Source organism: Diaphorina citri, unplaced genomic scaffold (genome assembly GCF_000475195.1).
Source record: "Diaphorina citri unplaced genomic scaffold, Diaci psyllid genome assembly version 1.1 scaffold1139, whole genome shotgun sequence".
Taxonomy (NCBI): domain Eukaryota; kingdom Metazoa; phylum Arthropoda; class Insecta; order Hemiptera; family Psyllidae; genus Diaphorina; species Diaphorina citri.
Window position 1 is genome coordinate 9 of NW_007378568.1, and position 72,089 is coordinate 72,097.

Sequence of the window (72,089 nt, forward strand, 5' to 3'; positions counted from 1 at the left end):
TATCATATTCTACGAATCCCACCTCCATTTTCCCTTCAATCTCCATTAAAAAAGAAAACAGATTGCTGATTAGAAAAGCTTTGAGAAATCTGTTTCTTCTTTAAATCGAAAGCAATATTTATACAACAAAAACGAAATAAAGAACCAGACGAGGTACGAGAGGGAGGGAGGGAGGGGGGAGAGAGAGGGAGAGAGAGAGAGGAAGGGGAAAAGAGAAATTTTTTTTTTAGATTCAGGCATAATTGAAATCGAACATTGTACACAGAAATAATAAATAAATACAAAAATGGGGAAAAGGGAGAGAGGGAAAATAATACACAAAACAGAAAAGAAACATAATTCAGAAACAATAATGTAGATGGGATAGAGAGAAGGGAGAGAGGGAGGGAGTGAGAGAGAGAGAGAGAGAGAGAGGGAGAGGGAGAGGGAGAGAGGGAGAGGGAGAGAGGGGGGGCTTGTCCTGATGGCTTATATTCATTATTTACCTAAATAACATTTCAATCAATGTCAGCATCGTCCGACAGAGCTTAGGGCCATAAATTAATTCTCAAATGACACCGGTTATAATTCAAGCAATTATTTCTGCTAAAGGTCGACATGAACACAATACCTACACTACTCATCACACCCGAGCAAAACAACATGAAATTTGAAATGTGGAAAGAAAAAAAAAAACCCCATAACATAAACATGTATGAGCGTATTTTTATTACGATTTCATTATGGAGAAACAAGAGCGCCGTGCTAAGTGTCAAAAACACATTCAAGAGTTTCAACAACAGGAGTGGTGTATTAAAATCAAAACATTAAACATTTTGAAATTAATAGCTCACAGAAAAAAAAACCCATAACATAAACATGTATGAGTGTATTTTTATTACGATTTCATTATGGAGAAACAAGAGCGCCGTGCAAAGTGTCAAAAACACATTCAAGAGTTTCAACAACAGGAGTGGTGTATTAAAATCAAAACATTAAACATTTTGAAATTAATAGCTCACATGAGTGGGTGTGAGGGTATTAGAGTATGAGGAAGGTGAGAATGGTCGGTCTACCTCACTCGAATATTAACCTAATTTGTTCTGACAGGGAAGACGTTTTAAACAAAGTTGAAAGTCGAATTAAAGAAAATGGTCGGTCTACCTCACTCGAATATTAACCTAATTTGTTCTGACAGGGAAGACGTTTTAAACAAAGTTGAAAGTCGAATTAAATTGAACGTGTTGTTTCATTGCCTGATATTTTCCGAGGAGAGTATACATACATCAACATCAGACAGTAACGTAACATATCCTTTGACAGCTTTTGTGTAAAATTTTGTTTATGAAGGAAAATCAAACAACTGTGCTACCTGTTGAATGCAGAACACTTCCAAGAATACGAATGCGAACGATTTTGACAGCTTAGTATCAACATCAGACAGTAACGTAACATATCCTTTGACAGCTTTTGTGTAAAATTTTGTTTATGAAGGAATATCAAACAACTGTGCTACCTGTTGAATGCACAACACTTCCAAGAATACGAATGCGAACGATTTCGACAGCTTATTTAATATTTCCCAAAGAGAGCCTGAAAGACTTCAGTTGCCCGGATGTATGTATATTCACAAATGAATGATTCCACAATTGCCAAGCAAGATCGGTGTATAAAGTCGATCAATATTGAAGTTTTAGATCGGAATGACTTCATTAGACATGGACATAAAATAAATAAACCTGAGAATGTCGAAGTCAGGACAGTGAACAGATACATGAAGGAGAATATTGGACCAAAATCAGATTACCAATTCTAATCAGCACAAAACTTGCAGAACCCCCTCACACCTAGTGGACATTTACGCTAAGTCTAATGAAGAAGTTTCTAAAAAAAACATAGAAGGCCTCGAACAAATTTGGACCGATTGCAATACTTTCTCATTACCTTGTATAGGTTCCCTATACGTAAGGGTAATAGAAAGTAAAAAACATAGAAGGCCTCGAACAATCAATTCTGATTTTCTAGGAATAGTGGAATAGATGATGACTTTATGACTAACAGCAATAAGTAACAACCAAATTATGATCTCCAACCTAACCGTGCATGTGGTTTTGTTACCATAACCACACTTTGATGGATTGGTCTTGAAACAGTGACCTTGATAAGTAAGTAGCTCTCTTCCATACTGTTACCATATTGCTCTTCACTTTCTCATATACCTATGCTATCCATTCTTATTCTATAGTCCTAATATTTAAAAAATTATGATCTCCAACCTAACCGTGCATGTGGTTTTGTTACCATAACTACACTTTGATGGATTGGTCTTGAAACAGTGACCTTGATAAGTAAGTAGCTCTCTTCCATACTGTTACCATATTACTCTTCACTTTCTCATATATGCTATCCATTCTTATCCTATAATTCTAATATGTATTTAAGTTTATCCGATAGCTGGTTACATCCCAGACTCTACCAATACTTGTATGAAAAGTACTTCCATTCTGCGGATTTGTGGTTCAAAACGTTTGCTATTTTAGGCCTCGAACAATCAATTCTAGATTTTCTAGGAATAGTGGAATAGATGATGACTTTATGACTAACAGCAATAAGTAACAACCAAATTATGCGATCTCCAACCTAACCGTGCATGTGGTTTTGTTACCATAACCACACTTTGATGGATTGGTCTTGAAACAGTGACCTTGATAAGTAAGTAGCTCTAGCTCTCTTCCATACTGTTACCATATTGCTCTTCACTTTCTCATATACCTATGCTATCCATTCTTATTCTATAGTCCTAATATTTAAGTTTATCCGGTAGCTGGTTACATCCCAGACTCTACCAATACTTGTATGAAAAGTACTTCCATTCTGCGGATTTGTGGTTCAAAACGTTTGCTATTTTACGAGCAGATAACCTACAAATGAGGAGGTTAGTAGTAACTTTCATTTTGGCATCATCACGGACGTGCAATCATGGTCCAAACGAATCTCACAATCTGATGATTTAATGGGACCACATGTCCTACATTCCCAGTCGAAAGAAAGCATTGGATAATTATTCTACTTGGTTATCGTATTCCTGCTTACAGTCTGATTACCCATACGATCTTGGATGACAAGAAATGAAAGGTGCTGCAAGTTCTGACTAAAGCTCCCATGTTAGTGGCCTGACATTCCGTTTCATAAACATGGTGTCAAGTTACCAAGTTCATATTTATCTCATTCCCATAGCTTGCACCATTTTTTCTACACTATCTTCTCACGAAGGTTATTTCTTAATTTGTTATCATTACCTCCTTATTTATCTTGGGCCTCTCTCTCTCTCCTTTCTACATATTTCTTTTGATAGTTCTGACCCGTCATGTTCTAATGTCACTGGATATGTATTGACTTTCTGATATCTTCTGCAGTCAATGTTGTTGAAGATACATATGAGTAACGTACCGAGTATAAGTTACTCCCGGGTCCCGTGGTATGATAACTATGACGCTGTAGAAAACGGTAACAACGGTATAACGAGAGACTTGGCGACGAGGCAAGTGGAGGAAAAAGAAAAGCAGGAAGTAGAATGGGGATTGAAGGAGAAAAGAGAGAAAAATTGTGCCCCAGGGATTTTTCACGTTTCCTCCCTCCCCTGTTCGCTTTTCTCCCACTCATTTCTTCCCATTGTGTAACACGTTTTTGCGAGCTGGCATCCTCCCCGTTCTCTCCCTGGTATGTAAGTACATTAGAGAATGAGAAGTGACGCGTTGCGTTGGTGCCGGGGAAAAAATCCCAAAGAAACGCTATGTGGATCGTTCGCTTTTCTCCCACTCATTTCTTCCCATTGTGTAACACGTTTTTGCGAGCTGGCATCCTCCCCGTTCCCTCCCTGGTATGTAAGTACATTAGAGAATGAGAAGTGACGCGTTGCGTTGGTGCCGGGGAAAAAATCCCAAAGAAACGCTATGTGGATACAAGAAAAGTTTGTCGAGCTCACACATTCCAGCCAAGTACAAGAAATGTAAACGTGTATGCTCTCTCTCTCTCTCTCTCTCTCTCTCTCTCTCTCACACACACAGTTCATATACTAACCGTTCCCTGTGAAAAGACAAAAGACGCGCAAGCTTTTTCAAATTAAAATTCTTAAAACTTGATTAAAAATGCTTGAATAGAAAACCTCTTATTACTTTCTATTTTTCTCAAATGAAGAGAGAGAGAGAAAAAAGGCTGGGGGATGATAAAGTGCAGAGAATAAGAGTGGGAGTGAGAGGGGAGAGGGAGAGAGAGAGAAAGAGAAAGAGAGAGAGAGAAGAAAAGGAGTGGGAGGGAAAGAGATAGAGGAGTTTCCTCAAAGTAATTAAGTGTGAAAATGTAAATTGGATTCTCAGTGTACTGTACGAGTATATCTGTAGAATATCATCTATTTTATACACTAGATATGTATGTAGATACTGAATATCTTCCAAACGTATATCAGCATTTACTCGTATGTATTCCGTACCTACAACAGTATAAGTTAGTACACTAAATTCTCTAGTCTTGACAATCTTAGGTTCCCTTATTATAAAAGTACAACTGGATTGTTTTTCATTTTATCTGAATCGTTTTTCCGACGCGATATACTTACCATTGGTAAAATAGTAATAAAATTCTTACCTGAGTTGAAGGTCCCAAAACACTTTCTCTCCGTAGTCTGCATTCAGGATATTATCTGAAACATAGAAAAATTCAAATCTCGAGCTCACACATTCCAGCCAAGTACAAGAAATGTGAACGTGTAAGCTCTCTCTCTCTCTCTCTCACAGTTCATATACTAACCGTTCCCTGTGAAAAGACAAAAGACGCGCAAGCTTTTTCAAATTAAAATTCTTAAAACTTGATTAAAAATGCTTGAATAGAAAACCTCTTATTACTTTCTATTTTTCTCAAATGAAGAGAGAGAGAGAAAAAAGGCATTCAAATTTTATTATGAAAGAAAGGTAAATAAAAAAATGTCTTGATAGAAATATATTTTTATTTTTACCTATCTGTTTTAATTTTTAAATAAAAAATGTTCAATTTCCAAACAGCATAATATGATAGTTGGAAGTTGGAAAATTCTAATTATGAAATAATTACATACCTCATGTTGAATTTTTTACCAAGAATTTCGGCAAACAAAAACACTTTAAACAGCCTTCTTAGGAAGGAGTTCTATCAAAGTGGACGCAGTCCATTTTATGGCTATACTGGATTTCCGGTTCAAATTCATCTCGCGAATCTATGAATCAGTTTAATTGAATTTTTTACCAAGAATTTCGGCAAACAAAAACACTTTAAACAGCCTTCTTAGGAAGGAGTTCCATCAAAGTGGACGCAGTCCATTTTATGGCTATACTGGATTTCCGGTTCAAATTCATCTCGCGAATCTATGAATCCACGGAGTACGAAGTAAACTTGCCGCTTGTAGGAGTTGTAGGGGCCTTTAGAAACTTTCACAATAGCAGCTCTATCTACGTTCAATTAAATAGGTAACTACCTCTCATTCTATTCTTACTCAACATTGAAATATTTACTTATATTGAAAACAATATCGCGTATTTATCTTTCGCCAAACTCCATTTCACTTAAAGTTCCCCATAAGTTTTCCCCGTCTTTCAGTCGCTTCCAACGAAGAAAACCTCAAGGAGAAGAAAACTTTCAGCGAGCTTGCCAAGAAAAAACTAGCTCTATCTACGTTCAATTAAATAGGTAACTAACTACCTATCATTCTATTTTTACTCAACATTGAAATATTTACTTATATTGAAAACAATATCGCGTAGGTATTTATCTTTCGCCAAACTCCATTTCACTTAAAGTTCCCCATAAGTTTTCCTCGTCTTTCAGTCGCTTCCAACGAAGAAAACCTCAAGGAGAAGAAAACTTTCAGCGAGCTTGCCAAGAAAAAACTTTCCATACATTGTGGCCGCCTGGCGGTTTAGCGAGAAAATATCTCAAGGAAAATTTCACAAGGCTCTTTCCAGGTATTCCAGAATCTTCCTCACCAACTATTTGCTTGTTAACTTATCTCTAAGTCTATTTTATCTTCTTATCCATCTCCGATCCCTCTGTATTCCACTTAAATTACTTGGAAATTTACATCTCATGTTGCGGGTTGCATTAGCCGTGCGATACGATAGGCGTTACAACACTAAAGAAGTTGAATAGTTTGTAGAGGTAGGATGGGAGTTTGTACAGGAAGAAGTTCTCCGCTCTCCTAACTTTCCTTATTCCTTTTATTCTCAAAAGCTTTTAAAGCTTGAAGTTCAAGGGTAAAAGGAAAGCTATGAACAATGTACTAACACCAGCAGTTTTAAAGTTTCAAACTATTTTCCCCCCTCAAATCTGGGTGCTTATAACAGAGACTAAGTGACTTGTAAGTCTATTTTATCTTCTTATCCATCACCGATCCCTCTGTATTCCACTTAAATTACTTGGAAATTTACGTCTCATGTTGCGGGTTGCATTAGCCGTGCGAAAGGATAGGCGATAAGTCTTACAACACTAAAGAAGTTGAATAGTTTGTAGAGGTAGGATGGGAGTTTGTACAGGAAAAAGTTCTCTGCTCTCCTAACTTTCCTTATTCCTTTTATTCTCAAAAGCTTTTAAAGCTCGAAGTTCAAGGGTAAAAGGAAAGCTATGAACAATGTACTAACACTAGCAGTTTTAAAGTTTCAAACTCTTTGTCCCCCCTCAAATCTAGGTGCTTATAACAGAGACTAAGTGACTTGTCAAAAAGGCTGGGGGATGATAAAGTGCAGAGAATAAGAGTGGGAGTGAGAGGGGAGAGGGAGAGGGAGGGAGAGAAAGAGAGAGAGAGAGAGAGAAGAAAAGGAGTGGGAGGGAAAGAGATAGAGGAGTTTCCTCAAAGTAATTAAGTGTGAAAATGTAAATTGGATTCTCCATGAAATAATTATATGGAAAATGTTAATGCAAAAGACGAGACACAATGGAAAACTATTAAACATTCAACCATCTGGGCGCAGAGAGAGAGAGAGAGAAAGAGAGCATCCAGACAACAATGGTTCTTTCTAATCATACCCCTAGTGCCCCTAATCAATTTTGCAATTTCCTACTTCCAGTGTTTATCGTCCAAAACTATTGATACATTCAAAACAATCGCAAATACTCGTACCGAAAGGGCAATGTTGTACTGGTTGGGTGCAATATTACTGAAAATCCTAAAAAAAAAAAAAAAAAAAATCGCCCAGCCAATTTACTTTAAACTATAATAGCTCACCGCTAGAATAACTCGAAGAAGTAGGTATAGGTACAAGGTACATATGTAGATTATAGATGCTTAAGAATGTTGGTAAATTAATATGCTAAAATAATGATTTTCTTGGCCAATATAATTTGGCATGTGAGGAGTAATCCTGGAGAATTTAAAAGTTACTTCTGAATTTGGACCCGCTTTTTTCTCTCGTATTCCAACAAGCTCCTTAATCATTTTTATGAAGGTACATACATTTAAATAATTTACACAATTATTTTTTCATCTCATGCAAGTAAGGCAAAAATAGGCAGCGAAAATCCTACACATGTTTTGAACAAAGCAAAAACTCTTCTTCCAAATGAGGAAAATCGACTGACCAAAGAGGCTCGCGGAATCAAATTAATATTTCTTAACAGAAGCCAAAAGGAATCTCGTCGCATAACTATAATAACTAATTAAAAAAATATCGTATTCACCAAAACATTTCTTGATTTCAATTCTCTACATTGTTTTGCTTAAACAATGGGTGGCATGAACTCGTCGTAGGTATTTCATATGATGTTATGATATTTCATGCGTTTTTATTAATTATTATCATTTATCATTAATAATTATCATTATAAAATTCATATATGGCGAAGTCGGTTTCAAAAGATACCGCCACTACATGGCGAATCTGCCTCATTAAAAAACAATTAGACTGGTTGATATCTAGCTATAGGTATACAATATTTCGGTATTTAGTACGTAGTATGTAGGATAATAGGGACATTTCTGAAGCCAGCCGATATGTATCTACGTCCGATAAGTCTTGCTGGATTGTATCAATTTGTGTGACACTAATGCACTTGGATTTTACATGTATGGCCACAAGGTGCTTATCAAGTAAGTAATATTTAGTACGTAGTACGTAGGATAATAGGGACATTTCTGAAGCCAGCCGATATGTATCTACGTCCCATAAGTCTTGCTGGATTGTATCAATTTGTGTGACACTAATGCACTTGGATTTTACATGTATGGTCACAAGGTGCTTATCAAGTAAGTATACGAGATGTACTCACAAACACACCCACAGATCTGACAAAACGAGCGCGCTGAAGTATCAATAAGGAAAACATTTAAAAAAGAAGGAGGAGAAGATGAAGGAGGAGAAGATAATGATGATGAAGAAGAAGAAGAGGAGGAGATAAAAAAAAAATCTGGTGTGAACATCACACGACTTTCTATTACATTTACGAAATACGTATTTAAAATAATAAGTCGGACAGTTCTAAAAGTAGCACCATTCGATTCGGCGTGAAAAATCACATGGGTTTAACTATTCACATGCTTACTTGGTAACGATTCACGAATAAAAGGGAAATTTGTTGACACAGGGGAGTATCGAACCCGCAACTTCTCAACCGTAAATCGGACAGTTCTAGAAGTAGCACCATTCGATTCGGCGTGAAAAATCACATAGATTAGAATATTCCTATCCAAATGACCAAATGTTTTCGATGTCTCTTACCGTTTACGAAATAAGGGTTAAGCAACAATGACTTTGGTTAATATCTGGATGGGAATATTAGAGTACTAGGTACCCTCCAAGCTCCAAGCTCGATGTTTCAGTTGAAATGAAAGTCACAGAAATTTACGTCAAAACCGTGAGCGCCAAACTAGACACAGCACTTTCATTTCTGTGCTTATCCCTTCTCTCCTTCCTCTTCTCCTTGTTCTTAACAGAGATGATAAAACGGGAGTAGCTGTAGCTCAGTAGTTAGTGGTTGAAGCATAGACTCGAAATAGAGTCAGTTATGCACTTGCTATTACAGAGGTGGTGCACCTTTGCAAAGGAAGATTGGCTTTAAACTTGGTTTACCTCGGATTAAGCAAAATTGGTTGATTTTAAACTTTAAATCTCAGATTGTGGTTAGTGGTCCTGTCCATTACTGCACTAATCGGATGATAAAATGACATGAATTTCAAACGGTTATCCACTTTTTTTCTACACGTAGAACGATTCTACTGGCATTGTTGATTACATGAACGCGGTTCAAAATGTCCTAACAATTCCGTTTCTCAGATCACTCCTTTTAAGGCATTCTTCACTCAGATTTACCAGGTGGATTTATATCCGAAATATCAAGCTCAATATTCCGTTACCTCGGGAAGCCCCAAGATGAATTTTCCGAAGAAGGTTTTATTTCCCAACATATACTTCGTCTTGAGCTGCTCTTTAGTATAATGAAGGAACAGGAGCAAATATCAAGCCCAATATTCCGTTACCTCCGGAAGCCCCCAAGATGAATTTTCGGAAGAAGGTTTTATTTCCCAACATATACCTACTTCGTCTTGAGCTGCTCTTTAGTATAATGAAGGAAGGAACAAGAGCTACCTATGAATAATTCACATGAGTTCTTTGCAAACTGGACAGGAGCTACCTATGAATAATTCACATGAGTTCTTTGCAAACTGGAACAATGACAGGGTCCCCTTTCAGCGTACTGTACGAGTATATCTGTAGCATATCATCTATTTTATAGACTAGATGCGTATGTAGATACTGAATATCTTCCAAACGTATATCAGCATTTACTCGTATGTATTCCGTACCTACAACAGTATAAGTTAGTACACTAACAGACTTATAAGTTATTTCTACATGACTTGTACGAAGATACATATGAGTAACGTACCGAGTATAAGTTACTCCCGGGTCCCGTGGTATGATAACTATGACGTTTGCTGTAGAAAACGGTAACAACGGTATAACGAGAGACTTGGCGACGAGGCAAGTGGAGGAAAAAGAAAAGCAGGAAGTAGAATGGGGATTTTCATTACTTGGATCTATCTACAATATTTCATCACGAGGCAAGTACACTACGATGATAAAGTATACGTATACACTGTACAGTGTTAGACCCTGATGGTTTATTAAGGTTTGACAGAGGTAACTGTAACTGCTAAGGTCTTATCGTCCCAAAATCGAAGGGAGAAGGAAGACAGGATAGGAGAAAGCCAGCCGTTCGCGTTCGTAAGTTAAGATAGGTAGGTGCCTATTTGCCTATCATTTTTTGAAGATTTCTTATACCAGTTGGAATCTTATTGCCACATTAATGGAACAGGTGAATTGCCAACTCAAAATATGTAGGGACACATCTGAAATTTGGACATCTGTGTTTTCGAATCCTAATCCGATTATAATATATCCACAATACAATAGAAGTATGGGTATTTGATATAGCAGATTATAGCAGGTAGGAGAGATATGCTATCGTTGAAACTTTTATGAATTAGATTGCGCTTATTTTAACCCATGGTGAACGAGCCATGCAGGTTTGCAAAGCAGGCACATCTGAAATTTGGACATCTGTATTTTCGAATCCTAATCCGATTATAATATCCCGCAGTATATCCACAATACAATAGAAGTATGGGTATTTGATATAACAGATTATAGCAGGTAGGATAGATATGCTATCGTTGAAACTTTTATGAATTAGATTGCGCTTATTTTAACCCATGGTGAACGAGCCATGCAGGTTTGCAAAGCAGGCAGATAAATCTGAACTTTAGAAAGAACGCAATGTGTGTTTAGTCTTATAGAACTTTATAATGAAATTCTATAAATAGAACCTGTTGTGAGGCAATGACTTCATCTAGAACTCGTATGATCAAGAACAACAATAAATAATAATAGTGGCTAGGAAATAAAAATTACATTGTGAATCGATAATATATTTGATTAGCGCATACCAAGACAACGATCTGATATATAGGGTGAGCCGAAATTTGGTTCATGTTTCGTTTTCCAAAAGGATATGAGGAATTAGGTAGATATCAGCGAAGGCAAACTTTAACCCTTCGAGCACCCCTTCATAACCTTTAAAGTGGAAACAATTCTTCAATTTGAAAAAATATTTTATTGTTAAGTTAGGGCCAAGGGGATTTTTTTTTTTTTTAATCTTCAATGGGATATGCCATTATTATAGAGTTATGGGGGAATCCAGGAAGGCAGATACCTCTTGTGAATATACGAGTAGGTATACTGGTACACCTTATTTGTTTCTTGTGATGACTAGGATGTGATTCATTAGATAGCCACCCTGTATATAAAGCAAAAGGCAAAAGAACACATGTCATTCATATGTCACTGTGGCATGTTATCCATCATGTACAATTGTAATTGATTATCAATGTGTTGTACACTTCAGCCTGTAGTACGAATGGTGAGTAGTGAGTACTGACCCAAATGTAACTGATGGTGATGGGGGAGTTACACAAATTTGAATCCAGTACATGGAGAGGTCTCTGTGTATGTTCATCTTGAATCATGAGAATCACACGAGCGGAATCAAATAGTACAACCGACCCATCCCGTACCAACATAAGCCCTACTGAGACCCGAAGCCCGAACTACCAGAACATTAGTACTATTATTAGTACGTACATTGAAGACGTGACCACGTGATTATTACGAATGGTAATTATGCATGTGTCAATATAGTCAATATCACGTTCGTCTATTAGAACTTGGATCAAATAGAGAGGTTCATTTGTCTGCTGTCCTGAGTTGCACTTTTGGATATACGATCACACTACCAACACCCAACACCCTTATTCCTCTCACAATTTTTTCACCAACAAAATATTTGTATTATATATTTTTTTTTTCTTTTTAACCAAGGTTATTTTTGCATACTTGTAAACTTTACCCATGAAATATAAAGACCTTGTTTAGACTGCGGGAGTAAAGGGACTTTTCAGTCCTACGATCACACTAACAACACCCAATACCCTTATTCCTCTCACAATTTTTTCACCAACAAAATATTTGTATTATATATACCAAGGTTATTTTTGCATACTTGTAAACTTTACCCATGAAATATAAAGACCTTGTTTAGACTGCGGGAGTAAAGGGACTTTTCAGTCTCATTCCTGCAGGATAAACAAGGTATATTCTAGGTATTCTATTCTGTGTGCTCGTTGATGACCTGGTGCTTAAATTAGAAGTGGAGCTGGAACACGTGGAACTCAGATTTGATTTTAAAAGCTACTGTAAAACAAAACTAATGCACTCAAACAGTTAGGGGCAGATTCGCAGAGCTTTCATGAAAATGATATTCAACGTCAAGACGTATTTATGACACCTTCAGAAATGTTTGTTGTTCTGTGTCCCAGTCTGACCCAGAATATTAGAGTACTAGGTACCCTCCAAGCTCCAAGCTCGATGTTTCAGTTGAAATGAAAGTCACAGAAATTTACGTCAAAACCCACAGAGATGATAAAACGGGAGTAGCTGTAGCTCAGTAGTTAGTGGTTGAAGCATAGACTCGAAATAGAGTCAGTTATCAGTTATGCACTTGCTATTACAGAGAGGTGGTGGACTGGTGGTCCTTTGCAAAGGAAGATTGGCTTTAAACTTAATTTACCTCGGATTAAGCAAAATTGGTTGATTTTAAACTTTAAATCTCAGATTGTGGTCCTGTCCATTACTGCACTAATCGGATGATAAAATGACATGAATTTCAAACGGTTATCCACTTTTTTTTCTAGACGTAGAACGATTCTAATGGCATTGTTGATTACATGAACGCGGTTCAAAATGTCCTAACAATTCCGTTTTTCAGATCACTCCTTTTAAGGCATTCTTCACTCAGATTTACCAGGTGGATTTGTATCCGAAATATCAAGCCCAATATTCCGTTACCTCGGGAAGCCCCCAAGATGAATTTTCCGAAGAAGGTTTTATTTCCCAACATATACTTCGTCTTGAGCTGCTCTTTAGTATAATGAAGGAAGGAACAAGAGCTACCTATGAATAATTCACATGAGTTCTTTGCAAACTGGAACAATGACAGGGTCCCCATTTAGCGTACTGTATGAGTATATCTGTAGAATATCATCTATTTTATACACTAGATGTGTATGTAGATACTGAATATCTTCCAAACGTATATCAGCATTTGCTCGTATGTATTCCGTACCTACAACAGTATAAGTTAGTACACTAACAGACTTATAAGTTATTTCTACATGACTTGTACGAAGATACATCCTTGTTCTTTTTCTTTTTCTTCTTTTTCTCCTCCTCCTTCTTGTTCCTTTCTTCTTTTTCTTTGTTTTCTTTTCTCTCTCCTGACACAATGCTTCTGTGATGCTTTCCTTCTCAACCCCGACGAGGATTATTAAAATAAACAGTTCATCTCCTTCTTCTTCTTTTTCTCCTCCTCCTTCTTGTTCCTTTCTTCTTTTCCTTTGTTTTCTTTTCTCTCTCCTGACACAATGCTTCTGTGATGCTTTCCTTCTCAACCCCGACGAGGATTATTAAAATAAACAGTTCACGTGTAAAGATAATAGCGCTTGGAGTGTTTACCAGCATTTAACTATCAAACACAAGGAACTGTTGTTACTCATATTATCATTTTGCCCTCCTCGGAAAATAAATTTTCTTTAAATTGCTTTCTTCTCCTCCTCACATCCTCTTTCTCACGAACAATAATGCGAAAGAACACACGAGTAGTTTAGTGTTGTAAAATTTGTGAATATAATGTGGTACCACTTGTACGAACATTATCTTGGTGAGGAAAGAACGGATTTTATCAGCAGGAATAGTCGAGTTTCAAGAGTCACATTTTCGCCTAAAATGGAGGAGTTACATTATACGGATATAGAAACCTTTTCTGGCTCAAGGTATGGTTGAAGGACAAATGGACGCAGTTTTTAATGCTACAAAATACATTACATTAGTAAAATGAAATATCTTATACTAATATGTCCCCAGCCTGTCCAATAAGGAACTAATGTCTCCACAACCCATCCAGACCTTTTCTGGCTCAAGGTATGGTTGAAGGACAAATGGACGCAGTTTTTAATGCTACACAATACATTACATTAGTAAAATGAAATATCTTATACTAATATGTCCCCAGCCTGTCCAATAAGGAACTAATGTCTCCACAACCCATCCAGTAAGATACCAACAATAACATTAAACTGCAATGGAAGTGGAACACACTTCACACCTCCTCCGCTTTCTCTCCTCACCTATCCTGACCTTAACGATGAAAACAGCTATCATGTGGTTTTCCTATACAGTGTTGCCAGTGCGATGTTGTTTATTTACTATTTTCAAATTCGCTGATTTCATAGCAACGCCAGGAGCAAAGAGGATTAATGTGACCGTTAATTACTCTTTGCATAAAATACAAATTAAATTTCCTCTCTTTTTTTATCATGATGACGGTTGGTTTTTCTTTATCAGATAGTTGTGCACGAAGCTTGCTCCAGATATTTGAATTCATAGAATAAAAAAAGATTTTCTAAAAGGCAATACACTTGAAAGTTTGTTTGTTCTTCGCCGGTCAGAAGAATGATTGAAGTGAGTCGCTTTGTTCAATCACCAATCAAATTAAAAGACTGCGAAATTCAGAGTATTTAGTAGATAGATAGGTACCTACATACCGATGCAAGTTGAAATTTGAAACTCTTAGACTTAGAACACTTTACAAAAGAACAAAAGCAGAATTTTCTAACAATCTTTCTTCAATCATATCGGCTACCTGTCTAGTTTCTAGATCCTATATGTTGCTCGTTGCTCCTGAGGAGACTGCTACAGGCAAGTATGTAAGTATTTGGAATTTAAGGGAACACTTGGAAAAATTTTGTTCCCAAAATGGGCCAAGGCCAACAATGAGGGGAACCAGGTCTACTCTTAACATTTTCTCAAGAGGAAGCAACAAAAGTTGGACGAACATTTTTTTTTATTCAATGACTAATCACACTTGTTTTGGTTTTGAACTTTTTCCTGTTATCTGTGGGGGATTAGGGAATTTTTTTTATATATAAAAAAAGTTTAAACTTTTTTTCTCTCTTAGGATAAAAATAGGGAATTCCGTGTGGGTATTTCAGAGGTATATTCACCTCGGAGTGGAAAATGGGTTCGGTTCATTTTTCCCCCTCTCTCGTATTCTTCTTCTTTTTCAAATACCCGTAGGTACAGAAAGTGTATCAGGTCATAAGACTCACAGGTGATTAGAATGAGCGTTGATATTTTGCTTTCTCTTTGGTAGTTTTCTTGTAGAACACCTATACATTTAGATGGGCAGATTTTGTAATTGACAAAGATTATTATAGGTACATTGGATATACAAGTAGTAAGTATTCCTTTCATCTTGTTTTTTTTTTTCCACAAAAGAGATCAGAGCCCAAAATCATGAAGTTCAGACATCGCTCTTGTTCTCTGCCATATCCGGAAACTTGAAGCCTCGAATTTCTCAACACAAAGAGAACTTGGGCTTGGGCATTCAGGGCAATTAATCTGTCTGTCTTGAAGTCGCTCAAACAATCACTTAACCGTAGTTAAATTTAATTGTGCTCAACAACTGTTAGTGTTTGAAGGGAACCGGGTGTTTATAAAGCCAAAATGGTTCTTCGAAGTTTTTATATGTTTCTAATTCTTTGCCCAAAGTAGTAGGTAGGCTTCAGAGGTCGGATGAGATCAAGTTGAAGGGCAACTGTTGGGACTTCTCTTGTTTAAAATGTAGGATAGATCTCCTAACGTCTCGTCGCCTTCGCCCGTCGACTTGTAGAGCAAGTCGCTGCTATTATTGTAAGTCAAATTACTCAGTAGCAGTTTACTTACTTACTTACTTACTTACCAAATGAATTCAGCATGTGAACCTCCAGAATTCTACGGCTGCAGGGCTGCACGAATAGAGATTAACAACAGTCACTCAGTATTAGCAGTTTACTTACTTACTTATCCGTGTCCAAATGAATTCAGCATGTGAACCTCCAGAATTCTACGGCTCATAAAGCTACAAGAGTACTACTAACAACAGTACGAGCTAGCGCGGTTTGAACTGTTTACACCCTGTAAACTTTGGACATTTGAACATTTGAAGTTGTTCATTTGGTCAAAGCTTCAATATGAAGTACTCGGAAGATGGACTGAAAGAGTTCAAGAGCTAAAGAATGGCATACATAATTTCTGTAAATTATACGGGAGACTGGAGATGATCTCACAAATGAATTCAGCATGTGAACCTCCAGAATTCTACGGCTGCAGGGCTGCACGAATAGAGATCACCGGAAGAGAAGTCTCATAAAGCTACAAGAGTACTTATTATACTAACAACAGTACCAGCTAGCGCGGTTTGAACTGTTTACACCCTGTAAACTTTGGACATTTGAAGTTGTTCATTTGTTCAAAGCTTCAATATGAAGCACTCGGAAGATGGACTGAAAGAGTTCAAGAGCTAAAGAATGGCATACATAATTTCTGTAAATTATACGGGAGACTGGAGATGATCTCAACTAACAACAGTACCAGCTAGTGCGGTTTGAACTGTTTACACCCTGTAAACTTTGGACATTTGAAGTTGTTCATTTGTTCAAAGCTTCAATATGAAGCACTCGGAAGATGTTTCAGAGGTCGGATGAGATCAAGTTGAAGGGCAACTGTTGGGACTTCTCTTGTTTAAAATGTAGGATAGATCTCGTAACGTCTCGTCGCCTTCGCCCGTCGACTTGTAGAGCAAGTCGCTGCTATTATTGTAAGTCAAATTACTCAGTAGCAGTTTACTTACTCGGAAAATCGCGTGAATGACATCGATTACACAAAAAATACAATACCATGTTATACCTACTGGGGAAACGGGACATGCAGGTAAGCCAGCACGGAAGATAGGATGAGTGCAGTGTTTCTGGAATTTTATTAAATGGATGACACCCTTTTTTTTTTCAAGGTCACAACTTGCATAAGGCGTGGATGCTTTACACGAGACCTTTCGGCGCGGCGTGTATAAGAAAAGACGTAAATCACAAAACATCCAAAGTTCGACTTTTTACAAAATGTGAAATCCTGTTAGAGGTTCTTGATACCTTGAGTATCCTACACGGAAACCTATTTAGAATAAAATTAGATTATAGTCGACTGTATGTTGGAGACGTTAGGAAACATGAACAGAATGTATGTACTCTTAGAATAAAATTAGATTATAGTCGACTGTATGTTGGAGACGTTAGGAAACATGAACAGAATGTATGTACTCTTATGAAGAACTGATCTAACGACTGGTAGGTAATAGGCCCCGCCGTACCGTGCCGATTGGTCTATTAAATTTGACCTTTGAGACGAAATAATGATTTTCATCTTGCTTTTGTATAAGAAATGCGCTCTGAAATGGGAAAATTCTTGCCATCTCCAAGAGTGGGTACTGGGTACGCACCTTCTTGTATTGTTTCTTGGGATTAAAATACCCAATAACCTCATGAGTCTATACCTTATCCATTTGAATATGGCAGCAAGGAGTCATCTAAAAAGTAGGCTACGTTGCCAAACGTGTCAAAGGTTCAACGGTAGATGTTTCTTGGGATTAAAATACCCAATAACAATAACCTCATGAGTCTAGTGACTTATGGGTTCTTTATTTCTAATTTAAACATAATCAAAGCACAGCCAAACTGATTCATGACGAAAACAATTTCCATTTGTGCAGTATTGTGGAGATCTTTTGATTGAGGATATCCCATCTCACTGGCGCTGGAGAGCTAATTACTAAACATAACACTCTGCCTCGTCTCACGCATCCTGTATCATGTGCTTGCTCCCTGTGATAATGCATTTACAGTCAGTATGACATATAGTATATATAGTTCAAACGATCTAGGTATTCTCTTGACTTGAAGTCCCAGTTATTGTAGGTAATTGTCTTGGGAATTGGTATTCGAATCCCAGTTTTTTTAAAACCAGAGCCTATCTCACGGACACGGAAAGCAAGCATAACCAAAGCGATTCGTAATAGTGTTCTACAGTTCAAAAGATGTATAATTTTGAACTTCAAGTTTGTATTATTTTGTTCCAGTTGCTGCAGATCCCTTGGACCTTGGGTAATTGGATTCGTAACTTAAAGGACTGCTGTTCGAATCCCAGTTGGTATAGCCAAAGCCATTGATAAGATTTTATCCAACCAAATCTGAAGAAGACGCATTGAACCTGTTCCTTTCCTGATCTAAGTTCGTTATTAGGAAAGGTCAGCGCTCAGGTCATTGGAGTAAAAAGGATTTATCATCTATGATATTCAGAGCACCATTAAGTACTGAGTAGTGAGTACTGACCCAAATGTAACTGATGGTGATGGGGGAGTTACACAAATTTGAATCCAGTACGTGGAGAGGTCTCTGTGTATGTTCATCTTGAATCATGAGAATCACACGAGCGGGATCAAATAGTACAACCGACCCATCCCGTACCAATATAAGCCCTACTGAGACCCGAAGCCCGAACTACCAGAACATTAGTACTATTATTAGTACGTACATTGAAGACGTGACCACGTGATTATGTATGAATACTGCATAGTTACCAGTAGATAACTTATTGGAATGGATGCAATGCATATTGAATACACTTATAATTGGATAAGAAACCAATTTCACGCATCCGCATCGTATGATTTCAATATGGAATAGCTGTGCTGTTATATCCTTAAAATCCAATATAATTACGTAGAGGAAAGTGTGAAAGAACCTAAAGCTCTAACATGTCATAGTGGATAAGTGGAATAATTGATAGATCGTACGGAGAGTAGATATGAAAATGAAGAAATTAGTAGCTCACCGGTCAAACAATTTATAATAGTGTGCTTGTCAAACAATTATTCCACAAAGGAAATTTATACAAGTTTAACAATGACTTCTAGGAAAAGAAGAAAGAAAATTAGTGTAAGTAGTATGTACAACTGATTACTCCAGAATATGTTGAGTCATATTTTTTGTGATAATGGGAAAGTAAACACTACAATACCCTAATACTACGTACTAACTAGCTATTTTTTTTATTGTTTGCTTAATCACCTAATCACAGCTTTCCACCAGGTCGGTAGCTATTGTCTGGGTTACAGACCGTCAGTGTATCGTCAGTTTAACAATTACTTCTAGGAAAAAAAGAAAGAAAATTAGTGTAAGTAGTATGTAACTGATTACTCCAGAATATGTTGAGTCATATTTTTTGTGATAATGGGTAAGTAAACACTACAATACCCTAATACTACGTACTAACTGGCTATTTTTTATTGTTTGCTTAATCACCTAATCACAGCTTTCCACCAGGTCGGTAGCTATTGTCTTGGTTACAGACCGTCAGTGTATCGTCATGTCTCGCCATGTCACGTAACACCTCGAGGTGGGGACGCCATATTGAATAATGACAAGTCAGCATAAAGGTATTTTATCACACGATACTATCGTACCGACATGAAGCATTAGACTGCAGGCTGCTAAGCGCCTATGCCAGGGATTTCCAACTTCCATGTGTATGCGGGCCACATGCTACATTGGCAGATACTTCGTGGGCCACATATACTGGGGAGCAGGTCTGTATCCAGGATTTTCTTGAGGAGGATGGGGGGGAGGTGGATCCTCCATTTTCAGAGTTCACCCCATATAGTAAGAGAGCAAAAATCAAGCCCGCGGGTACCCACCCTAAAAGCTTCGCGGGCCACAAAAACGGTCTGGTGGCCACATGTGGCCCGCGGGCCGCTAGTTGGGAATCCCTGTCCTATGCAATCTTCTATGGAAAATCGCGTGAATGACATCCATTACACAAAAAATACAATACCATGTTATACCTACTGGGGAAACGGGACATGCACGTAAGCCAGCACGGAAGATAGGATCAGTGCAGTGTTTCTGGAATTTTATTAAATGGATGACACCCTTTTTTTTTCAAGGTCACAACTTGCATAAGGCGTGGATGCTTTACACGGAATACAATACCATGTTATACCTACTGGGGAAACGGGACATGCACGTAAGCCAGCACGGAAGATAGGATGAGTGCAGTGTTTCTGGAATTTTATTAAATGGATGACACCCTTTTTTTTTCAAGGTCACAACTTGCATAAGGCGTGGATGCTTTACACGAGACCTTTCGGCGCGGCGTGTATAACAAAAGACGTAAATCACAAAACATCAAAAGTTCGACTTTTTACAAAATGTGAAATCCTGTTAGAGGTTCTTGATACCTTGAGTATCAGGAATCTAGCAGGATAATATCTCACTCCTGCTGGATTCCAGCTTTTCTATGAAGTCCTTTTATATTTCAATTTTCATTATGTTTATCTTACCTTCTCATATCTGAATATATGTTGCATTTACGCCCAATATGGTACACTCACCTGAAACACAAATAACAAAGAAGTCATTAGAAACAATAATACATACAATAGCACACAGGTATTGTGTAAAGTGGAGTAAGCAATGTGATAAGCGTAATAGTTAGATTCAGATTGTCAAATATACACAGAGCTATAAACACTAAACAGTGAGCTTTTGGAGTCTTTCGTCGCGATATAACGGGAATTCGGGACTTACATTGCAATTCGGGAATTCTCGGTATAGGTATGTATTTATAGAAAACTTTCATGTCTTGAGACGAAATTTCGGAATGAGTCGAAGAGGTATCGTATAAAGGAGCGCGGTAGCGCTCCGCCCCGCCAAGTCAAGAAAGTTTGACCGTCCATCACTATCACGACAATTTCATTTGTAAAATATCTCAGTAAAATTAGTTATGGAAACAGTAATAGTAAGAGGAAGACACGGAGAAAATGGTTGAACTTTGGCTCTGTGTATTGTTTTCTGGATCACAATAAATACCCAAACCACCATTATGGTAGGATTCGGGCTGATTCCTTCGAAAATAATTCGATAGCGCAGAAAGCACGCCATTGTAACCCAACTCAGTTTAAGAGAGACAAGGAACATTGAAGATTGAAAAGGGTTGTGTATCTTTATGAAGATTGTCAGCTTTAGACCAAAAGACCTAACCTCTTTAGTTTAATATCTCACATTAGACAGCCTGCGTGAGACCCTCTCACCTCCAACAAAGGTTTCCCTCCCCGAATTCACACAATACACCTTTCCACGGAGGAACACCCAAATCATCCGATTTGCGTCCCATATGATTTGGGATTCTCGGACTCATCTGGTGTTCCTCCGTGGAAAGGTGTATTGTGTGAATTCGGGGAGGGAAACCTTTGTTGGAGGTGAGAGGTTACGTCGGGACTCAAGTCAGATCCCTCCCCCTTTCCACTTATTATCACTTTCCTCTTCCTCCCTCAACTCATCTTTTCCCCTCTTCATTGAGGGGGACTTTTTTACCTTTTCATTCTCAATAGCATCCCAATTTCCCAATATTATACAAAACATTTATACGCTCTTTTCATTTTCATTTTGTTCGTTCTTTATTTTCAATGAGAAAACTCCCTCAGGTCTCATTCATTTTGTCCCCTTCATTAGTTGGGGGAACTTGCCATATCAATCTTGTGATTTTGTAACTCACATCTCTGAACATATTCATAGGGGGGAAATGAAGAAAAAAGTATATAACAAATACATACCATCATATTTCTAGAAGGTAAAAAGATGGTGAGCCACTTGGAGGAGGAGATTCTGACTGAAAATGATATTCAAATTGGCTCTTTATTTTCAATGAGAAAACTCCCTCAGGTCTCATTCATTTTGTCCCCTTCATTAGTAGGGGGAACTTGCCATATCAATCTTGTGATTTTGTAACTCACATCTCTAAACATATTCATAGGGGGGAAATGAAGAAAAAGTATATAAAAAATACATACCATCATATTTCTAGAAGGTAAAAAGATGGTGAGCCACTTGGAGGAGGAGATTCTGACTGAAAATGATATTCAAATTGGACCATGCCTAATAGGCGTCTAGTAACTATGCTGCCGAAAACAAGACTAATGTGTAGGTAGTAGATCAGCTATTTTAACCTTATTTTGATGTGCTGAGAATTCAATAATAGCTGTAGGTAACACCACTCTAGGGTAGTTATAGCTATGGGTTCCTTCTGAGAGTTCACCTCATATTTTATGAAGATCATGCAAATCACTTTTCAGAACTGAGAAGCATGCAATGGAGCTTGGAATAACTTATAACAACTCTGAGGGCATCATAAACAAATGATGGTAATACAATAAACACAAGACTGCATTTTTCTAGGAATAGTTAAGTTAATGTAACCCCCTTTTCCCTTCTCTCCTTCCCTATCTGTGCTCTCTGCTTCCCTTCATCCCATCTATGGATGACATGGATGTCTATATTTTTTTCACATTTTCCCTGATGCATATGAGACTTAACAACTTCTCCAGAATTTTTTTTAGTCCCTCCCTTTCTATCTCTCTCTCTCTCTTTCCTTCCTCCTGTCTTCCTATAATATAAACCCCTCTTCCTTTTCCCATCTCCTCTCTCCCCCTTTCTCTCACTACCTCGATTGCCCCTCCGATCATGCAAATCACTTTTCAGAACTGAGAAGCATGCAATGGAGCAGCTTGGAATAACTTATAACAACTCTGAGAGCATCATAAACCAATGATGGTAATAGTACAATAAACACAAGACTGCATTTTTCTAGGAATAGTTAAGTTAATGTAACCTCCTTTTCCCTTCTCTCCTTCCCTATCTGTGCTCTCTGCTTCCCTTCATCCCATCTATGAATGTCTATATTTTTTTCACATTTTCCCTGATGCATATGAGACTTAACAACTCCTCCAGAATTTTTTTAGTCCCTCCCTTTCTATCTCTCTCTCTCTTTCCTTCCTATAATATAAATCCCTCTTCCTTTTCCCATCTCCTCACTCCCCGTTTCTCTCACTACCTCGATTGCCCCTCCTATCTCTGTAGGTATTTCTCTCATTTTCCCCTACTCTTCCTCCTCCTCTCTCTTCCCCTCTTACTTCCTCCTGTCTTCCTATAATATAAACCCCTCTTCCTTTTCCCATCTCCTCTCTCCCCCTTTCTCTCACTACCTCGATTGCCCCTCCAGAATAAAATTAGATTATAGTCGACTGTATGTTGGACACGAAGAAACATGAACAGAATGTATGTACTCTTATGAAGAACTGATCTAACGACTGGTAGGTAATAGGCCCCGCCGTACCGTGCCGATTGGTCTTGCCCCTCCTATCTCTGTAGGTATTTCTCTCATTTTCCCCTACTCTTCCTCCTCCTCTCTCTTCCTCTCCCCTTTTTTCTTCATATCTGCCTTTTGGCATTTGTTTTCTATAATAGCTCATACATCACGTTTATCTCACATCTAGCAGCCTGTTATGCTCTCTCATCTTTCACCCTTGTTCTACACTGACTTTTTACATAAAAAAAAACCTCCATACCTTGCATTTTCTATCGAATATTACCTACCTTTGTAGGTGCCTATACCTTTTGTTCCCTATATATTTTGTAGGAACAAAGGCACATTTACTGACTGAACCAAGTCAGATCTATGTTGTAATCTTGTAATTCGATCATTTGAATGCATCAGTTGTTTATCTGCCTATTGTTACGCGATTCCTATCGAATATTCATCGGAATGAAATTTGATCAACATTTTCTGTTCTAGGGATTTACCAGGACCGTTTTTGACGAGAATCTTGTTCCCGAGTATTATGAAAACCAGAAATGGAAACCTTGAGCTGAACCAAGTCAGATCTATGTTGTAATCTTGTAATTCGATCATTTGAATGCATCAGTTGTTTATCTGCCTGTTGTTACGCGATTGCTATCGAATATTCATCGGAATGAAATTTGATCACCATTTTCTGTTCTAGGGATTTACCAGGACCGTTTTTGACGAGAATCTTGTTCCCGAGTATTATGAAAACCAGAAATGGAAACCTTGAGAGACACAAGGGAAAAATCCCCTTAAGTTTTCCTCGAAAATCTTCCCTCCTCCTTCAAATTTAATAACAAACTTTCCGTCTAAAGTTTCAGGGCAGGGACCAGAAAGTTTTTATCCCGCATGTCGTACACCTTTATCCCTGCATCTCCCTTTATCCCTCTAGATCTAGAATTTCATCCCTCGTACAAACAATGTGTCTGAGTTTGTACCTTGGGGGGATTTTCGTTTGTATACAAACTTGCCAAGCTGAGGAGGAAAGAGGGCTTTGTCTTCATTTTGTGCTGACAGAAATTTGTATCAAAATGTCTCCACTCTCTTTTCTGCTCATATATTGAAGGTACCTAGTATCTATTCATATTTGTCCAGAGTCTACAGTAGTGGTTCCTAATCGAGGGGGACTACGAGGTCAATGTTAATGGGGGGCAAATCTATTTTGAAGGTATTTCCCTTCCTTTTCTTAAGTTCCAAGTATTCAGGTTTGAAGTAATTAAATTTCAAGTGATGTGGGATCAAAAAGTTGTGCACCTAGGTACCCACTGAGCTTTGTCAAAAAGTTCTGAGTCCACCCTGTATACTGAGGAAACCACCTCTAGTTAAATAGGTATGTAGATACATTTATTGCTTCAAGAAAAACAATTGATCGAGAAATTGAAGAATATTCAAACGATGTTTTTTCCCCAATAGAAAATTCCAGTATCAATTTTCCTTTATGCCCCACCTTTTCCTTCGAGAGTAGATCAATTCAGATGGAATGGGGGGATTTTTGCCTGAATGAAAATTGGAGCTTGGTTGTTTACTTTTCCCTATCCAATATTTTTAAACAATTTCGATATCAAAGGATATACAAACTTGCCAAGCTGAGGAGGAAAGAGGGCTTTGTCTTAATTTTGTGCTGACAGAAATTTGTATCAAAATGTCTCCACTCTCTTTTCCTCTTTTATTTTGAAGGTACCTAGTATCTACTCATATTTGTCAAGAGTCTACAGTAGTGGTTCCTAATCGAGGGGGAGGACTATGGGGTCAATGTTAATGGGGGGCAAATCAATTTTGAAGGTATTCCCCTTCCTTTCCTTAAGTTCCAAGAATTGAGGTTTGAAGTAATTAAATTTCAAGTGATGTGGGATCAAAAAGTTGTGCACCTAGGTACCCACTGAGCTTTGTCAAAAAGTTCTGAGTATATGAATACTGCATAGTTACCAGTAACTTATTGGAATGGATGCAATGCATATTGAATACACTTATAATTGGATAAGAAACCAATTTCACGCATCCGCATCGTATGATTTCAGAAGTCCAGCATCTGACGATTTATCACTACTATACGTACATCAGGAGATCTTCCCTAGATTGTATTAGAACAGTTATTACTCATTAACTCATTGCATACCATAACTCAGCCGTACAAGCACGTGGATCATCATTTTCTATTTTCATCAATTATGCCAATCTGGCATTGGGGGAAAAACCTGCTTCACCACAACTGGTACCTGGTAGTACCACTACACCGAACATGATTTTCCCAGGCGGGTTTCCTCGTGTGACCAATGTTCTTCATTTTGATAATGATGAAGCATTACTTACCGTTGAACAATTCTTTTGCGCAAACAATGCGCGCTTAACCGACAGCACCCGGATCAACTCCGCCCACACACGAACGCTGTTTGCAAGCCAATGTTTGTGGAAAAATGATCGCGCTTGGTATAACATTACCTTTAGAAGTTTTCTTCAAGATTTCCCAAGTACCTCTCATGAATTTGATTAAAACTCAAAGTAAACTTTTCGTTAGCAGATCTGATTCGTTTATTTTAACACTAGGGCTCATTTAATTTACACCTACTCAACAAAGTTCGAGATAAAAGGGACTCTTTCTATCATGGTTCATTTGGTTCCTGCAATTTTTTCTCCCTCTTTCCTCCATATTCTAGCTCCCTCTTTCCTATTTCGATTGTGATTATAACTCTTTGCAAGCACACATGCGAAAAAGAATTTCGATTTGACATTGAAGCCAAATTTCCAGGTAAACTAAATGAACATTTCCAAGAATTTCGCTCCCAAAATGAAATCATGTTTCCCCGCATTCAAAAAGATGAACAGATTGTAATGAGTTTTCAATGTTTTCTAAGGAAGATTGCTTTTGTACTAATGCGGTTAACGGAAGAGGGAGGGGACGGGTGAGGTGAAGAAGGAATGATAGGAAAGAAAGGAAATGTGGACGAGAAGAGAAAAGAGGGGAAGAATAAGACAAGGGAAGTACTTAGATTACCCGCGGGCTTGATTTTTGCTCTCTTACTATATAGGGTGAACTCTGAAAATGGAGGATCCACCTCCCCCCCATCCTCCTCAAGAAAATCCTGGATACAGACCTGCTCCCCAGTATATGTGGCCCGCGAAGTATCTGCCAATGTAGCATGTGGCCCGCATACACATGGAAGTTGGAAATCCCTGGCATAGGCGCTTAGCAGTAGCAGCCTGCAGTCTAATGCTTCATGTCGGTACGATAGTATCGTGCTATCGTGTGATAAAATACCTTTATGCTGACTTGTCATTATTCAATATGGCGTCCTCACCTCGAGGTGTTACGTGACATGGCGAGACGATACACTGACGGTCTGTAACCCAGACAATAGCTACCGACCTGGTGGAAAGCTGTGATTAGGTGATTAAGCAAACAATAAAAAAATAGCCAGTTATTACGTAGTATTAGTGTATTGTTTACTTACCCATTATCACAAAAAATATGACTCAAGATATTCTGGAGTAATCAGTTGTACCTACATACTACTTACACTAATTTTCTTTCTTCTTTTCCTAGAAGTCATTGTTAAACTTGATGTAAATTTCCTTGTGGAATAATTGTTTGACAAGCACACTATTATAAATTGTTTGACCGGTGAGCTACTAATTTCTTCATTTTCATATTTTCAGACAATGGACAATCTTCCCAGATATAAAAGCTTAAAATAAAAAGTTTGCTGATGTATGAAATATATGAAAAACAACGCTAAAACGTTTCTGTGGGTGTGATAGAGAGGGGGATGGGGGTCTGGTGTCTTTCTTTATCCAGAGAAAAAGATAAAAATTGTCACCAGGGTAAAATAAAAGGTATTTTTTATATGCGTCTTCTTTTCCTTTCTTTTTCTTCTTCTTTTTTTATTTAACAAGTCAAAATGGAACAAATTTTCCTTCTGGGTGACATTTCTTACACTCAGATAAGTTTAACGGCGGGAGAGAAAGAGTGCTCTCGGAGAAAAAAGAAAGAAATAAAAATAAGATAAATTTGTGGAGCTTTTCATATACTATACACATAGCGAAAAGGTTGGAAATGTTGAAAAATAAAATATTTTTTCCCATATTTTCCACAAGAAGAGGAAAAGTCACCAGCGTCGGAGAAGAAAAATTGCTGCCAGAAAAAAATGACAATAGAAAAATTAGAGATTTTTTTCTTTGAGACGAGCACACCAGAACACTAGGGCCGAATGTGATTTGGTTTCTGAAATGATGTCTATCTCCATCGTGAATGTAGGTTAGGTATAATCATCCCCTCTACGATAAATTGCAAGTTCAATTTACAGGACGAGACGTGGAGAACGGACACATGATTCAGAATATTGCAAAAATAAACATGATAAAGTGCAAACATTCCCAAGGAAAAAAGTCCAGCATCTGACGATTAACGATTTATCACTACTACATCAGGAGATCTTCCCTAGATTGTATTAGAACAGTTATTACTCATTAACTCATTGCATACCATAACTCAGCCGTACGAGCACGTGAAAGTCCAGCATCTGACGATTTATCACTACTACACCAGGAGATCTTCCCTACATCAGGAGATCTTCCCTAGAACAGTTATTACTCATTAACTCATTGCATACCATAACTCAGCCGTACAAGCACGTGGATCATCATTTTTCTATTTTCATCAATTATGCCAATCTGGCATAGGGGGAAAAACCTGCTTCACCACAACTGGTACCTGGTAGTACCACTCCACCGAACACGATTTTCCCAGGCGGGTTTCCTCGTGTGACCAATGTTCTTCATTTTGATAATGATGAAGCATTACTTACCGTTGAACAATTCTTTTGCCGTGGTACTTACGAGCATTTTACTCAAGGAAAACGACGCTCAAAAGATATTGTGTGAAGAAAAAATATCTTTTAATGCTCATCGTAAAAAGTGCTATACCCTGATTGCACTCCAAAGAAATTCCTCGTAGAAGAATTGAAGAAAATTTCGAGCTATTGTGTTCCATGGTTGAGCTATGGAAGATTACTTTCAGGAGGTTTGAGTCGGCTTCCGAATTAAACAGGACTATTGTTACCAAAGTACTTTGACACAATTTTGTTCTGAACTGCTGGGGATTAGATAGCTTTAGAGAATCTTTCCTATAACCTATATTTCTATAAGGACAAAATTTCCTTCCCCATACCATACGTTTGAAGCTATAACGAAAGACGTTAGTGATACTTTCGAAACTTCCCTTCCTGATGGGAAGAGTTTACTATTAACAGAACCTCTGAAACTTAACCATTGGGGCAGATAGGTGATAAAGATAGCTCATCAGAAGTGAGGCACAGTATACTGTAGAAAGGCACAGTAAACATTCTTGCACAAGGAGAAGCTGACAGGTGCTACGAAAAAGTCTGCGCTCTCCTTCTCCATATTGGGAATTTATGACTCACACAACTAATTACAGTTTATTTATGGCCAGTCTGAACGCATGGAAAACATTTTACAAGAAAATAAAAATAACCATAAAAAAGAAAACACATTTGTGTTATTTTGTTTATGGCCGGACGTTTATCATAAAAGTTTTTACTTCACTCTCAATGTTCTTGTGGAATCTGTTTTTTTAACCTTCGGAAATAAAATAGAAGGCCTTGAGGTAGGGAGAGATCCGAGGATAAATGAGGTGTGAAAAGAAAACGAAAGCAAGGACAACAAAAAATTAGTAGGAATTAGGTAAGTAGGTACTCCGACTCAATGTTCTTGTGGAATCTGTTTTTTTAATCTTCGGAAATAAAATAGAAGGCCTTGAGGTAGGAAGAGATCCGAGGATAAATGAGGTGTGAAAAGAAAACGAAAGCAAGGACAACAAAAAATTAGTAGGAATTAGGTAAGTAGGTACTCCGAAAATATTAATATTGGTAGCTGAGAGAAATAAGTAAGTACTTCAAGTTATGTATAGGTATGTATAAGTATTTTGGTAGGGTACAATCCCTACATCAATTGGTGGAAGAACAGGAACAATCATCATCATCATTGTTCCGTAGATATATTGTTCCTCTGGTCATTTGAATACACTTCCTTTAAGTTCAGGATTTTTCATTGTTTTCTTACTGAAATTTTGTAGGTATTGACATTATAATATGGTTTGAAGGCAATCAATTAATAGCGCATGTACCAGTAATTTAAGTAGGTACATAAAAAGCTCTCGAATTTCAAGTTTATTTCCAAACCTAATGCCGATGAACCCAGTAGGTATAAATATAAATATTTTGTTAAGTCTGATTTGCTGAAATTTTCAATTCGATGAAGACGATGTCGACGTCGGATTTATTTTATTTATTCATCAATGAATATCATTTGTTACCTGCCTGTTGATGTGAACACATCGCTATACGGGGCTTGTGTGCGTTATCAGAAAATTAGTTCACATGATAGAATTCCAACTGGGATTTATTTTTTAAATTTCATAATAATAAAAATAAGCTCTCAAATTCAATGCGCCAACTGAACTGCTTGCGCGCTTAAATCACGGACAAATAAATACGAACATGTAGGATGTGTAAAATCTATGCCTGTACAACACAATAACACATTAATGAAATTGAAAAACACAGTTTTTGTATGCAGACTTACTGTATTGTGAAAAAATATAAACTCGAAATAACACGAATCAGTAAGGTAATTGGCAAATTGAATGTTTTTCTCCCGGTTCTTTCGCGGTGGAATTTCCAACCAAGCAAGAAAATACACTGGTTCAACGGATTGTTAAAATAATTTAAACTAACAGCAAACTATTTCATGAATGAGATGTGTATAAGCATTACAAAACGTAGTTTACAAACAAGTTTTCTCATTTCTAATTCAGGTGTAGTCATGACTAGTTTGTGAAAAATAAAAATGTCAACCTAGCCATGTCATTACATTACATTGTTATCTAATCAAGTAAATTTAAACTAACAGCAAACGAATTCATGAATGAGATGTGTATAAGCATTACAAAACGTAGTTTATAAACAAGTTTTCTCATTGCTAATTCAGGTGTAGTCATGACTAGTTTGTGAAAAATAAAAATGTCAACCTAGCCATGTCATTACATTACATTGTTATCTAATCAAGTGATTTTTTTGTCACACAGATAAGTGCAAAAAGTGTTTGTTTATCATGATTCAATTCTAAAATCCTTTCTAATTTACCACTTTGATAGTACGAGAAACTTCTTATAATGTATCTATTGTATCGTTTCAATGTTTCCAACCAAGGTTGCAAGTTGCAACACCTTTGCATGATTAGACATTAGACTTGATGCTTTTAATCCTTTACTTGGTTTTATTAATGAACCTAGTTGTTTTCTTTATAAACCCAGACGTGTTCCCACTGGTTAGATGTTCGGAATAATTACCATATGCAACACCTTTGCATGATTAGACATTAGACTTGATGCTTTTAATCTTTTACTTGGTTTTATTAATGAACCTAGTTGTTTTCTTTATAAACCCAGACGTGTTCCCACTGGTTAGATGTTCGGAATAATTACCATAATGTGATTCATTTATTTTTTCTTCAGAATTCTTAATTAGCAGAATAGTCAGCTAATGGACTTTGGAACAAGACCTGGGGAAAATTTGCAGTCGACAAGTTTGACAGTAAGAAATGTTGCTCCACAATTGATTAAATTAATTATAGCCGCAGCCCACTCGAATCTTTGAGTTCCAGATACCCAGTCAACCGAGTGTCAGGTCCATTTGATTGGTACTTGGGAACGGTAGGTTCTGAATTATCATTTAAAGGCAGCACCCTATCCAGTCGGCCATTCAATCCTTTTCTTTGTATTCCTGTATATTGGAAATATAAATTTTATGTATGTAATTTGTAGGAGAAGTAATTTTCATTTACGCAAATGTGGCCTGAATTCTGAATTTTGCTATTATACCTATCTGCCTGCATCTACCAAAAACAAAGTGAAATTTCTGCGGTCAATTAGGCGTGTACGTATCTATGGTAGAAAAAATGCTATTCGTGGATAAGCAAACATAATTATAAGATTATCTGTTTTTACCCAGGCCTGCGTTTTTTCCTACACGAAAAAATACTGGAAATACGAATTTTATGTATGTGATTTGTAGGAGAAGTAATTTTCATTTACGCAAATGTGGCCTGAATTTTGCTATTATACCTATCTGTAATCTACATCTACCAAAAACAAAGTGAAAATTCTGCGGTCAATTAGGCGTGTACATATCTATGGTAGAAAAAATGCTATTCGTGGATAAGCAAACATAATTATAAGATTATCTGGTTTTAAAAACTGGAGGAAAAAACCCAGGCCTGCGTTTTTTCCTACACGAAAAAATAATCTAAAAACAATTTTCCAGCATTTTTCACCGTTCATTTTTGGCGGCTAACAAGATAAATAATCACCCATTTTTTGTGCGCATAAAAAAATTACGTTAACCAGAGTTAAAAAAAAACGAAAAAATAATCTAAAAACAATTTTCCAGCATTTTTTACCGTTCATTTTTGGCGGCTAACAAGATAAATAATCACCCATTTTTTGTGCGCATAAAAAAATTACGTTAACCAGAGTTTAAAAAAATTCAGAACCTTCTCTTCCCGTCCCTCCCAAATCTTCGTAACAACCTCGTTTGTTCCCTTCTCTCCTTCCCTTGTGTTCTTTCCCATTTTTTTTACATTCTTTTTTCTTCTTTTTGACAATTATCTAAGTTTATACTCTCACAAGTTTCATTCCGTCCCCTCCCTCTTCCGTTAACCGCATTAGTACAAAAGCAATCTTCCTTAGAAAACATTAAAAACTCATTACAATTTGTTCATCTTTTTGAATGTGGGGAAACATGATTTCATTTTGGGAGCGAAATTCTTGGAAATGTTCATTTAGTTGTCAAATCGAAATTCTTTTTTGCATGTGTGCTTGTTGTTCTTCTTTTTGAATGCGGGGAAACATGATTTCATTTTGGGAGCGAAATTCTTGGAAATGTTCATTTAGTTGTCAAATCGAAATTCTTTTTTGCATGTGTGCTTGCAAAGAGTTATAATCACAATCGAAATAGGAGAGAGGGAGCTAGAATATGGAGGAAAGAGGGAGAAAAAATTGCAGGAACCAATTAAACCATGATAGAAAGAGTCCCTTTTATCTCGAACTTTGTTGAGTAGGTGTAAATTAAATACACGAATCTCTAATGAGCCCTAGTGTTAAAATAAACGAATCAGATCTGCTAACGAAAAGTTTACTTTGAGTTTTAATCAAATTCATGAGAGGTACTTGGGAAATCTTGAAGAAAACTTCTAAAGGTAATGTTATACCAAGCGCGATCATTTTTCCACAAACATTGGCTTGCAAACAGCGTTCATGTGTGGGCGGAGTTGATCCGGGCGCTGTCGGTTAAGCGCGCATTGTTTGAAAACGTTCACAAACAATGCGCGCTTGGTGTAACATTACCTTAACATGGTCAAGAAAAATAACAAGACGTCTGCAAATAGAAAACTGGAAAAGGTACACCTTACCATTTTTTACAGGAAACTTCTAAATCGCTATCGAAAGAGATTAACAAGAAGAAAAGGAGAGAAAAAAGAGCTTAAAGAAGTAAAAAACACCCCCATTAAATTTATCATATTTGATAAACGTTCAGGTTGGCTATGCAAAGGATATGCAACTTTACGAGAGAAAATGGGAAAAGTAAATTGCTGAAGTCAGCATTAATGGAGAGAGAAAATTGTACCCGAAATCTACGTTTCAGGTTTCGAATTCCAAGCGTTTTAACTTTCTCTTTTTGCAAGCTACTGGGGTTTTACACGAAATAATGAAATTATATTCTCAAATAAATAACAAAAACCTTGTAAATTTTTTGCCGACTTTCAGGATCAAGTGATCTAATGGTCAATTTAGGATTACCTGCACATATTTCTACTTCTGAGGAATGGTTCCATTTTGGGCTTTCAAACGTAGGGTTTATAATGTTATAAAACACTTTAAAAACTCAAATTCACGTCAAGTCTCGATTGTTCTGGTGGTACTTGAGGAAGTTCCATCCATGGGGGGTCGAGGAGTTAACGTTTTGGCCTAAAGTTTACAGACATGAACAACATAATATAAATATGTATGAATGCAAGACCGAGTTTGAACAACTGTTAGTACGAAGCAGAGTGTACCTAATGGATTATTATTACTGAGCCTTCTCCTGTTACTAGTACCTCTCCTTGAGGATGCATTGGGCAATAACTTTGGCTGCATGAGTTTCAGGATATACAGTAGGCCAACAATTTAGAAGAAGAAGAGTGTTGCAGATAGAAAAGAAATGACAAGAAAATTAATGCAGAAATGAAATGTAAGAATGAAAAACATTAGAACAATGATAAAACTGGGGCCACGAGAGCTATCTATTTACCTACCTATTATCATGTAAAAAATCATGAGGCCCAACAGCAAGTGTTCATTTTAAACGCTGTTAATTAATTATACAATTTTTGGCTGCATGAGTTTCAGGATTTGGCTGCATGAGAAGAGTGTTGCAGATAGAAAAGAAATGACAAGAAAATTAATGCAGAAATGAAATGTAAAGAATGAAAAACATTAGAACAATGATAAAACTGGGGCCACGAGAGCTATAATTATGAATCTATTTACCTACCTATTATCATGTAAAAAATCATGAGGGCCAACAGCAAGTGTTCATTTTAAACGCTGTTAATTAATTATACAATTGCCTAATGCCTACTTATGTACAGACTTATTCTGTATTTAATTAAGTTAATCCTACTTCTTGCAGTGGAAAAGTCCACTTTAAAATACCATGTAGGAATTAAATAGTCTAAATATCTACCTATTACCTACCTATTTAGGTATAAATTAAATAATATCCTACATATTTCAGGTTCTGCCATAGGTGGGATTTTTGATCCTCCATTCTTTTAGAACTCCTTGCAGTGGAAAAGTCCACTTTAAAATACCATGTAGGAATTAAATAGTCTAAATACCTACCTATTACCTATTTAGGTATAAATTAAATAATATCCTACATATTTCAGGTTCTGCCATAGGTGGGATTTTTGATCCTCCTTTCTTTTAGAACTTAACGTGATTTGCTCCCGGGATAAACCTAATATCGAGCCTGACTACAAGCACCCACATTACGAGCTGGAATGAAAATTAAAATAAAATAGACATAATCGTTAAATAAATCTCTCCAGTACTTTTAATAATAGACTAAATTTATATTTAATTTAATAAAAACTGATTATTATTTCATTTTTAAATCTTGCTTTGTTTGATAAATACCTCTGGAAGTATTTCTTAGGTTCTTTACACTTTAGTGCTATTACGTAGGTATGATAATGTACAAGTATGTAATGTTTTCTAAGATAGATAAATCTCATGAGGAAGAAAAAGCAATGAGAAGATAACTAGCAATTGCCAAGTTTACTGAAGGAAAGCATTACAAGAAAGCAAGAGACAATCTGGCATGTAATACGTCACAAGCCCGAGGCTGACAGTTCAAATTAGATAATTTCAGACAAGTGTACAAGTATGTAATGTTCTCTAAGATAGATAAATCTCATGAGGAAGAAAAAGCAATGAGAAGATAACTAGCAATTGCCAAGTTTACTGAAGAAAAGCATTACAAGAAAGCAAGAGACAATCTGGCATGTAATACGTCACAAGCCCGAGGCTGACAGTTCAAATTAGATAATTTCAGACAAGAGGAGGGAATGTTTCGTGAAGATAGGGAGATGGGACGTGAAAAATTGCGAGAGATTAGCAGGATGTAATACAAGACGAGTATTTATACCCTCTGGTAAACAATATCGCTAAGTAGTTCTTGTGTCTGTGGGGGGAGGTTTAAAAGGTTGAGGGTATTTTTGACCTTTACATCTGTACACATAAACCCCTATGTGACTTTGTGAGAAACCATTTAATGGCATAGAAAATTTGGAGTAGGTACCTTTAAAGCCAAAGTAACGCCGGGAAAGAAGGAAGAAAGAAAGAGAGGAGGGAATGTTTCGTAAAGATAGGGAGATGGGACGTGAAAAATTGCGAGAGATTAGCAGGATGTAATACAAGAGGTATGAGGGATGAGGAGAGAGGAAGAAAAGAATGGCAGGGGAAAGAGAGGAAAGGCTGAAATGTGAGCTTACAAGTGTAAAGGCAAATGGGAAGAGAAACGGAGAAAAATCAAATATGAAGAGAAGTCGAGGGAGAAACAGGTAATACAAGAGGTGTGAGGGATGAGGAGAGAGGAAGAAAAGAATGGCAGGGGAAAGAGAGGAAAAGCTGAAATGTGAGCTTACAAGTGTAAAGGCAAATGGGAAGAGAAACGGAGAAAAATCAAATATGAAGAGAAGTCGAGGGAGAAACAGGGAGAGATCATATACACACGGTAGTTTATTCAGATTATCCTCGAGAGAATTGGGAATGAGGTTAAAAACTGCTCACCCCAGATGGGGGGCAATTAAACCCAGATGATACGTCAGGGAACTAGGGAAGACACTAAAGGTATATTTCATACGCTAACAAGGGTGGTTGTCAAAACTGAGCCACTCACCCAATAAACATGTCATAAGATGGGCCTGTTCAACCAAAAAATAAAATAAAAAACGAGAAGCCTTTCCTTTTCTAAAACAAGGACTACCTCGTATCTAATTCCCCCGTGTTTACGGTTGTTTAAAGGGGAAACATAAATTCTGGATAAAAAAAATGTGTCAAAACATGTCACTTTTGATGAGATAAAATAATGGGATTGTAAGATGTTTCACACGTTGATTGGGTCCTCATGATTATTCGTTACTCTTTAGGTACTTTTTGAACTCAAAGGGTCCACAAACTATTCCTAAGGAGTTAGGTGTGATCTTCTTCCACAAACCATTCCTCCGAAGTTACTATTACCTTTTGGCCTTTTAGGCAGGGACTGAGAGTCTGGCAGTCCACATTAATTCAGCGCTACCTTGTACATACCTACCTACCTACCATAAAATGAAAATAAAATAAAGTCCAATTGTACACTAAAAACATAGGGTAACCAGCTTTTCTTTTAATTTCCATCCACAGTATCATTACCTAATACCTACTTGTCCTGCATTCTGCATTGTAATTGTATTAACTCCTTTTTACCAGGAAAGGATGCCGCATCAGTTGACCAAGATGTCACGTGACCTCACCGCACCGTTTACACAAAGGAAAAAAGTTCCACCGCAACATGGTAAAAATGTTTATCTAATTTCCTTTGCAGAAACCTGACAAGGTTGACTATACTCTTGGCAACATTTTCCTGTGTCTCGGAAAACGTTGCAATGTGTGTTGTTCAGTTGGTAACTAGTTTCAGCACTATAGGATATAGCATGAGCTGTGGTGTTGTGGTTTTTCCTTGAGTCTGGACTCCTTGGTTCCGTTTTTCCTCAAAGTTTTTTTTCCGGTACTTTTTCGAAAGTCCTGAATTCGGGATATGAGCTTAGAAGAAACTTTTTGTGTGTGTTTCCTATGTTTAGAGTTAGTTGGAGCCTTTCTTTCCGCTCATGTTTGCTTAAATAGGGAAAACAAAAAATAAATGCAGCGGTAAGCGTTTCCCAGAGAGTTTCCCATTATTTTGAAAATCCAAAGAGTTTCTATCTAGGTACATATGAAAATTTGGATTGGTGTGATGACTAATTGACTAACAAAGGGGAAAGTTTCGTACTCCATATTCCAATTCAACTTCTAAAAGAAGAACTTAACAAGATCTGCCAAATTACTGAATACAATGTAATTGAATTTCTAATTCATTATCATATGTAGGTATTAATTAGACATTTGTCCTGATATAACTCTGAAATTAATATAAAATTTCTTCATATCTCATACTGTTTGAACACTCATATCCACACGTTTCATGTAGAAATGAATGTTTTGGGTGAAATATAGATACATACAAGATATCCTATAGCTACAAACACTACACATGTATAGAGAGAGAGTTAATTCTTAATTGAATTTGCAATCCATTCTGTATCTTTTGCGATACACTAATACAAAGCGAGATATAACTTTATTAATGCTGAAATATAATAAGCTGTGAGAATAAATTAACACGTTTGCATGCACGATAGTACATTTATCATGAAACATGTACCTTACAGGGTCAGACTTATATTGAAACCAGTAGAATTAGGAGCTTTTGTTGTTATATTGCTAATATACCCATAATCGTCAGTACAGTTTGATTGGAAAACAACCAAACAGTGTACTTTTTGCTTTCTGGATCGTTATTTTTGCATAATCTAAGACATTTTCTGTCTCTGCACATTATGGACCTGAAGGTTTCACTCTTTTACTGTTACTGAGGTTTAAGATAACATTTTTTTTTCTCTGAAAAAAGAAATTAGAACTGAAATCTGGGGGAGGTTGTCAGAAAGGCACCAACATCTGCCCACCGTAAAAGTAAAAGACAAATTTGGGAGGGGAACAGTACAATTCTTTTCCTCTAATTAATTTTATTTTCAAAGCAGAATATTAAATACCCTGAATATGCATATGAGTTGATATGAAATAACTAAATAAATTAAAACGAATACACTTATTTTCAAAGCAGAATATTAAATACCCTGAATATGCATATGAGTTGATATGAAATAACTAAATAAATTAAAACGAATACACAATATCACGAATAGAATACACGGTGTTGTATAATTGCGCCAAGAACATTATTATGATATTAGCGAGTATGGTGACATGCTGTATGCCATCGCTATAGAACATCTTAATGTCATCTATGAACTTCATACTACTGCTAAAGAACATAATAAAATAATAATAATGTTAGAAAAAACTGAAGCTATCGTTCTTATTGCTATAGACAACAAAAAAGACTTGACAGATCAAATACTTTTCAAAAGTACCTTTGGTTAATCCAACTGAACACTGAACATTCTTTATCCATCTGAACATACTAGTGAGTATATCCCTCTCACATAAGATACTTCTCAAATATCTAGGTACATATTGCAGACAAAATTCACAACAAATGAAACATGCAAAATTCAAGTAGGTACTCAGATTACTGAAATTTCAACACTGTCTAGACGCCCGCTAAAGAACATAATAAAATAATAATAATGTTAGAAAAAACTGAAGCTATCGTTCTTATTACTATAGACAACAAAAAAGACTTGACAGATCAAATACTTTTCAAAAGTACCTTTGCTTAATCCAACTGAACATTCTTTATCCATCTGAACATACTACTGAGTATATCCCTCTCACATAAGATACTTCTCAAATATCTAGGTACATATATTGCAGACAAAATTCACAACAAATGAAACATGCAAAATTCAAGTAGGTACTCAGATTACTGAAATTTCAACACTGTCTAGACGCCAGAGTCATTTTGAAGTGATTTCATGCTATACCTTTCGTACTACAGGTACCTACATATCTAGGCATATAGCATGTATGTAATTAAGTATAGCAGTATCCTGATAGCAAATTTTCGAGTTGTAAATAAAGATGCTACTATAGGTACCTACATATCTAGGCATATAGCATGTATGTAATTAAGTATAGCAGTATCCTGATAGCAAATTTTCGAGTTGTAAATAAAGATGTCAAATTAGTCAAAAGACTTACAATTACGCCAGATAGGAGTATTACCTTCAGTTCTCAGACCGACCATACCGTTATGATGTTCATGTAGGTAAACTTTTTTTTGCAACTTTATTGTTCAACGCCGGTATGTTGGGCATTCCATTGCTAGTTTTCTTTATTTCTGTTCCGCACAAAAAAAAACTGTACTATAGGTACCTACAAGACCTACATATCTAGGCATATAACATGTATGTAATTAAGTATAGCAGTATCCTGATAGCAAATTTTCGAGTTGTAAATAAAGATGTCAAATTAGTCAAAAGACTTACAATTATCGTTTATGATTTTATGACTAAGCAATAATAACAACGATCCTCTTGTCCACACACCCATTGCATTATAAATTTTAACTCACCCAAATCCAAAACTAATATGTACCAGCATGACCGTTCGTACCTGCTCTGTTTCACTTTTTTTTATATATATACTATACATAGGTCAAATTTCTCTATCATTGTTTAAGAGAACACACCACAATTACTAGATTTTACCTTTAAGCCACTTGCCTGAATATGAATTGCCATTCTTCCACATCTTCCAACCGTACCTGCTCTGTTTCACTTTTTTTATATAGGTCAAATTTCTCTATCATTGTTTAAGAGAACACACCACAATTACTAGATTTTACCTTTGAGCCACTTGCCTGAATATGAATTGCCATTCTTCCACATCTTCCAAGTTCTCGTTTACTCTTTCTTATTTACTGATAACGAATTCTACTTCAAAATAAATATTTATCTCTTCATGAGCAATTAACATTCCACCGCAGCCGTTTCATTGTTCTGCCGTTCTCGAAACCTTCTCTTCAATATCTTTCTATATCAGGTTTAAAAAACAGACTCATTCCTTTTCTCTGCGTCAACTGAGTTAGTCGATTTGTTTTTGCTCTTTGAAATTCAATTATTACCCAAAGTTAAACAGTGTTTTTCTTCCTATAACCTATATTTCTATAAGCACAAAATTTCCTTCCCCATACCATACGTTTGAAGCTATAACGAAAGACGTTAGTGATACTTTCGAAACTTCCCTTCCTGATGGGAAGAGTTTACTATTAACAGAACCTCTGAAACTTAACCATTGGGGCAGATAGGTGATAAAGATAGCTCATCAGAAGTGAGGCACAGTATACTGTAGAAAGGCACAGTAAACATTCTTGCACAAGGAGAAGCTGACAGGTGCTACGAAAAAGTCTGCGCTCTCCTTCTCCATATTGGGAATTGGTAAAAATGTTTATCTAATTTCCTTTGCAGAAACCTGACAAGGTTGACTATACTCTTGGCAACATTTTCCTGTGTCTCGGAAAACGTTGCAATGTGTGTTGTTCAGTTGGTAACTAGTTTCAGCACTATAGGATATAGCATGAGCTGTGGTGTTGTGGTTTTTCCTTGAGTCTGGACTCCTTGGTTCCGTTTTTCCTCAAAGTTTTTTTTCCGGTACTTTTTCGAAAGTCCTGAATTCGGGATATGAGCTTAGAAGAAACTTTTTGTGTGTGTTTCCTATGTTTAGAGTTAGTTGGAGCCTTTCTTTCCGCTCATGTTTGCTTAAATAGGGAAAACAAAAAATAAATGCAGCGGTAAGCGTTTCCCAGAGAGTTTCCCATTATTTTGAAAATCCAAAGAGTTTCTATCTAGGTACATATGAAAATTTGGTATCTAGCCATTCATTTTGTACGAAAGAATAAGGTTGAGGATTTACAAATATGTAAATAAAATGAGATTTTATAGTTTGGAGTAAGGATTTCTTTGTGGACTTTTGACATATGTATGATTAATTGATATACCAGGTGGGTCGTATGATGCTAAGATCAAGTTGTTCTTTTCTTCAACTTTTCCTATAACCTATATTTCTATAAGGACAAAATTTCCTTCCCCATACCATACGTTTGAAGCTATAACGAAAGACGTTAGTGATACTTTCGAAACTTCCCTTCCTGATGGGAAGAGTTTACTATTAACAGAACCTCTGAAACTTAACCATTGGGGCAGATAGGTGACAAAGATAGCTCATCAGAAGTGAGGCACAGTATACTGTATAGAAAGGCACAGTAAACATTCTTGCACAAGGAGAAGCTGACAGGTGCTACGAAAAAGTCTGCGCTCTCCTTCTCCATATTGGGAATTCTTGGTGTGATGACTAATTGACTGACAAAGGGGGAAGTTTCGTACTCCATATTCCAATTCAACTTCTAAAAGAAGAACTTAACAAGATCTGCCAAATTACTGAATACAATGTATTGGTGTGATGACTAATTGACTAACAAAGGGGAAAGTTTCGTACTCCATATTCCAATTCAACTTCTAAAAGAAGAACTTAACAAGATCTGCCAAATTACTGAATACAATGTAATTGAATTTCTAATTCATTATCATATGTAGGTATTAATTAGACATTTGTCCTGATATAACTCTGAAATTAATATAAAATTTCTTCATATCTCATACTGTTTGAACACTCATATCCACACGTTTCATGTAGAAATGAATGTTTTGGGTGAAATATAGATACATACAAGATATCCTATAGCTACAAACACTACACATGTATAGAGAGAGAGTTAATTCTTAATTGAATTTGCAATCCATTCTGTATCTTTTGCGATACACTAATACAAAGCGAGATATAACTTTATTAATGCTAAGTACTTAGTTGTAAAAGGTGGTTTCAAGGAGCACAAAAGTAAAGTCCTCAAAGCGCAGATCAAGTTTCACCTCACTGTTTCTCTTTTGAAGTTATATTCTGGTGTGGGTACATACGTATAAGTATGTATAAAGATATTCTACTATCGAATCGAGAAACTAATTTGGGCTCGTTTATGATTTTATGACTAAGCAATAATAACAATGATCCTCTTGTCCACACACCCATTGCATTATAAATTTTATCTTACCCAAATCCAAAACTAATATGTACCAGCATCGTCCGTACCTGCTCTGTTTCACTTTTTTTATATATAGGTCAAATTTCTCTATTATTGTTTAAGAGAACACACCACAATTACTAGATTTTACCTTTAAGCCACTTGCCTGAATATGAATTGCCATTCTTCCACATCTTCCAAGTTCTCGTTTACTCTTTCTTATTTACTGATAACGAATTCTACTTCAAAATAAATATTTATCTCTTCATGAGCAATTAACATTCCACCGCAGCCGTTTCATTGTTCTGCCGTTCTCGAAACCTTCTCTTCAATATCTTTCTATATCAGGTTTAAAAAACAGACTGGAAATCAAAGGAACAAATCCATTCGGCAAATTAATTAATTGGCCCATATCTCGAGACAATTGACAGTAATTTATGGACCAAGCTAGTCTAATTTGTTGTTTTCCAAGCTCATTACTGCGTTATTGATTCTTATCGATGCTTTTAACCTATCCATTCTTATTTTAATTGGTAAACCTCACGCAGATAGGAGTATTACCTTCAGTTCTCAGACCGACCATACCGTTATGATGTTCATGTAGGTAAACTTTTTTTTTGCAACTTTATTGTTCAACGCCGGTATGTTGGGCATTCCATTGCTAGTTTTCTTTATTTCTGTTCCGCACAAATAAAACTAACATTTCGTTTTGCATGGTTATAATAATACTCGGTAACAAGTTCATTACCAGATTCTGCAGATTCTTTACCATGGAATTTGAGGCGGTATTCGCAAACCACGGGAACTCTGGGAAGTTCTTGTGTGAACCCTGTAGTACCCAAAGAGGTTCAAGATTCAAAGCTCAATGCACAAGACTTATTTCTGAGATCAAGCAGTGAACTTATTACATCCACTAATAACATCAGGGTGCATTCAACATTAATAAAACTTGCATTCTTGTCTAGTATGTACGTACTAATCAACCTACACTTGAGTCTGAGAGCAGAGGGGTACGTGCAAATTGAAATGGATAAATTTCGCCTGAAGCTAAATTCTGACATGAAATATTTTCACACTTTGATGAGCGTTTTTGAATCAACCTACACTTGAGTCTGAGAGTAGGGGGGTACGTCCAAATTGAAATGGATAAATTTCGCCTGAAGCTAAATTCTGACATGAAATATTTTCACACTTTGATGAGCGTTTTTTTTTCCATTCAAAGGAAATGTTATATTTTTTCAAGCTAAGGATACACTCGTACATATTTTTGCAAATGATTCATCATTGCGTCTACAAACTGAAGGAGAAAGACCCGTTGGTAGTTGTTACCAATAGCCTTATACTTTGGGTCGGTAGGAGGAAGGAATTTTAATTGTGTTGAGCATTAAATGCTTGTCACAAATGTCCTTTCTCGCTTGATAAACTACGCTAAATTTTATGACTTGACTCGGATAAAATAAAAAACAGACTGGAAATCAAAGGAACAAATCCATTCGGCAAATTAATTAATTGGCCCATATCTCGAGACAATTGACAGTAATTTATCGGACTCGAACCACCAACCTCCAGATCCAGAGTCCACCGTGCTAACCACTACACCACTGAGGTTGGTTTTTGGGTCGGTAGGTATTTAATTATTATAATATTATTGTCATATTTCCATCCTAAAGCTTTTTACTGCATTAAAATCAAGTCAGAATCTTCTGTTTATCCCCAAGTTGTTTTATTGTGCCAGAGCCCTACACATATTGACTATATTAATATACATCTTCCTCTACAATAATTTTCAATTGCTCCTTCTTCTTCTTTACCTTTCTCTTTTTCATCCTGGTTAATTAATTTCTTCAATTCTTCATTATCATCCTCCTCCTTGATAGTCTCTTCAGGTATTTAATTATTATAATATTATTGTCATATTTCCATCCTAAAGCTTTTTACTGCATTAAAATCAAGTCAGAATCTTCTGTTTATCCCCAAGTTGTTCACATTGTGCCAGAGCCCTACACATATTGACTATATTAACATACATCTTCCTCTACAATAATTTTCAATTGCTCCTTCTTCTTCTTCTTCTTTACCTTTCTCTTTTTCATCCTGGTTAATTAATTTCTTCAATTCTTCATTATCATCCTCCTCCTTGATAGTCTCTTCGTTTAATTAGTGTAAATCATCAACTACTTTATTTTGCTCCTGTTGTTCGTACGCTGCATTTTCTGCTCTAGCTATGTACATTGTACCTACTATTGTACTTCTATGATGGGAACGCATCAGATTCAGGTATTTTTCTGTTGACAACGCGATGTAAACTCGGTTGTTAGAAGAATTATGGTGAGAACCAGATGGAAAACAATAGAGAACTTGGAGGAAGACCGCTATCAAGAAAGTAAACAATGCTGAACGTTAGATATCTGATTATTGATTACCTCTGTGTAGAAATTATCGCGGGGAATTTTCAGAAGACGAAACCGCAGCACACATCAGTGATTACTTGGAATAGTAGATGTCTGATTATTGATTACCTCTGTGTAGAAATTATCGCGGGGAATTTTCAGAAGACGAAACCGCAGCACACATCAGTGATTACTTGGAATACCTGGATTACTAACTTGTATTTATAGCGAGAATGTTAGATTTTAGTATAGGTACAGTTTACGCCATCATAATCCAAAGATTCTTTTCACCTCTCTTTTAAGAGGGGTTTTAACAGAGGTATGTACGTAGTATGTACATATGTATTTAGCAAAGTAGGTAAGATCAAAAGATTTTGGACGTGTTTCAGACGATCTCGATAAACATCGATCGACCACGACATTGAGAGGTCCTACACACGACACATGTGCTATTAATCTATTATTTTCATAACTTATGGAAATCTTTTTTTGGGAAGATGGGAAGTATCTAATCTGTTGAACTATGTAGTCAAGATTTATTAGTCTGTGCGTGCGGTCTAGAAGCATTTTTTGATCGACCACGACATTGAGAGGTCCTACACACGACACATGTGCTATTAATCTATTATTTTCATAACTTATGGAAAACTTTTTTTGGGAAGATGGGAAGTATCTAATCTGTTGAACTATGTAGTCAAGATTTATTAGTCTGTGCGTGCGGTCTAGAAGCATTTTTACTTTTTCTAATACCATCATAGATTTTTTTATTTATTATTATTATTATTTTTAAGGTTTGATAATATCAAGCAATATCTATGCACATGCATCCTCATAAAAATAGTTGCTACCGTTCTCCCGTGCATTCTTAACTGTTACACTCTTCTATTCTTTGGCTTCTGAGCTTTTATTAAAATATTTTCTCTCCTTCATAAATCTTGTCGGTTTCATGACATCGCGATCTACATTCCGGTCAGTATCACGCCGCCTACGCCGGCACCGGTTGCCCCTAAGACTGACTTTTTCCCAAATTTTAGTCCCCAGAGATCTTCATCACTGTCTTCTCTTGACAACAAATCACTTACCGACATTGAATTCCCAAGCCTGAAACCCCCAGAACCAAGTGCTAAAAAAAGAAAAGAAGACCCAGATGCGCCTTCGAATATTGAAAAGAAGACTAAGTTCAATACTAGCGCTCGTGATCCTGAACTCACCAAAGGATTCAAGTGCATGGTAGAAAAGCTTATTCAAAATGAATCTGGAATTTGGAAATCAAAGGAACAAATCCATTCGGCAAATTAATTAATTGGCCCATATCTCGAGACAATTGACAGTAATTTATGGACCAAGCTAGTCTAATTTGTTGTTTTCCAAGCTCATTACTGCGTTATTGATTCTTATCGATGCTTTTAACCTATCCATTCTTATTTTAATTGGTAAACCTCACATCTATCTGATCGATGAAAATGTACCCCGATTTTAATATGCAGAAATGTCGACAATGTGAACAAAGTTTATTGCTCCATTTATATTTTTACGGTCATCATGAAAAGAGAAAAGATAAAACGCTAGTTTTTAATTTCTCCTTTTCCAAAATTCACTGTCAAAATGCTTTCATCCCAAGAGACGCTGCTTTGAGAAATTTGTCTTTACTGGAAAAGAGAAAAGATAAAACGCTAGTTTTTAATTTCTCCTTTTCCAAAATTCACTGTCAAAATGCTTTCATCCCAAGATGATGTATTATGTCCTCACTGTCAAGGGACATACAAAAGAAGAGGTCTTGCTAACCACATACGCGCCGCCCATAGAAATGTTTCGTCTAACCAAAATGATTCAAGTGCAAGTGGAACCACATCTTCAGATGACATTGTTTCAGATGTAAACCATGATGATAATATACCAAGTATTCCTGCTCACATTACTGATCTTTTCCAAAGAGCATTTGGCGCTAATTTGGACGAAGTTTATTGCTCCATTTATATTTTTTATAAAAATAATAGTGGGGAATGGGGGGTTATCATGCTAAAAGGAACATTATGATCAGCAAAACTTCTAACTTTAATCGCAAGCTTTATATACCAGGCGGCTCAAAAATATCAGAAACCATGAGTTAGCAACGTTAGCATATCTTTAGTATTCGCCCTTTGCATTGGTTGATTTTTGCTAACAAAGCAAGATCATGAGAATTGAACTTCAAATTCTGCTAGATACAATGACTTAGCTTAAAGTATAGGTTGCACAATTGGACAATGTTACATTCCCAGTCCTTAACCAAAGTCATAAATCATACTGAAGACGTTTGGAAAAAAAAATGTTAAAGCCCAATACAAATCATTTAAATACAGAAAAATCAATTAAAGAGTAAATGTAATGGAATCATGGCTGAACTATACCGGAGTATAGGAATTCTTGTGGATAAACAACACACTCAAAAAACTTTCCATTCAAATGATATAGATTATAGAGAAAAGCCACATTATACAGGTGCTTTATTGCCTTCATTTTATCTTGTCGTCTTGTGCACCTTCAAAGAACGCCAAAAAACTATGAATAGAACTTACCATCATGCTGAATCAACACACTTGGAACAAAAATGACTGTTGGAACTCACCTGAAACAAAAAAAGTAAACACAAATAAATCATGGAGTTATAAAAAATCCATTGCTAAAAACTAATGCATTTCCTACTAGCTAACACAAAAGTTCACCGTTTTCTTTCTTTGTAAGAACAAAATATTATGTTGCTCCATCCCCGAAACTCAATGTGTATGCCCGTCTCTAGAACACATTTGGCCGGGAAGTAAAACCGAACTTGGCTGATATAAAAAACATTAAATGCAAACATATTTGAAGAAGAAGAACACAAGACATAAGTAATGCACACTTGCTGCCTATTAGACCAACCGACATCAAGACCCCAGACGAAACCGACCGCGGTATATCGTTTGATAGGAAGAAAACGTGTTTAGCAGCAGTCTCTGTTGAAATTATAAATGGATGCTTGATGAGTTGCCTGAGCCCTAAGCATAGGAGATGTGAGCAATTTCCTATTTTCCATTTTTTTTCCTCTCCTGCTGTGTTGTAGAGCCTCATTTGTGAGGCCTAGATCGTAGATTTACTATGTTGCCGCCTTCAAGTGCAATGTTGCCAAGTGAGGACCTAAAGATCTGCCTCACACCTCTTGTGTTTTTCTCATTTCCTTCACCGGTCCACCTCAATATATTTCTTCATCAAATGAAAATGAAACACCACCTTCCTTATGATATTCACGTAGTGGTATATGCAAGGAAATGAAATCATTATAGACAAACACAAGGAGCGTGTTTAGGACCAGGAGGGAGGTTTTAGGCCCTTTTTCTACCCCATCTGAAATGACACACGCCAGGTTTCCGGTTGTTAATAACAAGACGAATCTGGATTGAAGGGATCCCTCGGATATTTATTATGGCTTAGGAGGACGGGAGGGGACACATAGGTAAATGAGATTTCGGATTATAAATAAACAAATATACGGCCTCTATAAATGTTCTGTTGGTTTAGTTTTAAATAAACAAAAAAGAGTAAACTAAACAATAAACAAGCAAACATTTTGTTAACCCTGAAACCCGAGTAGATGCATTTGTGAGGAAACTGACCCAATATTGTAGGAACCTTTAGGAAAGGTGGGCCCTACTTGATTCATCTCGCAAAACATCCGTACTCGTATATCTACCAAGTTGCAGAAAACGTTTTCATATTCATCTGTACTTAGCTATTCATATATACGTACATATGTTGCTATATTTCTACAATAAATAGGAGAGTTCTCTCATCGAAACAACAACAGAAATGTTTTATAACCACACAAGAACAAGCAATGTTATTATAAGTGTTCCGTGACAAAATTACCACGTGGCTAGGTGGTACTCTAGGTAGGAGCTAATATTATTCTCTGTCATAGATTCTTTTCTCCATTTATGGTATCCGGATCTAATGGTCCTAATATGTACCACAATGACAAACAAATATTCATGTATTTTTTCAACATTATCGATTTATTGATTGTCACCGAAAACGAACATAATTTTGATGTAGGTATTAAAAATGAATATCACAATGGCTCTTAATTTAATGCATTCCTGACCATGCTGATGCATATCAAATTCCAACAATCGAACCGCTCATTACAAATCGTTTCGGAGTGATTTTGCATTGTTCATTGTAAATTACCAAATTAACATGCTGGATATAATAGCTAATATAAGTGAATAGATACATAAGTTATTAGTACTTTGCAGAACAATAGTCAATCAAATCTATACCAAGGTTTTATTAAGTTAAATACACGACAGTAAAGTTCACCTAGGGTTTCTCGTGTATTTAACTTTGGGAGCAACATAATATTTTTTCATTATTAAAAAGTGTTTTAAGATCAAGAAGGTGGAAAACATCAGCCCTGGTTCTGGGTGAGATTTGCAAAATTTTTAGTAATGCAGGTAGAGATTCTAGATCGTTCTGGATCAAAATACGACCAAAGGATTTGCATTTTTTTACCTCTGATCCTAGGCTTAGGGCACCCTCACTCTCCTACATAAAAACTTGGGTTTTTCACAAAGTTAGTAGTATTAAGTACCTCCATATTTGGCGTAGGACGCGTAGGTACAAAGATGAGATTAGTTTAGTTTTGGCTGTTTTATTATTTTATTATGTGTTATTATTATCAATTTATCAACAACCCAAATTTCTGTGTGTCCCATTCAATTTTTAGGCTCTATTTTGAAGTTACTTGTTCGTCCTAAATCTAAGTTGTTTATGAGTTTAAAGATTAAAGAAAAACATTTAAATAATTTCATTATAAAAGTGATGATTGTGACTCTATGCTTCGAATTTTCGGATTTGATCGATAGAAGAGTTGAATACATCGTAATAGAATTTTTTCAAATGAACCATTTGGAAAGGAAAAAGTCGTCTTGATGTAAATGAGAGAAATCTCTTTCAAATATACCTCTACTAGAATCTGACGGTCATTCACTAAAGTAAAATGTATGTCGCTACCGCTCAACACTGTCTTGAACGGTACCTGACGTCTTCAACGTGACTTGAAGGATATTTAGAAGACGTACGTAGATCAGTCTGATGTCCATTATAGATATGATCCTGTAGACTGCTTCATCAATGTCACTGAGTCTACTGTCTAGGGTTCGTGCAGCCTCATCCACATCTCCTATGCTTAGGGCTCAGGCAACTCATCAAGCATCCATTTATAATTTCAACAGAGACTGCTGCTAAACACGTTTTCTTCCTATCAAACGATATACCGCGGTCGGTTTCGTCTGGGGTCTTGATGTCGGTTGGTCTAATAGGCAGCAAGTGTGCATTACTTATGTCTTGTGTTCTTCTTCTTCAAATATGTTTGTATTTAATGTTTTTTATATCAGCCAAGTTTGGCTTTACTTCCCGGTCAAATGTGTTCTGAGTGGGCATACGTACACATTAACTTTTGGGATCCTACAACCTACAACATGGTACTTTGTTTTTATGAAGAGAACGGTGAACTTCCGTGTTAGTAGGTAGGTAATGCATTAACCTTTATCAATACGTCACCGAGTAAGTAAATAGAGATGTTTGATTTCCTCAAGAACAAAATGTTAACAAGAAGACTAAAACTCTATGAACAGTTTACCTGAAACAGAACAAGAAGACAAAATTAAAATGAGTATGTGAGGGAACAGGTCATACGAGTAGGAGGCAAACTTTTGAAGAATTTCTCTAAACACCATCTTTGAGCGTCTTAAAACAATCACCTAACTGTGCTTAGGATTGGATTTTAGTGTGCAAGTTGGAACTCTATCCAGCCTCTGAGGCCAATCCCAAGTATTCACGCGTCGGCTTTAACAAGATTATTATTAACTCTCAGCATGCTGAATTACAAGTCTTACAAGATCGTTACAAAATCCAGACACACTTGTAACTTGTAACGTACAACAATACGCCACAATTTTCATAAATTCTGTCCGAAGTTAGTTTGAATTCTCAATCTCATTTCTTATTATAAAACGCATTAGAGTGTTCTGTTGTACGCGTAACAAAATTTCTTTACAATTGATTTTCAAAAAATCACGTCCGAACATCAATTCTAGTGTTATTGGTTCATTAACAATGTTATTATCCGACTTGTTATAGTGGCAGGATAGTGTTTTGTATTATACAGAGGCTATTATTCAGATAGACTTGAACTATGTGCGACCTCTGTTTGTAGAAACTTTAGATGCTAGGTATCAGAATGTCAAGACACAAACCTTGCGAAAATAAACAAAAAGCTTAGTTAGACAAGTATAAATTTCTTCGATTCATACTTCATAAAGGCTTTTTTTCAACATATTTACATATTTCTAAACTACCCAAGTAAACATCTTCTACCTACTGGCAAGAGCGTTTAAACTAATATCTTCAGTAAAAGCTCAAAATGATGCAAACTTGGGGTAAATAAAAGACTTTCTATTCACGAGTGCGTATGTACATTAGTATGTTATATGAAAAGTTAGACATCTGAAATGGTTAAAGTTTTAGCTCCGACACAAAACAAAGATATCTTGGAACAATAAAAATAATAAAATTTTCTTCCAAAGTCTCTTAATTAAAGCGTTTTATGAGTAACTTCCAAAACCCGCCCTCCCTCAAAGGCGCAAACCAACTGATTATTACAAGAGAAAACACTACCAAATCTTTAAACCACCCTTTTTGCCACACAACGAAAACAAAATTAAACAATATCACTTTTATTTATTTCAAGTTTTCATTTGTTTATGTTTATATTTCGTACACTTCCAGCTCAGTTTCCTTCTACTTTAACATTAGTTTGTCCTTCAAAAAATAAAACCATAATGAAATTTACTACGTGATGTGCAACCAGCGAAAGAATTGACTGGAGACTTGGAGAGATAAATTATTATGACAACTTTTATAGTGAACCCCGAAACTAAACAAGGATACAAGCTGGAGCTACTGTACTTGAAATGTATCTGCGTTTGAGTCTGACCCAAATGTTCAGAACGACAGCTTTTGCTAGTGAAGCATTGAGTACAGAAACCAATTCATTCATTCATTCTTCTAGAGTCTAGCAGTCTAGAATCTAGACTGCTCCAAAATAAATAATGCAAGTACACACATCTATGAATTCTGTGTACAAACGAAAATACTATTTACAAGTAAATCTAGACTGCTCCAAAATAAATAATGCAAGTACACACATCTATGAATTCTGTGTACAAACGAAAATACTATTTACAAGTAAATATGTTATTGAAAATGATTACGAATATTCCATATACTTAAATTTACACCCTAGAGTAAAAGCTGAACATGTTAAAGGGCTTCCTTTACTGGGGGGCTGGGCTCCGAAAATTTAGAGCATCCGCCTCCGGTAGTTGCTGTTTGGACTTGGACTCCCCTCGACAAAATCCTGGAAACGGGCTTGCATCCAGAAGAAGACACTCGTTTAGGATTACACAATGACATATACTCATATAAGAACATCTCACATGCCAGCAGAATCAACTGCGACAAGGCCATCTTCTTAACTGGTCCATGATCACTGGCATAATCAATGCATTGATTGAGATGTTTACAGTTCACGACACGAGCATGCTAATGTGAACGACACTCTTTGTAAGGAAACTGATGACTCGTACATTTCGAGTTTGATTCTTGCTTCTGATTAGTTTCCTTTTTTATATCAGCAAAACTGAAACTGGTGATTAAGGTCGAATATAAGTGATTCAGGTTGTTTGTGTTTGAATGAAAATCAATGGCCTCAATGGGGTCATTATTCTGAGCGACATGGACGTTATATGTTCCTGAATTCGCCTATTGTGGAGAACTTTTCAAGATTGGGTTCGATAGATGTTCGATAGAAGAGTAAAGAAGGAACTAGAGTGAGAGGAAGCGAGGAATGAAGGGAAATTAGAAAATCAGAAAACGTGAATGCTAAGAGTTGTTGGAAAGAAAAGTTTTGTTTGTGAGAGTCCAGGATTCCCAGACCATACTATGAAACGGGTACTTCATAGAAGAGGCACTATGTACATACATTGTACAACTGTATACAGTCGTCACATTGTACAAAGCTTTCCTTTACTACCGTTTTCCCTATCTTTATATTCCTCTAATCTATATCCGATATTGAAACCAATAGGGAATGATTTGACCCGTAATAATTACGTACATCTGTTTCTCCAATCAATTCCTTAATAGATCTTATCTTTCCTGAAATCGAAAGCCAATAAAAAACTAAAACTTAAAACATAAAAAAACTCCACCAGCATGATCGAGCAGAAGACTCCTTAAGGTTAATTTGAAAAAGTTCACATAGTGCAATAAAGTTATAGGGAAACTAATTTCAAAACAAGAAACCCAACAACAATTTCGGTAAACTTTTCCCTGGATTCGATGGAAAAAAGTTCCACCCAAGATAAAAAAGATAGTCTCGTTATCGGAAGTGGTTACCAAAGTTTGGTTTGAAAAAAGTTTCATGGAGATGAAGTTTGATCACATCACTGTGGTGGTGATGGAGGATAAACATCACGAGAGATTGCTATTAGCCAGAATGGAAACCATTATCGCAAGCGATTAGCGATATTCAAATTATTATCTCTACAAAACACGAAGAAGTACCATGTTTAGAAATGGGTGATACGGTAACTATTTAAGCAAGTTTGCAAAGTAGGACAATACTTTCCATCTGGATTCTAGCTTGTGCAATAAGATTAATTACGTAATTTCGTTGATGAATATGAAATTATATGAATTAGAATTGATAACTGAACTGAACCATGGATAAGACCTATTCACCTTCTTACTGATAAAGTGATAAATAATCGATTTTATATATTCAAATTATTATCTCTACAAAACACGAAGAAGTACCATGTTTAGAAATGGGTGATACGGTAACAGACTATTTAAGCAAGTTTGCAAAGTAGGACAATACTTTCCATCTGGATTCTAGCTTGTGCAATAAGATTAATTATTACGTAATTTCGTTGATGAATATGAAATTGTATGAATTAGAATTGATAACTGAACTGAACCATGGATAAGACCTATTCACCTTCTTACTGATAAAGTGATAAATAATCGATTTTATATCTTCTCAGATTGCTGAGATCCAATGAATTCGATTTTGCTCTTCCTACCATCTTAAAGACTCGCGGATTAGAAATATCAAATATGAGTATCGTTTCGTGCTGCAGATATAAAACTAGCAGCAGGGGATGCTGTCACGAGTTGATGTTACTTCAGATGTTCAAAGTCCTCTGGAACTTGGATTGTGCCTTGTAAAATATCCAATACATATCTTGTAGAATATTAAATTTGGACTATACTAAGATTTCAGACTATACTAAGTACAAACATATCAGCAGAAATGCCACTAATAGCGTTAGGCAATGAATTAATGAGCCTATCAAGATATTCTGTCTGTCTAGGATTCACACTCAATAAAAATACACATTACGTTGACACAGTAATCTCAAAAAGATCCCTTGGTCAGAAGACAAGTTGAGTGCCAAAAAAATTTATGCATCGGATCAATTTTTTATAGGTGATAAGTGATTCAGGTTGTTTGTGTTTGAATGAAAATCAATGGCCTCAATGGGGTCATTATTCTGAGCGACATGGACGTTATATGTTCCTGAATTCGCCTATTGTGGAGAACTTTTCAAGATTGGGTTCGATAGATGTTCGATAGAAGGGGGTACGGGCGATATTATTTAAGGAACAATTCGTCAATATAATAGGGATTTTCTACAGTTGTTTTTAAAGCAACTTTATGAGTATGCATATAGCGTTTTATGTGCATATGCAAATTCTGCATATTATACGAAATACCCATCAACTTCTGAAGACACAGAATATTAAAATAACAACACAAAAACCTGTCCGAGATTATGAGAGCAAAGTACCTAAGGAATCCTTGAACATCCAATAAACAAAGCATATAGCGTTTTATGTGCATATGCAAATTCTGCATATTATACGAAATACCCATCAACTTCTGAAGAAATACTACGAAATACCCACAGAATATTAAAATAACAACACAAAAACCTGTCCGAGATTATGAGAGCAAAGTACCTAAGGAATCCTTGAACATCCAATAAACAAAATGAGATGAGGTTTCTCCTCTACAATTTGCCAGAGCTTTTGAAAGAGAGGGGAAAAATAGCAACAAATATCCAAAAAGTAATTCTTATTCTCAGGAAATTCAAAAAGCTCAGTCCGCTCTGAAAGCTGAATATTTCTACATATTTGTTTTAACGTTGTGTTTCTCCTATTATAATAATTATATCCCCGATATAATTGGGGTCTAAGTATTTATTTTTTAAAGTCCTTAATGACTTCAAATTACTTACAGACTTTAACCCAGACTCCCTGAGCACCGGAGTGAAAAAAATCCTTTGGCATTGGCTCTTTTTGTAGTGTTCTTGTTTTTATTGCTATGACCCGTCATGGTTATTATATTTTAATAATATGTTTAGACTACTATTACTGTTTAATTATGGAGTCGTCTCCGGCTTAGGTTAACTCAGTACAGGGTGTTCTATGTAGGATTTTGACCTCTACGTAAAAGGTCAAAGCCTACATGGTTGGGTAGAATCATCATCTGGCGAAATAGTACAGGGAAGATTTATCCGACTTACCGGGTGAGTATGTACATAAAATGGACTGAACTTACAAAATTAAAAACCATTGTCCGAATTAACTCCTGACATAATTATGTACCTAAGAGAGCATTACAAGTTATAAGTAAGTTTGATTTTTACAATCAAATGGTCATCAAACCAAAGTCCTACACCTAATGGCGACAGAGCGGTAGATAAGTTCAATGTCGATCTATTTCTGTAAGTGTGCGCGAAAAACGTTTATCTTATCTCAGTATTGAATTCTTTAGGATTAAATTACTATCAGAGCAGCTATAAATGGGACCGTTCTAAATTGTATTACCCAACTAACCACAACCATATTGTCACCTTGCCTATGTTCTTCTGGGTCTTCAGTCTTGTCAATGTTCGCCAGGTTGTTTATCTTTCAGAATGTGTTTTTCAAAGGTGTGTCGTCAGTGTGTTATATGTTTCTAATTGTGCAGCTTAGTATGTCTATTTTGTATGACTCGATGACATGTGGTTGATGTTTGCCTAGTTTGAGTAGAAGTGTTATATGTTTCTAATTGTGCAGCTTAGTATGTCTATTTTGTATGACTCTATGACATGTGGTTGATGTTTGCCTAGTTTGAGTAGATGGGATTTACCCATGTGGTCAGTTGGATGACTGACCTATAAAATGTGACCACATATCACCGTGCGTACGATAAGCATAAACTTAACTAGCCACAATACAAATGAAAGTTCAAGTACCCCTACAAACAATAAAATTCGGTACCAAGGGTTATGTACATAGGTACCTATACATTTGATATTTTCATGAGCTTGGTTGTGGTCAAATCTAAACATCTCCAATATGATATTTACGTGATAAAGAAACTTTTTGAGAAGTTCTGTGAGGGACTAGATTTCAGTTTAGAATTTCTGCTTCTGACTCAAGGGTACTAGAAAAGTCACTATCTATTTTCTACATAACCCCTTATATTTTACACGTGTAATATATTAGTGTGCAATTTCAAACTCTCTCCGAGGATAAACAAACTTCAGCAGAAAAGTCCTCGTGTCACAATTAAGCTCAATTCAAATTGAATTTTTTTATGTAATAAAAAGCGCTTGTGTGTATGTTTTGGATTAATTTTAGATACCTACTACACAAATTTTACATACAATATACATTACAAACAGACTCTGATTGGAGAATAAATAATATTCAGTATCAAACATAGAGCTGTAGGTTGATAGACTTGATAGCTCGTGCATGCAGTGATCGCTGTACTTGTGACTCGTGGTAAAAGTTGTGAAAATTTGTTGATACCCTGCAGCAGACTGTGGTTTTGGTATAGATTTGATTGACTATTGTTCTGCAAAGTACTAATAACTTATGTATCTATTCACTTATATTAGCTATTATATCCAGCATGTCGTGAAAATTCGAAGCATAGAGTCACAATCATCACTTTTATAATGAAATTATTTAAATGTTTTTCTTTAATCTTTAAACTCATAAACAACTCAGATTTAGGACGAACAAGTAACTTCAAAATAGAGCCTAAAAATTGAATGGGACACACAGAAATTTGGGTTATTGATAAATTGATAATAATAACACATAATAAAATAATAAAACCTTGGTATAGATTTGATTGACTATTGTTCTGCAAAGTACTAATAACTTATGTATCTATTCACTTATATTAGCTATTATATCCAGCATGTTTTGGTTTTTTGGCTTTATGGTTTTCTGGAAAAAATTTGCACCACCATTTTCGTGATCCTGGTGAAAAGACCTTTAATTTGATATATAGGTCGACCAGGTTTGGATAAGTCCTTCTATGGGGACAGACTGACAGACAGACACCGAAGCGAATACAATAGTCCGTCCCTTATACCTTTTTATTACTATTGTAATAATAAAGGAAGGACGGACTAAAAAATGCTGAAGGGTTCTTTTATTTGTCCAAGCATTGAAACACCCCTCGCTGGTTATGTTGTCATAATTTCCTGGTAGTCCGAATTAACTCCTAACATAATTATGTACCTACCTAAGAGAGCATTACAAGTTATAAGTAAGTTTGATTTTTACAATCAAATGGTCATCAAACCAAAGTCCTACACCATTACCCATTACATTAGGTAGGTACTTCCTCTTAATCCTGTTAAATTAGGATTCTGATAGGTACGTAGAGAATGTAGATGTACGCTTCTTTAATCGTACATACCTATATTGTGTATACGGAGGTCGCTTCTTTACTCGTATACATATTCTGTATACTGAATTCATGTTTAGTTTATTAACCTTAATACTCTTTTTATTATTATGTATTGTTTCAAAGCTTTGGGCAATAAAATGTAACATAATAATTGATTAGTCAGTCAGACAGTATGTAGGAAATTAATTACGAGCTGAAGGTCTCTTCCTACCTGTATGTTACCTGCAGTTTGTATTGTGTAATCAGGGTCTGGGGAAAGGCGATGATTATTATTATTATTATTATTTTATATATTGATAGATCCCTCATTACCTTTGGAGAAAATCTCTGAAAATAACCAGAAGTACCTAACTTACTTCAGATGTTCAAAGTCTTCTGGAACTTGGATTGTGCCTTGTAAAATGTCCAATACATATCTTGTAGAATATTTGGACTATACTAAGACCGTACTATGTATATGTAGGCAAACATATCAGCAGAAATGCCACTAATAGCGTTAGGCAATGAATTAATGAGTATATCAAGATATTCTGTCTGTCTAGGATTCACACTCAATAAAAATACACATTACGCTGACACAGTAATCTCAAAAAGATCCCTTGGTCAGAAGACAAGTTGAGTGCCAAAAAAATTTATGCATCGGATCAATTTTTTATAGGTGTCAAAGCGACATAAAAGAATGTTTTTACTGGGTACACCGGACATCAACAGACGGCTATCTCCTATTCGACAAACATCGACTTTCTATTTCGAGATAATTTCTACGCTCGTCTGTAATGTTTATCTTTGTTGACGAGCCAATTCATTTACATTTCACTTTGATGTGTAAGATATCAAGACTTGTAACTCAAGTGGGTATACCGGACATCAACAGACGGCTATCTCCTATTCGACAAACATCGACTTTCTATTTCGAGATAATTTCTACGCTCGTCTGTAACATATACGGTATCAAGACTTGTAACTCAAGTGGGTACACCGGACATCAACAGACGGCTATCTCCTATTCGACAAACATCGACTTTCTATTTCGAGATAATTTCTACGCTCGTCTGTAACATATACAGTCTGTCTATGGTAAATAATGTACATGCAAAACAGATGGGTTCACAGCATACCTCACATACAAGGCACGGAATATAATCTATAGTTATATCTATATGGATGTATGTTTCTATGCCACAGACAGATGAATGTGAGGCTTGCTGTTTCAGATGTATGGGTGCTTTGCTATTTTATTTCTACTAGGAAGAACTAGGCCAAAGCTGAAGCTCTGATATATGGCTCTCATGTCGAATTTAATTGGTGAGCGTAGTACCTAGAGCCTATTGTATTGGGAGCTAATAATACCTACATGTGCCCGTATATGTTTTTAACATTTTAATATCATCACGAAGTGACCATCGGGGAATTTTGTAGCCAGGGAATTTGCGATAAAGGCTAGGGAAATTTTGCCTGAATTCTTACATACCTATACCTACAATAAATACCAGTTTGGTACCACGATAGTAAATATGGCTGGTACTCATGGAAAGATGGGTCCTTGAGGCTATAATAGTAATCTTTAAAACTTAACCATAGTTTGTTCTATTTACATAGATTACATAGAATCTTAAATGCAAGATAATACAGTGGAGTCAAAAGAGCAGCTTTTACACAACGGTTACATCACATTAACGATGTAACTTATGATACTGCGATATGAATAGTTCAAAAAGGTGATTCTTTCACAAAGGTCTTTGCTGAGTTGTGTTCCTACCTACTTTGTTTACCATTGAGGTCTCTGATCTCAAGACATTACCGATTACACAGTACTGCACTTTTGTATGTAGGTACCTATGTATTAATGTTTTTAACATTTTAATATCATCACGAAGTGACCATCGGGGAATTTTGTAGCCAGGGAATTTGCGATAAAGGCTAGGGACATTATGCCTGAATTCTTACCTACATACAATAAATACCAGTTTGGTACCACGATAGTAAATATGGCTGGTAATCATGGAAAGATGGGTCCTTGAGGCTATAATAGTAATCTTTAAAACTTAACCATAGTTTGTTCTATTTACATAGATTGCATAGAATCATAAATGCAAGATAATACAGTGGAGTCAAAAGAGCAGCTTTTACAACGGTTACATCACATTAACGATGTAACTTATGATACTGCGATATGAATAGTTCAAAAAGGTGATTCTTTCACAAAGGTCTTTGCTCCCCTATCCAGCCGTTCTGTAAAATCCGAGTCACCCCAGATAGGTATTCACTATTATTCAGATTTCCGGAACAATATTGTGCTCTTAAATTAAAAAGGAATTACACAACTCATCTAGCAGTATGTAATATTTCCGATGTGGAAACTGGGATAGGACGGGATCAGCTTTTGAAGCGTGATTGTTTCTTTGAGGGCCACTGCGCCAGCAGTGAGATAGCCTTTGGAGAAGGTTGAACGGGGTCTTCGAATGACCAAGGATGAAATTTGATGATGTCAAATGTCAGAAATTTGATTGAGTATAAGATTACCAACATTTTTTGTTCATGTCTGCTCGTGCTCAATAGTATTTATGGCCAGAAGATAGCTTTGGATGCGTAACTGCGCATGTTCCAAATACTAGCACATTGATGTCAGATGTTTGATAAAAGTCACCCCAGATATTCACTATCATTCAGATTTCCGGAACAATATTGTCTTCTCAAATTGAAAAGGAATTACACAACTCACCTAGCAGTATGTAATATTTCCGATGTGGAAACTGGGATAGGACGGTATCAGCTTTTGAAGCGTGATTGTTTCTTTGAGGGCCACTGCGCCAGGCAGTAAGATTGACTTTCATTTGCATCTAGCCTTTGGAGAAGGTTGAACGGGGTCTTCGAATGACCAAAGATGAAATTTGATTAAGTATAAGATTACCAACATTTTTTGTTCATGTCTGCTTGTGCTCAATTCAATAGTATTTATGGCCAGAAGATAGCTTTGGATGCGTAACTGCGCATGTTCCAAATACTAGCACATTGATGTCAGATGTTTGATAAAAATTATCTACAATCTAATATTCTAAAAAAAGTCATCATTCTAACTTGTCTTATAAAGAAAATGTAAAGAACTGCGCTTTTGAAAGAAAATGCATTGAAGATCGTCTTTTCTCATTGAAATACATTTTCCGCTGCAAGTGCCCCGGAGACATTCATTATAATAGTAGTCATCATTCTAATGTCATCACTCATCATTGTCTTATAAAGAAAATGTAAAGAACTGCACGTTTGAAAGAAAATGCATTGAAGATCGTCTTTTCTCATTGAAATACATTTTCCGCTGCAAGTGCCCCGGAGACATTCATTATAATAGATTCAGCTTTGTCCAGGACAAAGAGTGAAAAGAAAATGCTGCTCATTAACACAATATGCTGAATTGCTGAACGCGGGCGAATTCAGTTGTCAATTGCTGACACAGAGATGTATTATAGGTATGTAGGTTCATATACTATATATTGTGTCCCTTTCCCACATGTTCAATAACTGCATTTAATTTAATTGAAACTTCACCGCGTAGGTACATTTTTACTATACACGGATTCAGGGTCACTAAATGCAACCGCAACAAAAATGATTTAGCCACAAATAATGTAGAAAATTGTTTATAACTTTTGGCACAACTACATATTGTAATGCCTGATATTGAAATCAACAGATTTGAGGAAGTGTAAACAATGATGAACCATAAGAGCATTGGAAGTCATGAAACTTTCTAAAAAAAAGTCATCATTCTAACTTGTCTTATAAAGAAAATGTAAAGAACTGCACTTTTGAAAGAAAATGCATTGAAGATCGTCTTTTCTCATTGAAATACATTTTCCGCTGCAAGTGCCCCGGAGACATTCATTATAATAGATTCAGCTTTGTCCAGGACAAAGAGTGAAAAGAAAATGCTGCTCATTAACACAATATGCTGAATTGCTGAACGCGGGCGAATTCAGTTGTCAATTGCTGACACAGAGATGTATTATAGGTATGTAGGTTCATATACTACATATTGTGTCCCTTTCCCACATGTTCAATAACTGCATTTAATTTAATTGAAACTTCACCGCGTAGGTACATTTTTACTATACACGGATTCAGGGTCACTAAATGCAACCGCAACAAAAATGATTTAGCCACAAATAATGTAGAAAATTGTTTATAACTTTTGGCACAACTACATATTGTAATGCCTGATATTGAAATCAACAGATTTGAGGAAGTGTAAACAATGATGAACCATAAGAGCATTGGAAGTCATGAAACTCAAAAATTCGGGACCTTCTGAGAATACATATTTAGGTAAATGTGATTTAGCTACCCACAAGTTTACGAAAGTGGTTAGGGTTATTGTATAATGTTAATGATATTAATCATTATAGCAGATACCTATGATCTGATTTCATGTTTTGAACACCCTGTATACAGAGCACACTAGATACCTACATTATATTAGTGCCCACAAGTTTACGAAAGTGGTTAGGGTTATTAATCATTATAGCAGATACCTATGATCTGATTTCATGTTTTGAACACCCTGTATACAGAGCACACTAGATACCTACATTATATTACCTATGTTTGTCTGAATATAATTATCTCATCCTATATGAATAATGTGATCAACATAATAATTGCACAGGCCCAGACACGTATGTCAATTGATATTGTTCCGACGAGACGCCGCCTTTAGCCATTCTTCTTATTAGTAATAGGCTAACAATTAATAGGAATCCATCATATTTGCACTGGAAGCATCGTGTTTAGTTTTGGCTATAAGTTTTACCCAAGTCCCAAACCAACCTGGTCGTTAGCCATCGACCATTGACAAAGAGCCACTAAACTATATTGGCATAACTGAGTATGGTATTTAGGAGGAGCTCTGACCCGAAGATCCTACATCGTCAAGAATCGAACCCGAGTACCTTCACCTTGTGTGCTAGATCAGTGCTATACGGAGGCTGTATGCTAAGGGGTGTGACAGCCGCCGCCTTTAGCAATTCTTCTTATTAGTAATAGGCTAACAATTAATAGGAATCCATCATATTTGCACTGGAAGCATCGTGTTTAGTTTTGGCTATAAGTTTGAATCCCGGAAGGGGTAGAAAATTTAATTAGCTACTATTCAACTCGTCCAAAATAAAACCTGTGGACTCTGTGGAGTGTGAACTTGAAATAATTCCAAGACCACCGCCAAAAATTTCGCCCAACGAAAATGTCAGGGTTACAGTCTTTGAAAAATACTCAACTCGTCCAAAATAAAACCTGTGGAGTGTGAACTTGAAATAATTCCAAGACCACCGCCAAAAATTTCGCCCAACGAAAATGTCAGGGTTACAGTCTTTGAAAAATAATGGGGCCCAAATCTTCACTTTATGGATGAGAGAAATTGACTTTCACCATTGGATAATAAATTTAAATAAATACTAAAAATCTGCATATAGCCCGCGGCTATGTATGAAATCCGCCACTCGGACACTCATAATTTACACAGACAGCTATTATATGTTATGTAGGTAAATAACAAATAGAATTAATCCTTGCATATGTATATCATATTTATGCGGCGTTTTAATTGACGCTTTGGGCACACTGTCAAAGTCTGTTAGAGAAAATCTGGTGTGAACATCACACGACTTTCTATTACATTTGCAGAATACGTAGGTATTTGAAAAGAAATAGAAAAAAAATGTAATAAAAGGGAAATTTGTTGACACAGGGGATTCTCGGAGGGTTCATGGGCACAAAGTGGGCATTGGGCAAAATATGTAGAGGTGCATTTATTCGAGTTAGTGGAAAACGAATTGAACACCCTTGTACATTGTTTATTGATCTTTTCTCATTCTCCTAGGAGAAGTTCTCTTTTTACAATCCTACAATAAAATCTTTTTCAACTGAGAATTGAAACATTAAAATGAGAGAAAGAAACCAGAAAATGAGGGAAATCTCATACGAAATAATCACATCAGGTTAGAAGAGACCGAGCGAGACCCTTGTACATTGTTTATTGATCTTTTCTCTTTCTCCTAGGAGAAGTTCTCTTTTTACAATCCTACAATAAAATCTTTTTCAAGAACTGAGCTAAATTCGAATTTGAACTACATATTCTTCACAAATATTGAAGCATAAGATCAATCTCCTATAAGAAGCTTTTGCAGCCCTTCTATCCCGAACAAAGGTTAATCGTCTGAGTAAATCTTCAACATGAAATTTTTAATTCATGAGAACAACGAAGAATCCGGATTTTTTTTCACCCATAAATCACACCAAAAGACTTAAGAAAACGATATTTTTTTCACCCAAAAACAGACAGCAGATAAATTTAAAACAAAATTTTTACACCGCTTTGTACACTGCGCCAGTAGAAAGATATAATAATAAATATCTTACAAGTAATTAATTCTAGAAATTAAATATTTGAAGAAATTAAACATTTAGAAAGAAACCTAACCAGGTAAATAAGGTTACCTGAAGAAATGGAAATGGGACGAAACCTCTTCAGAGAACACGTCAGATAGGTTAAGTAACGAAAGTGGCTAATTACGTATTTTACTCTAGAGATGGCCAATTCCTGATGTCTGTGGCACATTAGATTAGGCATACCTACTCGTAATACATTTCCCCCCGAGGTACCAACCTTCCTGTGTTACTTATTGATGGATGTGACAAACATCGCATTTTGGCGCATCCACTAACAAATATTTCTATGACCGGGAGTACCGAGCAGGTCAGAGATTTTTACAAGAAAACATTTAAATAACAAGACCATTTATCACAATCAATTACAGAAATGTAGTTTAGTTGTTTCCCAAGCAAGCGGTGTAAAAAATCCATAAGAAAAATCTTTGATAAAATATATGACACATTAATAGTTGTTATCAGATAAGCTGCTTATAGTTCTTATCATTAGCCTCCACTTACACATATCTATCTCTCTCTCTCTCTCTCTCTCTCTCTCTCTCTCTCTCTCTCTTCATCACTTGTCCTACCTACACTTAAAATAATCTATCAGAGAATGTATCTCTTTTCCAATTACTTGATTACATATCGATAGAGTTTCTTTACCAATAGCTCTTTCAGATCAAAACTCCCTACAGGGATGAAATTTGTCTTCTTTCGTTGAAATGTGTTTCTTATGCGATGTGGTAAGAGTCCCCTTTTCCTCTCTCCACCCCTCCTTACAAGGTATGTCCCTCCCTTCCCTCTTTCTTACCATCTAAATTTCGATAGGAAGATATCAAACACAGCTCCTATATCAAAGCTGTAAACGAGGCACACATAGATTGGAATTTGGAATACCTTTGTGGTCACGACGGAGGCGAGGAATTTGAATAGAATTTTCTCAATTCTTGTTGAATCTTCTTCATTCTTCTTCCTCTCATTATTCTTCTTTCTTACACTTAAATTCTTCGCGAGCCTTTTTCGCAGGCAAGTTTCCAAGTTTTGCACCACGGCTCTCGCTCCGCTTCTATTCATTCCATTTTCAATAAGGCAATCAACATTTCAAACGATTTAATTAATGATTAGGAGCCCGTCTGACGATGACCCGTTTATACTCCCAACGCCATACACGTTTCAATTCACCTTTCCGCTGTGAAAAGTTAGAAAAAGCATTTCAATTCATTCTACACGCGGGTGAAAAAATGAATTGTCAAAGAAACGACCCGCCCTAGTAAATTATATGACCCATTTTTTTTTTGTACGTAACCCTTTCTTTGACCCTGGCTCACGAGTGCTCACATTTGAACTTCAGAAATCGATTCCGTTTCTGAGATTTTTACATTTTTGTTGAGATACCTTGTGTGGATGAGGTATGGGGGTATTAAGCACCGATATACAAACAGTTAACTCTTTTTTTGAAGGCCCAAATTACATGGTACGAGACGAACGTACATATTCATTATCCAAACCAGATGAGTGCCCATATAATAGTAATTATTTTATCAATATATCCTGGTTATTTATCTCCGATAGTGTGCCATTATTTAGACACATGTGTGTTTTCGGGAATCAATAAATCAAGACCTTGCCGAGTATGGTATACATTTCTCCTGTGTATTTAGAGCTCTCTGTTTGGGTAAATATTACAAACAAATTTTTGGTAACGTCATAAATCTTGTTGGTTTGAATTTAACCTGTGCATATTGTGGGAACTCTTTAACTTTTCGAATACGGACTTAGGCTGGTAACGTCATAAATCTTGTTGGTTTGAATTTAACCTGTGCATATTGTGGGAACTCTTTAACTTTTCGAATACGGACTTAGGCCCATTTGAGTTACTCGTAGTGTGTTAAAATAAAAATATAACGAAGTTTACGTTTAACATTTTGCGCTTTACTCATAATAATCTCAAAACTTGATATTAAATAAATGCCTATTAATACTTAGCGGCTGAGGTGTCAGATGGATTAGGGTTTGAATCTGAGAGCTGTCACTTTTTTTTAGAAATCCTACCAGTTCGTTTTGTGAGTATTGCGACTCTCTTTACCTAAATAACAGTTTATGAGGAGATTAAAATGTTTTTCGAACAAGATTGTAACTTGGGGATTAAAAATTTGATAGGTTCATGAGTGTTAATATAACGGAGTTCTTATTATTAACTCGACTGCTGAAACTTGCTCTCATTATCATCACCCCGAGTTTACCAAGATCATATTTGAACAATAAGTTAATGGAAATAAAGCCATTGAAATAATTTCGGTTCACTATTTCTGTATTTCACACTTTTTATTTCTTTTTTACACCTAAATAGGTTTGTAACAATAGCTTCCTTATATTTGTGTCCCGGGTTACTTGTAAAAATCTCTGACCTGCTCGGTACTCCCGGTCATAGAAATATTTGTTAGTGGATGCGCCAAAATGCGATGTTTGTCACATCCATCAATAAGTAACACAGGAAGGTTGGTACCTCGGGGGGAAATGTATTACGAGTAGGTATGCCTAATCTAATGTGCCACAGACATCAGAAATTGGCCATCTCTAGAGTAAAATACGTAATTAGCCACTTTCGTTACTTAACCTATCTGACGTGTTCTCTGAAGAGGTTTCGTCCCATTTCCATTTCTTCAGGTAACCTTATTTACCTGGTTAGGTTTCTTTCTCTCATTTTAATGTTTCAATTCTCAGTTGAAAAAGATTTTATTGTAGGATTGTAAAAAGAGAACTTCTCCTAGGAGAATGAGAAAAGATCAATAAACAATGTACAAGGGTCTCGATCTCTTCTAACCTGATGTGATTATTTCGTATGAGATTTCCCTCATTTTCCTCTGCTGTCACACCCCTTAGCATACAGCCTCCGTATAGCACTGATCTAGCACACAAGGTGAAGGTACTCGGGTTCGATTCTTGACGATGTATGACGTTTAGGTCAGAGCTCCTCCTAAATACCATACTCAGTTATGCCAATTTAGTTTAGTAGCTCTTTGTCAATGGTCGATGGCTAACGACCAGGTTGGTTTGGGACTTGGGTAGTGACGGTGACGGGCAAAAAATATTATATGACGTTTAGTTCAGAGCTCCTCCTAAATACCATACTCAGTTATGCCAATATAGTTTAGTAGCTCTTTGTCAATGGTCGATGGCTAACGACCAGGTTGGTTTGGGACTTGGGTAGTGACGGTGACGGGCAAAAAATATTTATTCAAGTTTTTTTCTGCCATTTGTGATATCCAAATTTGGAACTTGAGAAGTGAATAGTCTCTTCCTCCCTTTCACACCTTAACCACCTTTCTCCCCTCTCTCCCTCCCCTCTGCTTCTCTCCTGTTTTTCGCCAATTCTTTCCACCATGATTTTTTCCCGTGCTTGAAAGTATTTCTTTTAATAATTATTCACAGGTGTGCACTATTTTACGGTTAAATTGCTTCTTTTGTTCTCTAACCTATTTTTTTTCTCTCCTCTTCGGACGCACTAGACTTTAATAGACGGTTTGAGATAGGTTCATTAGAATGGAAAATGAAAATTGAATTTTCGACCTTTTACAGTTGTTTTTTTGGAGTTTTGACCTCAGATTTGGATTTTTCCCAACTTTTCACATGGGAATCGACCATTTATTTATAATTTTTATCCATTTGCAACTGCTCCATTCTTTTCCTTCTCCCTTTTATCGCCTTTCTCGTTCATATCTACTCTAGATGTGTTATTTTATTAGCTAGGTGGTGTGTAAATAAAACCTTCCTCTCTCTTCCCTTCATCTCTCTCTCTCTTCCCTCCCTCGTCCTTCCCTCTCTCCCTCCCTCTCCATTCTTCTTTTGTCTAGCTTTGGCAAGCGTGCTTATACTGCTCAATTTTCCAGGCAAACTTATTACAGACAACAGACAGCTTTTTATTCAGAGAGTCGAACACGGCACCTTTAATTTCAGATAAATCAAAATGACCACCTCATAAATTAATTAAAATAAATTCAACACAGGTTTTTTTTTTACATACCTAATACCTACTGCCTGCATTGGAAAAAAAATCCGAAATTTATTATAATTTTTATTTAAAATAATAAGGTGATTTGGTCTCTCTGTAACCCTCGACATGAAACTGAAAACCAAATTACTGGAACATCGAGACGCAAACAACAATGATGGAAAAAGTACTGCACTAATATTTATTAACATCACTGATGCATTATCAAATAGGAAATATGAGTCTGACTTCTGAACCATGGCTTTTATTTGAAAATACTGCAAGATTTTAAGTTCACGTCACTACCTAAATAGGTGCTAGTATACAGGGTAAGTATTTCTGAGAGTTGAAGAGGTCAGAAATTCTAAATTTAGTATGTGAAGAATTTTTCAGCCATTTCTGTCACTACTATTCGACACCATCAACCAACCATCATGCATGACTTGAGCAGTGAGCAGTATAGAAGGTATTTAAAACTTCATTAAAATGTTTAGCTACATTTGATGTGAACTTTTACGAGACAGTTTGGTAACATTGGTGTGGTGTATTGTTCACAATTACCTTGAACTCCACAGTTGGATTCTCATTTGTTCTTTACAAATTGAATTCTCGAATTGTAAAACTTTGTTCTTTGTAACATGCCTACTAATAGGAATGATGATTAATTTCATTTTCACCTGAAAATGGAGCGTTTCAATGTCTAAAACAGCTCTACAAAAAACTCTCCTCTTTGAAACGAGATCGTAATTTGACAGTTTTACTGTTTTATTGTCCATAGCGAATTTTCTGTATTTCACACTTTTTATTTCTTTTTTACACCTAAATAGGTTTGTAACAATAGCTTCCTTATATTTGTGTCCCGGGTTACTTGTAAAAATCTCTGACCTGCTCGGTACTCCCGGTCATAGAAATATTTGTTAGTGGATGCGCCAAAATGCGATGTTTGTCACATCCACCAATAAATAAAGCTCATGGTTGAACCGCTTTTCTTTCCTTTTCCTTCAATTCCAAGGTACTCGGTATAAAAAAGACATTGTGTTTTTTGTCTCTTTAGAAGACAAACTTGTCTCGAAGTTTGTTTCGTATTTAATTAAGATGGAATGATTGTTTTAAAATGTAAAATATTGTGTTTTAGCATACCTAATTGTACCCTGTGTACTCCGGGTTGCCGTCACAGGCACCCCTGGGTGCAGGGGAATGATGGTGAAAAATTCAAGAACTTTTTCGTTTATGATTCTCATGAAAAATATAACTGTCCAAATGTATTTTTTTCGTAAAGATCGTCGAAAATAATAAATAATCCGAAAAGATTTTTTTTAAAAAAAGTATTTCTTCTCTGAGAAATTCGTCCCCAAAGTGTGCGCGGGAAAAATACCAATAAATAACACAGGAAGGTTGGTACCTCAGGGGGAAATGTATTACGAGTAGGTATGCCTAATCTAATGTGCCACAGACATCAGAAATTGGCCATCTCTAGAGTAAAATACGTAATTAGCCACTTTCGTTACTTAACCTATCTGACGTGTTCTCTGAAGAGGTTTCGTCCCATCTTCTTCCTTAATCCTTAATGCTATACAAGAAAATTTGGTGTTTCGGCGCATCCACTAATATACTCGAATCTTTTTCTTAACTGAGCTAAATTCGAATTTGAACTACATATTCTTCACAAATATTGAAGCATAAGATCCAATCTCTTATAAGAAGCTTTTGCAGCCCTTCTATCCCGAACAAAGGTTAATCGTCTGAGTAAATCTTCAACATGAAATTTTTAATTCATGAGAACGTGAACAAATATTGGAGGGGAGAGGGGGTGAATTATATCTAATATGAATTGAATTGATAAGAGCGACAGCGATGATAATTTTCAAGGAAAGGGAGGAGAAATGTAGCTGAAAAAAGGAAATCATTCCCTGAAAATTGTGGTTTGATTTTGAATCTATCAAGAACTCTGGGATTATTCAGAGATCTCCAAACTCCTGTTAGGATATAAAAGGAGATTGGCAAGTTTGAGGCCCGAAAACTCAACAAGCGGGACCTGAAGGGACTACATTTCAGCAAGACATTAAGGACTGCACCAAACTATAAAGAGAGATACTGGGCACAGCTGTTAGCAGAGGACGGTAGGAGGGCTTCTGAACAGTGCAGACACGAACGCTTGAGATTAGAAGCTCAGAACTAGTTTTCTGAGAAACTATAACTATACATACTTTGGTCTTTGATGCTGATCATACCTCGGGTTCAAGAGGGTCTAACGCATCTTGGTGCTGGCCCTACTGGGATTCTTACAACGAGCCTCCTGTTGGAACTTTGAAATCGGCCTACTGTTATTATAACTTTCCAACTTACCATCGCAAATGGCCTGTGGGAATTTTTCGAGGAAATTTGATCTGGTAGATCATCGGGTCAAACAAATCATTGGCTTACCTGAAATCAGAGAAATGAAGAAGTTGTTATTATTTAGGCAATCAACATTTCAAACGATTTAATTAATGATTAGGAGCCCGTCTGACGATGACCCGTTTATACCCCCAACGCCATACACGTTTCAATTCACCTTTCCGCTGTGAAAAGTTAGAAAAAGCATTTCAATTCATTCTACACGCGGGTGAAAAAATACGGAAAAAAAGCGAGATATGAATGAACGGGAAATTAGAAGAGCGGAAAACCCAAATCAAAAATCATCGTAAAAAAAAAAATAAAAAAAAAAATCAAATAAACACAGCAGTTCCGTTCTACTCTAGCCTATCGAGCTATTAATTTCAACAATAGCGCGGGCTTTTTTCAACCTGTGAGAGCACTAGGTTGAAAGAAGAAGAGAATGGAACAAGAAATAGAGAAAGGAAAGAATAAAAGAGGTAGATGGAAAGACAGAAGAAACACACAGCCTAAAATTTCAATTATTAATAATGGGTTGCTAGGAAATCATTAAGAAAATAGGTAGTGTCCGGGTGTGACTTTAAAATCCATAATTTAGGCCTAAGTCGCTGGTGTTAAGGGTTAATTATTTTGTCCATTGAAAAATCTCTTATCATTATCGCCATAGTTCTAAATAATAATAAAGTATTTTATATGCAATGAGCAATGAAATAATTGACAATCTAATGAGCTGCACCTTAACTTGGAACAAGAACTTCAAAGATATCTCGAGAGGACATCCCACGTCTTCAAAATAGAGCAGTGCAGGTGCAGTCTTGAGTATTTCAAAGGAGAAAGTTTGACATTTTGAAAATTTCTGCAGATACATAGATATCTACAAGGAGGGTTTCGTCTTTTGCAAATAGATAATCAGATTAACCTAATAAACAACCAGTCTTCCTTTGAAAACTCTTCTGTCAATATTGGCGAGTGTTCCTTCGCTGAGGAAGCTAAAATGAATACCACAGCATAAAAACAGACCAGTTTTAACCTTTCTACATTATAGAGAGAGCATTAATGCAATATTTCGACCCAAATATTCAAACATGAAATTGGTATGGTTCACTTACTTTGTTCCTTTCATTTGGTACACTGAAAGATATGATTAATTTCTACAGCCCCCAAACCCCAAGTCCCAAGTCCAGCTGTTCCTAATAAGGACGAGTGTGTAATATGGATGAACAAGTCCATATGAATAACGTATTACCATGTAAACAAGCGTAGCTGTTCCTAATAAGGACGAGTGTGTAATATGGATGAACAAGTCCATATGAATAACGTATTACCATGTAAACAAGCGTAAGTTCCTCTCTTCACAAATTTGTATTTTTTTAAAAAAGCGTAATTTTTTGGGGGGTTCGCCACTTTCAAAGTATCTATACATATTATGTAGAATTGTAGGTTCATATTCGGTACTTGGTATCTTCTGAAAATGTCAGTGCGAATATGGAAAACACTCTGGGATTGTAGTAAAAACTAGACTAAATTACAATATTTTCTTTATTTGTTTGATTTCAGGTAAGCCAATGATTTGACCTGACGATCTACCAGATCTAATCTCCTTGAAAAATTCCCACAAGCTCTTTATGATGGTAAGTTGGAAAGTTATAATAACAGTAGGCCGATTTCAAAGTTCCAAAAGTAGGCTCTTTGTAAGAATCCTAGTAGGGCTAGCACCAAGATGTGTTGGACCCTCTTGAACCCGAGGTATGATCAGCATCAAAGACCAAAGTATGTATACCTAGTTATAGTTTCTCTGAAAACTAGTTCTGAGCTTCTAATCTCAAGCGTTCGTGTCTGCACTGTTCAGAAGCCCTCCTACCGTCCTCTGCTAACAGCTGTGCCCAGGATCTCTCTTTATAGTTTGGTGCAGTCCTCATTATCTTGCTGATTGCTGAAATGTATTAGTCCCTTCAGGTCCCGCTTGTTGAGTTTTCGGGCCTCTAACTTGCCAACCTCCTGTTAGAATAGCAGGAGACCCCTGGATAAACCAAGAAGCCTTTGATGGATTCCAAATTAAACTAAAAATTAAACCAGGGGGTGATTTTCTTTTCTCAGATACATTTCTCCTCCTCCCTCCTATCCTTGAATATTATCATCGCTGTCGGTCTTATCAATTCAATTCATATTAGATATAATTCACCCCCTCTCCCTTTCAATATTTGTTCATCACTCGTTTCCTAATATTCTCAATTTATTTGTTGTTTTTTGTTGGCAAAAAAGGAGCACAAAAAAGCAGATTTCTTTATTTCCTTCCAGGTTTCAGGTTCTTTTATTCTCCATCTCCCCTCCTGATTATTTCATTGCTCATTGCATATAAAATACTTTATTATTATTTAGAACTATGGCGATAATGATAAGAGATTTTTCAATGGACAAAATAGTTAACCCTTAACACCGGCGAGTTAGGCCCAA

The 72,089-nt window shown here is 36.3% G+C and overlaps 1 long non-coding RNA gene across 1 annotated transcript; it reads right to left on the bottom strand.

Annotated features, from left to right (window-relative positions):
* Window positions 1–4,539: 4,539 nt before the first annotated feature.
* On the bottom strand, window positions 4,540–29,989 carry LOC113469569. The gene is made up of 3 exons (XR_003392938.1): window positions 29,760–29,989; window positions 20,323–20,373; window positions 4,540–4,678 (listed from the first exon to the last, which is right to left on the bottom strand). It is a non-coding gene; the product is annotated as an uncharacterized LOC113469569 (long non-coding RNA).
* Between the last annotated feature and the right edge of the window lie 42,100 nt (window positions 29,990–72,089).